The sequence below is a fragment of the Perissodus microlepis genome, chromosome 3 (genome assembly GCF_051167445.1).
Source record: "Perissodus microlepis isolate ML-2025 ecotype Zambia chromosome 3, ASM5116744v1, whole genome shotgun sequence".
Classification (NCBI taxonomy): Eukaryota; Metazoa; Chordata; class Actinopteri; order Cichliformes; family Cichlidae; genus Perissodus; species Perissodus microlepis.
In genome coordinates, this window is record NC_140463.1 from 34,374,352 (window position 1) to 34,440,661 (window position 66,310).

Here is a 66,310-nt window from a genome sequence, read left to right on the forward strand (position 1 = left end):
CTCAAGATGTAACTGCTGTGGCACAGATGTCACTTCCTGAAAATAACTAAAAGACTGTTGAGACCTGATGAATCCAGTTAAGAGCAGACAGCCCGAAAGGCGGAGTTAAAAACTAATACCAAATTTGGAGGGAAATCATCTGAAAGGCAGAGGAGGAAGATGAAATACTTTCATTTCAGAAGACATTTGAGTGGAGCAACAGCCATGTGAAAAAAATGACAGAAACTCACACGTCTCATTAGATGTCTGTTGTAGAGAAGTATACAAATAATACTATTAATGAATTCCTTGCATGATATTAAATCGTGTTTTTCACTGTTTCAGCAGTAAAAAAAAACATCCTGTTATCCTTGTATTACACAGTGTGTGAAGGGCATATTATTATTTGCATAAACACTTTGACACATTAGAAACTTCTGATCAGCCCTGTGGGTTTGATGAGTTTCATGTATTGTTTGATGTGCACCAAATGAGACAGAGAATGTACATCTGTCTGTTACATGTGAAATGAAAGTAAGAAACCAGGAAAGGCTGTAGATGCATCACTTTCATGCATCATTGCTTTTGTGCAAGACAGGCATGCAAATGTAATTTAACACCATGTTAAAGTGCACTTTAAATAAATTCTGATAGGTAAGGATTCTTAAAAAAAATAGGAAGTAGCCCACATACATGCTTACACCCTTACAGGTGTTTTAAAGGCGACAAAACAAAGTCAAAGGAAATCAATCAGACCCAGTACTCACTTGTTTAGTGTTACATAAATTTTATCATTGCTCCATTAACTCTACACATCAGATTCTTCTACACCTTCGTGATTTCTTTCAAGGCTATGAAACTTCTAAGAGCTCGTAACAACAGTGCCTCTTCACATTTTACCCATACATAACACCAGAGCCACGACTCTAAAAAAATACAATTAAAAACTAGTGTTAGGTGGGCAGCTTGACTGAGACAGACCAGAGGTTAGAGTGAGAGAAAACCAGGTGACGTATTTGAGCTACCCAAATAAGTCCCATTGTGCTCAAATTTATATCTGCATGTGTGTGTGTGTACATATACACATATATGTAGATATATATGTATATTCACTACCAGCCAAAAGTCTTTACTTTTATTACTTTCTACATTGTAGATACAAACTGAAGACATCAAATATATGAAGCAAGATATATGGGATTATGTACCAAAGAAAAAGATGGATAAATAACACTAAATATGTCTTATATTGTATCTGTTACAACACGAAAATGTTACCAGCTATAACATTCAGCAAAGTCAAACATGCAAAATGTTTTTTGATATGAGGAAATGAAGGCATGTTGTGCGTGTTTATTCACAGGTTCTGCCCGGTTTTGATAGCTGTGGTCACACCACAGATAAAGTTTATTTGTTCATGGTTTTAGCTGCATCAAAGTATGATGAAAACAATGATGGTACTAGTTTAGTTTGTCACTGAATGCTCAGCATTCAAGACAGATTAAGATTTTGCGTGACTTTGAACTGTTTGAAACGGTAGATTTATAAAAGTTATTGGTTTGAAAGGAATTTGTTGAGTTGTGAATGCAGTTTATAAGCTGGGTTTTATCAAATTCATGAGTTTTAAAAGATGTACTCACAACTTTAGTGCCAATGGTCTTTGCAGTGATTTTCATGAAACAGGAAACTGTTATTTGTAAAAATATCCACACTGTGGACAGTAATGCTTCAAACCAGCTGTTATCTTTTTCATATTCTAGCATTTGATTTCTCCGTACACAGGAGCAACTAAAACTATAACCCTTCAATGCATCTCTATTTCTACCTTCTTTCCTCCAGAAATGGCTGAATACCAGGCGCCCACCCAGATAGTGACAGTCTCCAGCACTAATCAAAGCCCTGGGGCTTGGAGCACTGGCCTCTGTGATTGCTGTGCTGATATGGGCACTTGTAAGTTAATCTAGCAAACTCTACAAACAGCAGTGATTTTTGCATCAACAGTCTCCTCAGACTTTTATTCAGAGGGTCTTGAGTATCTGACCATCTGAAGTTAGGACTGAAGTCAGCATATGAAACACAGGATGCACAAGCTAGTTGTTGAAGGAGAACTTATTCAACAGTGAAATAAACTTGTGTCTCTGCATAATTTTCCTCTTCTGTCGAGGTTGCTGTGCCCTTTGGTGTTTCCCCTGCATGCAGTGTGATACAGCCAATAAGCACGGGTGGTGTTGCTGCCTCCCACTCTGTGATGTATGCTGCGTGGTGTCCTGCACGCTTCGCCAGTCGATCAGAGAGCACCATGGCATCCCTGTAAGGCTGGGGGCGAGGGAGGGTCAAGGTTATTGTTGTTAGCCAAGCTTATTTAAATTCTATTTCTTTTTAAAAGATATGCTTTTCCTACAAAAATCAACATAAAAAGAAGCATACTGAGAGTGCAAACTTCCGTTAGGCCAGCTCGCTCTGGACAATAATTGAAAAGTGTTGTATTTTGTACAGTTTTATATATTCATTTATTTATTTTATAAATTCATATTTAGTTTTCTTTGATTTTTTTAAGAATATATAGTGCAATAAAAATAACACATTTTGGGTCAACTTGAAAGAAAACCATAGATGTACAATGCAGAAATGAGGTCAGAAGGAAAAAGGTGATATGTGGATGTAAATTATTTTGAGTCCCCATATATAGCAGTACTATTTCCTAAATGTTGCTAATAAGTAATAAGTAGAATTTTATGAAAATTTGACCTTATTTGACATTGCAGAAAGGTCAGGGGTCCAAAGTAACGGGATATTTACAGTGCCCATATATCATTCCCTATATGCGCACATGTTTTCAATAGGAACAATGACAATGAGAAATATAGTTTTAATAAATAGCCCTGTATAGCATTATTATCACTTGGACCATTAGCTCCATTTCATGACCTTGAAGGAGAGGTCGGAGGTGCTGAAGATACCTGCTGAACATACATACGCATGTAATGATCATATTTTCAATGTTATAAGGCTTTTTAAAAATCTTCAACCATCATTGAGTTGACCTTGAATTCCTTGGTGGATGTAAGCCAACTACACTGCTGTAAAGGTTTTGTTTCTTTATGAGTTATTGTGATGAGCTTTGTGCTTTGCCAAATTGATAAAATTTGTTAACACAGAAAATTGACACACATTTTCTGCACGTTCTTCATGTGTTTAGCAGGCTGTTGTGAAAAATCACTAGCTTATGGCACAAATTGGAAAATTCAGTTATAATTAAGATTTAAATCATCTGCGTACTGGATAGTTTTCGTGAATAGTTGGATGAGCCATTGCTATGAATTGTGGGATGGCATTTTCTCCTCTCCTTTCATAAAGGATGCTCCAGTCAATTGTTTGCTAAAGGAGGTAATTAAAGAATGATTGAAGCTCTTTTTCCTAAACATTATTACAGCTGCCACCCACATTCTTATTTCTCTTCTTAAGTGAAACTGACCATTCAAACATACCTCGTGTGCCTTCATTAAACACATTGTGTTTAATGAAGTGTAACGGTGTAACTTGCCTACATATGCTATAACGGCAGTTTGTTCAAATCTGTTTAACAGGAAACTACGGCTGTGACAAATTCCCTTTTATTAACTCACCCAGCTTCTTATAACAGCATCAAAGAACTACTTGACTGTTGGTTCACATTCGCCAAGTGAACACTGAGAGTACTCTAAATCAGGCAAGCATGGGAACTTCACCATGTTTGCCTCATTGTGTTGAGTTATGTCTTATTCTTCTCTTCTTCTTCTCCATCCTGCAGGGCTCGTGCTGTGATGACTGGTGTAAAATAATTTGGTGTTACCAGTGTGTCTGGTGCCAGATGCATCGTGAGGTGAAGATCAGGGCCTACATGCAGCCGGCCACCTCAACGGTGGTCACCACTCAAGTTTTCAGAGGGTAGGATGTAACCATTTTGGCTCTTGGTTGAGTGAAGATGGCCAACAGTATTTCAAAATTAATTTCAAGTATTTCAAAGTGCTGATGCTTGTGTAGTTCAATACAATATGTAGAGTCTGTGTTAAAACAAGATGTTTTACATTTTGGTAGCGTGTTGGATATATAATACAACTGAGAACGTTTGTTTACTCTGGCTAGTAAAATCTGTATAATTTCACACGCTCACTGTTATTGTAATCTTTCCCAAGTTAAATTTAACATTTGCTGAAATAAAAAGTTATTCATATTCACCCATTATATGTTGCTTGTTGTACATTTTTGCTCAGCTGTGGAGACATGTTTCTTCAAACCCTGAATATGTCTTTCGCACCTTGGCAGCTGGGTCTGGCTGGCCAGCTAGTGCCCTCCTCTGCTTAAACTCCTAAAATGATCAAGTGAAAGACTGATTAATCTCCTAAGATGAGGCCCCTTCTTTTGAGGACTTTGTCTCCTTAAGCTGGGCATACACCGTGCAAATTTTTCAGTCTCATTATTCAGCTCCTGCTCAAACTGTACGATTGAACCACAGACTGTTCCAAAAAACAGTAATGTCAAAGTATCTAACTGTATATTTTACAGTTTTGTACTGTCTTTCTAGAATATCATTAAATTTACATAAGTAGACTGTGATTTTACATGTCAAAGGTAAAATAACATAACATCACTGTAAATATAGTAAAACACAATTTACTTGTTTTTTAAATATATTTTTTTGTACATATGCATATTCAGATTGTAAAAATACATTCAGAAATGTATCATAATTTCACAAATATTTGTCTGTTATGTGAGAGAATGATCTGTTAAATCCAAATGTAATAGTATGGAAAAATATATAAAATGATCGAAAATTAATGAGAATAATCAATAATTAAAGGAGTATTTGAATTATAATTTTGTCTGATTCAATAATTCAGAGGTAACAAGTGAAAATATAATTAATAGGAATAAAAACTAAAAAAAAACATATAAAACATTGCACGGCCACGCTGTGCTAATTACATATTTTAAAAAATAAATGTAGAGGTAGGAATTGCAATTAAAATAAATCTCAAAGTATTCACAACATTCCTGAACAGAAATAGGCCTCTGCACCTGTGGTGAGGGTGTGGCCATAAAAACAATGTGACATGCCATTGGATGTTGGGACACATAATAACATGATGCTAAGCATCGGCCAATGAATGTGAACTAACAACCACAAGGTCGCGGGTATGGCTGCACTGTAGGAAAAAATCCTAATATAAAAGCATTTTACTGTGCATTTTACAATTTTGTTCTGCTCTTCTAGAATATCATTAAAGTTACGTAAATAGACTGTGATTTCACATTTCAAATGTAAATTAACGTTAAATCACTGTAATGTAATAAAACATAATTTTCATGATTATTAAATGTATCTGTCTGTTCATATGCATATTTAGATTGTTAAAATACATTCACAAATGTATCATGATTTCACAAATATCTGTCCGTTATTTGAAAGATTGAACTGTTGAATTCAAATGTAATGCTATGGAAAAGTATATAACATGATTCCTATAAGCTTGTGTTACATCACATAAGTATTATTATCATTGCTATTTAGGGCGATCGTGGCTCAAGAGTTGGCAGTTTACCTTGTGATCAGAAGGTTCCCGGCTCGGACACTCTCGGTATTGTGTCCGTGGTCAAGACTCTTCACCTACCGCCTACTGGTGATGGCCAGAGGGGCCGATGGTGCGATATGGCAGCCTCGCCTCTGTCAGTCTGTCCCAGGGCATGCAATCCATTATTATTTAAACCAACTGTTAACTGTATATTTCTGTACATTTACGTATTATGATTCATATTGCCACATTCATTGACCTTGTTTATAGGTAATTTCATTGTTTGATCACGTTAAAATGTTCCTAATTTAATGTCTAAATGCACTTGGAAAAGGCAGAATCCCATGTAAAATTAGCGCAACAAACTGTATTGTCATTACTGAAAATAACCGTATTTTTATGAGGAAGTTATTTTCTGTTATTTTACGGTAGTATTTTGGCGCCCCAGCTGCCGGAATATTACCGTTTTTTTAAGATGTTTTTTTTAACAGTGTAGAAAACATTTGGTCACAGACCAAGTGCCCTGACAGATGCAATTCGGAAAGGATAATACATACATTTAATACAAATGTAATAAGAGGTTTTTTATTTTAAGAACCTTTTAACAAATGCTTTGAAGAGGAGAAAAAACAACACTGGCATGTAGAGGCCTACTTTTACATAAAGCATCATTTTGTATTTTGTCTATTTGAGTTCACACCTAAAAAATTGCCCACTTTCAAATAAATAAAACGTAGCAGAGGCCCAATAATTTTAGAATAAAATTAGGTTAGTGTGAGTTCTGTTTCTAAACATTACTGCAGAGCTTCGCCATATCAGGGCTGTAAGAAGTCACTTTAATATTCATGCAGGACAGCAGAGTGTCGTCGGTCAGGAACGAGCGGTGTTTGGACTTCATCGTACTACCGTAGCAGAGAGACCTCTGGCTTGAGTTTGGCAAGTAACTGCTAGCTAGCTTTGTGGTCTGGATCAACTTATAGCAAAGTGGAGACATGAAGAGAGAGAAGGTTACACAAACTCTTGTGTTTTTCCTTCTGACCAGATGAACCATCTTTTCAACATCCTTATACTGATCACTACACATAAACACTGTGTTTATGTGCTAAAAGAGAAATCATTTGCGTCCTTGTTACTAAAACAGATTCTGAAGTATTTCACAAACTCAGAGGGCATTGCAACTGTGGCAGTTTGTCTGAAAACAACAACTGTAATCTCGACATTTCAAATTTATTCTCAAAATGGTCAAAAATATTTTTCTTAATGTGGCCCCAATACTCCGTCGTATTAAAGGGAAGGTTATGCCTGTAACATGAAATTTTTCTTAGTTTTATTTTTTCACCCAAAGTTTGCGGGAGCCACAGCTGAGGGCCAAAAGAGCCTGCAGCTCGCGGTCACCAACCCCTGGTCTAATGTCCGTACCTGCCGTGTAGGTTTCCTAGCCTGTTTTTTCGATTGTGCATTAGCCCACAAGAGGATGAATGTTTGCTTGAAAACATATTTGTTGCATCTCACACAAAATCATCAATTTTGCTGTAACATATTTAAAAACAAAAGGCAATGCAACATAATAAAAATTTAAAACAAAACTCCCCCCAACATTTAAAAAATTTACTTCACAGCTTTTAAATTAATTGCAGCCCTTGCAAGCTAGTATCTAAGTAGCATGCAAACCTAGAAAATAATGTTTAACTGTGGGAACACCAGCAATTATAATCAAAGTAATGCAAATGTAGACTTGTGCCTTGTGCCTGTTTAAAGACATATATCTATGTGTATAGTCTTTGTAGTGATTTTATATGATCCCTCCTTAAATCTGAGCCTCCATTTCTCTTTCCTCCAGGCATGGCCGTCATCTACCAGTAACCCACCCAGGTGGTGGCAGTCACCAGCTCTCAAAGTGTTGGGCAGTGGAGCACTGGCCTCTGTGATTGCTCCCCTGATGTGGGTACCTGTAAGTTAACCCAACAAAGTCTACAAACAGCAGTGATTTTTGTGAAAGGTAGCAGAGTTTCCGAACTTGAGGGGAAAAATTCAAGATTTTTTGGTTGATAAAATATCTGGGTCCATCTCACCCATCAGGGAGTTTTTGTCCATTTTAGGCATTTCCACCAGAAAGTTTGCAGCACAGTGTTGGAGAGGTCAGCACTGTTGTCCCCAAAACATGGGAAAACATATGAGAACCACACACACACACACACACACACACACACACACACACACACACACATATATATATATATATATGTATACATATATACATATATATATATATATACATGTATATATATACATATATATATATATATATATATATATATATATATTTTTTTTTTTTTTTTTTTTTTTCCCCCCCTCCTTGAGGTTTCCCCTGCATGAAGTGTGATACAGCCAACAACCATGGATGGTGTTGCATGCCACTCCTGGATGGTCTCTGTTGCTGTCTGGTGTCCTTCTTTCTCCGCAAGTCCATCAGAGAGCGCTACAACATCCAGGTTAACATCCAGGTAAAGCTCAGTTAGGGAAGCGACAACTCAAATTTCTTTGTTGGCCTAATTATTTGTTTGATGATTCCTTGAAAAATGCTCAAGCTAGCACAAACATGGGGGAGAGTTTCAGTTCGGTGACCACTGGAGGAAGTACAGTCTTAAAACTTCTGCACTGGCTTCATTTTCAAGCCCTGAAGGTTGCTGTTTGGGGTTTACAGTTAAAGCATTTAAAAATTATTTATACTGATTTATCCCAAATCAGTGGATGAGAAACTTTGTATCTGCTGCTTTATATGTGTGCATTTTTATATTTATGTTCATAACATCAATTATAATGTAGATTTTATGAGATCCACAATAAGTGTACTGAAAATGATTGAAGGTTCCTCTGTGTGCACATCCTTCCTCCTCACCCTCAAGAAGCTCAAAGCTGTTTCATCAACTTTAGTATTAGCTTATGGGTTGCACTGTAACCAGCAAACTGATATCTATATCATGTAATGTCATGAAAGAAGTGAACTGGATACTGCGTTTTGTGACATGTTTGCATGAAAGGAACATATAGAGGGTATAAGGGATTGGGTGACCTCCAAATTAGAGAAGAAAATCTGTTCATCTCTTATGTCTCACTGTAAAAAGGCAAACTGAAAAGGCCCTCTACATTCTGATGCCAATTTTGTTGCTGGTACTGTAGCGTTCCCCCACATTTTACACAGAAACAACCACGGCAGCTGCAAATCAAACCGCAGTAACACGTGCTGCTTCATCCTCTCTCTCTCTCTTCTTCCTAACCATCATCATCTTAAATGCAAATTAGTCTACTACAGCTGATGTAAACCAACAATGTGCACTGTGCACCAGTCCAACACAGTTTTTTACAGTAAATCCATCACACTATCACAAGCTAGTCTCTTTATCCCACACAAACTACAGCACATTTTTAGATTTGAATAACACAAAGTTAGTATGACATAGTTTGTTTTGCAGGAATATATAATATATGATTAAAACAATGACATTACATGTAAGCTTAAAATATTTTCTAAGTATCACTGATCAGTCCTCACCTTTAAATCTACTCTCTCTTCTTCCTCTCCTGTCGTGTCTTTTCTTATCTCTTCCTCCATCTCTGAGTGAGGTTAGCTCTCACTCTTTTCTCCCTCTGTGAAATACAGCAGCCGGGCCTTTAGCTAGCAACACACAGTGTGACAAACTTCACACCAACAGATTGTGTGTTTGCTGATGTTTTTCTCCTTTGTGCTAGCTAGAGTGAAAGAAGTACCGTGAACACAACATACGGATACTCGCACTCCTTTAGGCTGACTTATACTAAATGAACCTAAAGTAACGAGCCTGTTTTGAAAATGTAAGGGGTAGAAAATACATGTAGCAAGTAAAAGTAAAAAGTTGTCAGAAAAATAAATACTGAAATAAAGTACAGATACCTGAAAATTCTGCTTAAAAACAATAACAGAGTATTTGTAATTTGTTACTTTGCACCTCTGCTGTCCACTTGTTTAAGTTTTCACACAAATACAAGTTAATTTAAATTTGGTTGTGTTTGAACCAGTTGGAGTGGCACACAGTGTTCTGATCCTTAACATAAAAAAATAAAAAACAGAGAGGTAAAGGTTGGAAAAAATGGAGTAACTGTTAACTTAGCTTCATCACCATCTTCCTACATACTTAATCTGAAGAGGAGCACATTTTATTTCTCCTGGTAATAATGTTGTGACAGGTTGCATTCAGGCAATCTAACAGTCACGGCACAGGCCACTTTTACAACAACAGCTCTTAAACACACTTCAGGAAAACTTCCAGCCATGAAATGCGGAAGGAAAGTGATAATCCCCTCTGCTAAATGGTAATCAACTCAGCCCTTTCAGCAATGATAAGAAGACTTTATATTAACCATGAGCTTTATCAACAACAACTGCTGCAGAGGGCAGTGTTGGCCTGCCCTTCAGTCCTTTATAGTTAAGTGACAGGCTTTCTGTACTCAACTGTTGTTTTTATGTGTGTTGAATGTAAAAAAAAAGTGGCCTTACATTTTTCGCTCAGTGACTAATGCCGCCACGGCAGAGATGTCACTTCCTAAAAATAACTAAAAGACTGTTGAGACCTGATGAAGCCTGTTAAGAGCAGACAGCCAGAAAGGCGGAGTTAAAACTAATACTAAATTTGGAGGAAAATCATTTGAGAGGCAGAGGAGGGAGATCAGACACTTTCATTTTAGAAGACATTTGAGTGGAGCGACAGCCATGTGAAAAAAAATGGTAGAAACTCACACGTCTCGTTAGATGTCTGTTGTTGTGAAGTATACAAATAATACTATTAATGAATTCCATGCATGATAATAAATCATGTTTTTCACTGTTTAAGCAGTAAAAAACATCCTGTTATCCTTGTATTACCAAATACACGGTGTGTGAAGAGCATATTATTATTTGCATAAACACTTTGACAGATTAGAAACTTCTGATCAGCCCTGTGGGTTTGCTAAGTTTCATGTATTGTCTGATGTGCACCAAATGAGACAGAGAATGTACATCTGTCTGTTGGTGCTTGTGAAAAGGAAAGTAAGAAACCAGGGAGGGCTGTAGATGCATCACTTTCATGCATCAATGCTTTTGTGCAAGACAGGCATGCAAATGTAATTTAACACTATGTTAAAGTGCACTTTAAATAAATGCTGATAGGTAAGGATTCTTAAAAAAAAATAGGAAGTAGCCCACATACATGCTTACACCGTTACAGGTGTTTTAAAGGTGACAAAACACAGTCAAAGGAAATCAATCAGACCCAGTACTCACTTGTTTAGTGTTACATAAATTTTATCATTGCTCCATTAACTCTACACATCAGATTCTTCTACACCTTCGTGAGTTCTTTCAAGGCTATGAAACTTCTAAGAGCTCGTAACAACAGTGCCTCTTCACATTTTACCCATACATAACACCAGAGCCACGACTCTAAAAAAATACAAATAAAAACTAGTGTTAGGTGGGCAGCTTGACTGAGACAGATCAGAGGTTAGAGTGAGAGAAAACCAGGTGACGTATTTGAGCTACCCAAATAAGTCCTATTGTGCTCAAAAGAGGACACCCTGGCCTTTCCAGTGATATCTCATGTGTTTGGCCCTTTTTAGCTCACATAAGCAGGACTTTATAAAAAAAGTTAAACCAAAAGATTCTTGTTTCTTCAGTTCTCAGGGGGATATACTTGTTATTGTTATGTGGCTGCTGGTGTGGTGATAGTTTTTAACTTTTGTTTTTTTACAGCCTTACAGACTCAAGTCAAAGTTTATTTATATAGCACATTTAAAAGACTAGTGTACATCAAAGTGCTTCACAATAAAACCACAATGCGGGCAGAACAAAGAACAAATAGTACAATTATACTTAAAATTGCATTTACATGGTGTAGTGCAGGCTGAATGAAAGTCAAACAATTTGTTTCAAAAGCTAAGTTAAACAAGTGTGCTTTTAAGATGGATTTGAATGATTGAATTGATTACGATGTACGGATTTCGACTGGGAGATTATTCCAGAGTTGAGGGGCAGCGATGGCAAATGCACAGTCACCTCTGGTTTTTAAACGAGACCTTGCATTAGGAGCAGTTGGCTGGAGGATCTTAGTGCTCTCTTTGGGTTGTACGGATCAAGGAGATCAGTTAAGTAGCTAGGGGCCAGGTTATTTAGAATTTTAAAAGTGAGCAGAAGGATTTTGAAATCAATGCGATATTTGAAGCCAGTGTAGGTTAGAGAGGACAGGGGTGATGTGCTCATGCCTTCTGGTGCTGGTTAAGAAGCGTGCTGCTGCATTTTGGACTAATTGCAGGCTCTGAAGGAGGGAGAGTTGGAGAGTTGCAATAGTCCAATCTAGAAGTGATGAAGGCATGGATGAGTTTTCGAGTTCTTTATGTGGTAAATAGGGCTTAGCTTTGGAAATTTGGGGTAATTGATAAAAGCTGGTTTTTAGCACAGTGGATACTTGCTTGTTTAATTTAAAAGAACTATCCATGAGCACTCCAAGGTTTCTGGCAGAATGAGAAAGGTGGTTGGCGAAAGTCCCCATTGTATCAGTTAGCTGGCCAAGGGGAACGTGGCTATCAAAAACAATAATTTCTGTTTTGCTTTCATTTAAGTTAAGAGAATTCTGGGATAGCCAGTCTTTAACCTCCCGCAGACATTCGAACAAAGGCGAGAATGGGGACATGGCATCCAAATTTAGAGGAAGGTAGATTTAGATATCATCTGCATAGTAGTGATAGGAGATGTTATGTTTTTTTAAAGATGAGTCCCAAGGGCAGCATGTACAGGGAGAACAGCATGGGGCTTAATACGGACCCCTGAGGCCAACCACAATTACCAGGGGCAGAAGAGGAAGAGTATTTCCCCATGGTGACCGAGAAGGATCTGTCTGATAGATACGATTTAAACCATTAAAGAACATTACCTTTAAGGCCAACTACATGTTCCAACTTCATGTTCCTTGTTAGGAGAGTATTATGGTCTACCGTATCGAAAGCAGAAGTTAGATCTAATAAAACTCAAGTAGTGACATTGTACGTGAACGGTTTTTAAAAACATTGTTAGATTCTACACATCAGCTCAATCTGTGGTTGTTCTCTACACTTCAAGTCACACCTGAAACCACAAAATGTTCCAGGAAGCATACAGGCAGAGTGCAAAACAACAATGGGCGTTAACAATCAGTCATGTCAACTGCATTGTTCTGTAGAGGCTTTGTTTAATCTGTGCAATTTGTTTTTCTTCTAAAACAGCTTTGCATTCAGACACATGCAGCTCCTGTGTTTACATCACACAGAGTACAACTCAAATACTCTACATCAATCAAGTTTTAATTACAGAGCAAATAATATAATGATGAGAATAAAATACTTTAACATTAAATTTGGCACTGACCATAACTTTTACTTTTAACACTTTCTTTGTTGGAAGTTCACTTCTGTCTCCCTTTTTATGCAGCCGTGCATGTACACAGATTTGAAAGTATGTGGAACTGTGTTTCTCCTTGCAGAGGAGTTTAAGTTTCATTTTCAGGAAAACTTCAGCCCACCCACCACCACACCTCTCACAGTTTGTAGTTACATTTTCCTCTCGCTCTTACTCTCATCTTCAAAGCCTACAGAACCAGAGAAAAGGTAATAAGATCTTTTTATACTAATGAACATCTTAAAACAGTGAGGTCTTTGTGAACATATGATACTGGTTGGTATATAGTTTCATCATCAGTAAGCTGCTGTGAGTTAGTTAAAGGAAAACTGTACTTTCTTCAAGAAAAACATGATCTGGATTTGTGATAATTATCATTGCTGTCAGCACAACGAGGACAAAGGAAGTTAAAGTTTAGCCTTTTAAACTCATTTTAGCGACTATTCTGTCAAACAACTAATCTGCATTAGCGCAGAGTTTGGTAAATGTTAGTTGTTGGGTTTTATGTGTAACATGTAATGCACTACAACTAAAAAAACACCCTTTACATGATAGCATCTTAGGCACAGTACCCAACGAAATATTGTTTACTGACGTCGCTTTGTCTGCGCTATAAATGAATTCAGATAGCAGCTTCCAACGTGAGAGTGATTCAAGAAATAAACTGCATGCCAACTTTAGGATTTGTTAGAAACACATAGCCTCTCCTGTCCCTGTTTAGTATGCTTGATTGAACCTGAAGTTAGCTAAACTCTCATAACTGTAAATAATGGGCCTAAAATGCATTTGGTATGGCTTTTATGTAGCATTTTTCAAGTCTTGTGCTCAGCATTCAACATGTTTTAAATCACATCTTTATTTAGCTCATACTCACACCCACAGATGTACCATTTTCAGTATACAGCCAATTTATAATCATCATTTAACCTAATATGCATGTCTTTGGAGAAAAGCTAAGGAGGTACAGGAAGACCATGTAGTGTTCGTTATGGTGAAACCACGTTTTGAAATCACTACATGGATGAATATACTTGAATTTTTAGGTAGTTCCTTTTTGTTTAATTACACTATTCAAGAAACAGTGTACGTCATGCTAGAAAGCTCGTCTTTTCCAGGGATGCCAAATTTTAGCTATCTGTTGTAGGAAGATAAGAGGGCGTGGAAATATTTTATTAAAACCCTTAAAGTTGAAAAAAATATTTTATTATTAAAGCTAGATTATTTGAAACAACTAAAGAGTGTTAATAGAAGTTTTTCTTGTGTTTTTTTTTTATGTGTGATAGTGTAATTAGACTTTATGCCTATGTATTCACTCATTGACATAGGTTTAATTAATTTCTTGCTGTTCACAAGTCTGGGAAGGTTTATCTGGACAGACAAGACGAAAGTGGCAGTGTTTAGTTATCATGCACCGCTTCATGGTTAGCAAAAACGAAACTTGCCATAAATTTTCCTTTTGTCTTACCAACTGTCAAAAACAGGGGTGAATGGTGATGATTTGTGTTGGCAGTCACAGGACCTGGGTACGTTGCATTCATTGAGTCGACCATAAATTTGGTACTCAGACTGAAGACATCAAATATATGAAGAAAATTATATGAAATTATGTACCAAAGAAAAAATGGATAAATAACTCTAAATATGTCTTATATTGTTTCTGTTACATCACAAAAATGTTACCATTTCTAACGTTCAACAGGTCAAAGCTGGAAAATGTTTTTTGATATGAGGAAATGAAGGCATGTTGTGTGTGTTTATTCATAGGTTTTGCCCGGTTTTGATAGCTGTGGTCACACCAAAGATAAAGTTTATTTCTTCATTTCTGTCTGCATGGTTTTAGCAGCATCAAAGTATCAAAGTGTGCTTGTTTAGAGCAAAATGTATCCAAAATGAGGCCTTTGTATAAATAGACACCTACAAACTTCAAAGAAAAGAAAGGTGGGCTAAAATTCATGCACAACAATATGAGAGACTGATAAAGTATACAGAAAACAATGATGGGATGACTTTAGTTTTTGACACAATGCTTCTGCAATTTGTATTTATCACTACACAAGGACAAATAATAATGTGTAAAGTGTCTTTGGTTTTCTGATGTAGTGCGTCTTGAACGCTCTGCATTATTTTGGATGCTCTCAAAAGATTTTGTGTGACTTTGAACTGTTTGAAACAGTGAATTTATAAAAGTTATAGATTTGAAATGTGCTGTGAATGCAGTTTGTAAACTCGGTTTTAGCAAATTTATGAGTTTTAAAGGGTGTACTCATAAATTTACTGCCAATAGTCATTGCAGGGATTTTCATGAAACAGGAAACTGTAATTTGTAAAAATATCCACACTGTGGACAGTAATGTTGTTATCTTTTTCATATTCTAGCATTTGATTTCTCCGTACAGAGGAGCAACTAAAACTATAACCCTTCAATGCATCTCTATTTCTACCTTCTTTCCTCCAGAAATGGCTGAATACCAGCAGCCCACCCAGATAGTGACAGTTTCCAGCACTAATCAACACCTTGGGACTTGGAGCACTGGCCTCTGTGATTGCTGTGCTGATATGGGCACTTGTAAGTTAATCTAGCAAACTCTACAAACAGCAGTGATTTTTGCATCAACAGTCTCCTCAGACTTTTATTCAGAGGGTCTTGAGTATCTGACCATCTGAAGTTAGGACTGAAGTCACCATATGAAACACAGGATGCACAAGCTAGTTGTTGAAGGAGAACTTATTCAACAGTGAAATAAACTTGTGTCTCTGCATATTTTTTTCTCTTCTGTCGAGGTTGCTGTGCCCTTTGGTTTTTCCCCTGCATGCAGTGCGATACAGCCAACAAGCACGGGTGGTGTTGCTGCCTCCCACTCTGTGATGCATGCTGCGTGGTGTCCTGCACGCTTCGCCAGTCGATCAGAGAGCGTTACGGCATCCCTGTAAGGCTGGGGGCGAGGGAGGGTCAAGGTTATTGTTGTTAGCTAAAAGCTAAACCGAGGAGTGAAAAACTATTTTATTTAAATTCTATTTCGTTTTAAAAGATAAGCTTTTCCTACAAAAATCAACATAAAAAGAAGCATACTGAGAGTATAAACGTCTGCCAAGCCAGCTCACTCTGGACAATAATTACTTTTAATGAACAGTGCTGTATCTTGTACAGTTTTATATATTCATTTATTCACAAAGAAAACAAAATATTCATATTTTGTTTTCTTTGTGTTTTTTCAATGTACTTTAAGAATATGTAGGCAGTAAAAATAACACATTTTGGGTCACCTTGAAAGAGAAACATAGATGTACAATATAGAAATGAGGTCAGAAGGAAAAAGGTCACATGTGACATGATATTTGGATGTAAATTTTTTTGGATATTTTGAGTCCCCTTATAGCACTATTATTTCCTAAATGTTGCCAATAAGTAATAAATAGAATGTTATGAAATTTTGACCTTATTTGACCTTGCAGAAAGGTCAGAGGTCTATTGTAGTCATATTTACAGTGCCCATGTATCATTCCCTATATGCCTTCATGTTTTCAATAGGAACAATGGCAATGAGAAATATCAAATATCAAATTTGGAAACACAGAAAATTTACATAAATTGTCTGCATGTGCTTTGTGCGTGTGCGTGCAGACTCTTGTGAAAAATCACTAGCTTATGGCACAAATTGGAAAATTATATTATAATTACTTTTTAAATCATCTGCATACTTTACCAATTATACTGACAGTTTTCATGAATTGTGGGATGGCGTTTTCTCCTCTCCTTTCTAAATCAGGCAAGCATGGGGACCCCATGTTTCCTAATTGTGTTGAGTTGTGGGTTGTGTTATGTCTTATTCTTCTCTTCTTCTTCTCCATCCTGCAGGGTTCGTGCTGTGATGACTGGTGTAAAATAATTTGGTGTTACCAGTGTGTCTGGTGCCAGATGCATCGTGAGGTGAAGATCAGGGCCAACATGCAGCCGGCCACCTCAACGGTGGTCACCACTCAAGTTGTCAGAGGGTAGGATGTAACCATTTTGGCTCTTGGTTGAGTGAAGATGGCCAACAGTATTTCAAAGTTCATTTCAAGTATTTCAAAGTGCTGATGCTTGTGTAGTTCAATACAATATGTAGAGTCTGTGTTAAAACAAGATGCTTTGAGTTTTGGTTGCGTGTTTGGTATATAATACAACTGAGAACGTTTGTTTACTCTGGCCAGCAAAATCTGTATAATTTCACACGCTCACTGTTATTGTAATCTTTCGCAAGTTAAACTTAACATTTGCTGAAATAAAAAGTTATTCATATTCACCCATTATATGTTGCTTGTTGTACATTTTTGCTCAGCTGTGGAGACATGTTTCTTCAAACCCTGAATATGTCATTTGCACCTTGGCAGCTGGGTCTGGCTGGCCAGCTAGTGCCCTCCTCTGCTTAACTCCTAAAATGATCAAGTGAAAGACTGATTAATCTCCTAAGATGAGGCCCCTTCTTTTGAGGACTTTGTCTCCTTAAGCTGGACATACACTGTGCAAATTTTTCAGTCTCGTTATTCAGCTCCTGCTCAAACTGTACGATTGAACCACAGGGGTTAGAAGTTTGTAGGTCACGTACAGGGTCTCACACTAGTCGGCCCGATGCTCTGATGGGACCTGAGTGCTCACACTGTGCGTCCATAACATGAAGGTTATAACACAAAATCTGTCTCTCGCTCTCCCTCTCTCTCTGTCTTTCACTCACACAGACACACACACCACCACCATCAACTTTGCTAGATTGAAAAGCATTGAGCAGGCAGCTGTGATTGAGCAGCAATGTCCATCCAACTCTTTTCACGTTTTTTGTGGTCGTGATAATTTTGTGAGCACAGGACTGGACTGGGACAAAAAAATCAGCCCGGGCATTTTGAGACCGGCCCGCCAGGTATTATAAGGAAAAGCCATAAAGCCTTTGAATGAAAACAAATGCTGTTGTGACAGTGATGTACACTATCTTGATGGTATGTATCAATCTAATAAACCTACACCATCCTCCCAATTCTGGTATTTTAAACAGTACTTACCGGAAATATCAAACAACCTAATCAGTAATTACATATACCTAACTAGCAGGGTTGCCAACTCCCAGCAAAAAAATAGGGAACTACCCCCCACCCTCCGCCTCTTGATGCTTAATCGACGTAATCAACTTTAATTTATTGCCAGGGTAAAACAAATGCACAGAAACCAATTATTTTTCTACAGTAATCAAATACATTCAACATCTTTCTTCAACAGAATTGCAGCTTGCACACATTGTACCTTCTCAAAGGAAAAAGTACTATAGCTTATTAGAGTATATATTAGATTTAATATTTACTATATACAATAATGAATTTCTATACATTTTACATCAGATGACCACTTTGGTTGTAAGATTCAGATAATTGTTTATTAAAAGCTAGACATTTTAAATGAGAATAAGAAAGAAAAGTATTTCTTATTATTGAAGTAGCAGCAGGAGAGGGAGGGGAGAGAATGAGAGAAGAAGAGGCAGCTGTGCAGGTTAAAGATGCAGAATAACTCCAGCTTTGTGGGGGTTTTTTTTCATTCTAGCTGAAGTTCGGGACAAGTCGCGTTCATCGAAAGGCTCGGATGAGCTTGCCAAAGTTCTACAAGTTGTGCCTCCATCGCTTGTGTCCAGATCACACACTGCACTGACGTGCTGCTCCACCTTTTCACTTTCATTCCTTGATTACGCGTGCGCAGTGTGAGATGTTGCGTTGATAACCTCATGAGGGGCGATAGGATTTCAAACAGGTTTGATTTTCTTGCGATCATACTATTGCTGATCAGGAGCTGGTCGTGAGGTGTTAATCGCTTCTCGTTACTCCATGTATACTACACGATGGATGACACAATTAAGGCGAGACTCGGGCCGATCCCCAAAACGGTCGCATGACTGAGAAACCGTCTCAAAAAAGGCCAAAAATCGCACAGTGTATGCCCAGCTTTAGTTGTTATGGTCCCTGCATCTTTGACCCAGAGTTTTGAGATTTTTGAGCTTATGGCTTTTGGTCTTGGTAAGGCATTATGTTCTAGCTCTACTTTGGTTTTTTGGTGTTGAAGCTTTTGATCTCTTCAAGCAATGACGTTAGCTCTCTTCTGTGTTTTTTCTGCTCCAGTCTCATCTCTGTGTTTTTCTTTAGTATCTCTTGTGCGCAGGTTACGTCTCCATGTTTGCTTACCTTTCCTTGTATCAAGTCTCAATATTTGAGTTTATCCCAGTTGTATATAAGTGGTGGCTTTACTCGTGCACGTATGTGCACATGTGAGCATGCACAACCCGCACCCCAATTCATGGGTGATTTAATTAGGCTTCATTTTTGGTTCTCTCTGATTTCATTCAATCTGAATCAAAACCTGTTACCAGCATGCATTTCTAATTCCTTGGTATTTAAATTGGATAGTTTGTTGATCTAAATGTTTAGAGACAATAGTGTGGTATTGAGCTCAATGTAATCTTTTAAATCACTGTTGTTTAATTAACAGGCAATGTATTATTTAATTCTTTTTTATCATGTGTGACAACTATTTTGGTCTTCAGTGTGAATTTATTCAAATTGGAATTATTTCAGATGGAGGATCCGTTATTTAATATTGCTTTATCCTGACAGTATGAAGAGCAGAGCCTTTATGAGCATTACTATTTTTAATTTGGACAATGTTGCTGTTGTGGAATGGAACACCTACTTCTTTTTTAGACTGATTTAAATGATAAATATAACTGAAGGCGCTTTGTTGAATTTGTTTTTAACTTGGTAGAACATAGTGGGAATCTTTCTTAAATTGGCCTTTTGATTTGCACAGTGTTTTTTTTCCTCAAGTAAATTTCCTTTCTGTTAGTTTATTTTCACCACTCTGGTTAATAACCTCTTTCCTGTTTCGTGTTCTATAAGCTGACGGTTTGACCATCAACCGACCCCACTTTCCTGTTTTGCGGTTTCCCTGTGTGCATTATTGTAGGGTCTACTTTACAATATGAAGCGCCTTGAGGCGACAGTTCCTGTGATTTGGTGCTGTATGAATACAATTGAATTGAATTAAATTGAGGCTTCATTGGTCAGTCTTGTTCTGTGTTTTTCCACACCCCTTTATTACACCCATTTAGTTAGTCATATTCACAGAATTCACAGATCAGACATTCTACACAGCCGACTCACTCTAGAGCTCAGATCTCTGCTGCCTTTTTTCCAACATGGCCTTCAATAAGTAGAGATCTCTTTGTTTGCTTAGGTTTTGTTTGTTTGATTTCCCTATTATTCAAAAGCTTTTTGATTGTAGGTCCAGTTGTGTTTTCAGAGAGCATTTCCCCAGCAACTTCACACAGTAAGTGTTTTAGGAGTTTACAACAATCTGTGTGCTCTAGATTATCTACACCAGTCTCTCTAAAATCAACACACTGACACAATTCTCTGGGATTAAAAGCTGCTATATCTCTAGCTCTAATCCCAACGACTCCCACCACCCCTCTGCACAGAGTTGTCAGTTGCATCACAATGATTGCTAGATGGTTTTAGAAGCTAATAAATGTCAAAATGACCAGGAGAACGTGGTAGAACAACAGCAGAAGAATTACAATTAACAGCAGCAGCATCCTTATTTAAATGACTGTCCAGATCCTTACCATTAGCTATAGCACCACCAGCAACACAAACATCAGAGTTACACTGGCCTGCAGGGAGAGGCATGCTGAAATATGTACATGCTAAACATCTACAGTGATCATCTAATCTTACTATCATTTCTACGACTTTTTGCTTAAAGGCATTAATGCCAAAGCGTCTGTCATTCTGTTGGCTACTCTCTGAAGGATTATTAGCAGGTTGACCAGACTGATCACTTTTGGGCGAATAATTATGGTCTCAACTTCTTCTGCGTTCCTCTGAATCTCAGCTAGAATGGCCTACCATTGGTCTAATTTGAAATGTTTTTTCTGATGTTTGTTGAAAACACTGTGAATTTCTTCTAATTTTTAATGTGTTTTTTTGGTGTTGAATGAACATCTGCTCACCAGTAGCAAAAAAATGGGGGGGGGGGGGGATACGTCATACAAAGGTCAATGGTGGTCTCATACTTGCATTGTTTCCTTTCACTCATGATATCAGATGCTTGTGGTCTCTGAAGAGCCATCTGGTTGTAGCTGTGCATCACTTTGCAGAATGTGTTTCCGTAAATGAGATTTTCTTAGATTGTTTCCAAAATATCAGCTGAAATCTGTAAATTGCACCCAACTGTTTTGTCACCACCTTAGTTCTTTCTCTCAGTCAGGAAATTGAATACATAAAGTTATTACTGGAATACTTAGAGCTACGTTAAGTTCATTTTTGAGTTTATTAAGTAGAAAACAATAATGATGTAGTTGAGTGTATACATTTATTAGTATGTAATGACATCTTCCAACAAACTCCTGTATTTTCAAACTGAATCCATTAAAAATGCAGAGATAAGAGCGTGGACCTGCCACGTTGCCCCTCCATGTTGAATACAGTGACTGAAATGGCCCTTGCCATTCTCGCTAATCACGTTGTTGAACTGAGAAGATAGATGACAGAAGAGGAGTAAAAGAGGCCTGTGACCAGTGTCTACTGTGAACAGCCATCTGTCAACAGAGGGGGTGGCTGCAACACCAACTCTTGGCCACCTAAATACAATGCAGTATTGAGATCCCTTCCCAGGCGCCTCACATTTGCTTCAGGTGACCTCAGTGGGACACATGATAGTTTGAGGCAAGGTCTTACAGTGGTTTCACGCGAAACCTCAGGTGGTAATGGCCCACACTGTTGCTCACATCTTAGCTCTTGTGATGAGATGCATGATCAATAGTGGGTTAACAACTCTCTTAAGCGACACCACCACTAGGGTTAAAGGTGTGACCTTTTGGTTTTAGAACTGAAGAAGCTTCTCACACGAGAGATGAAACATCCTCACAAAACTTAAAGTCCAGTCACTTCCATTCCAAGATCCTTAGACTAGCTGCAAGAGTAGCTGAATCTAGTAGACAAGTGGGATTCATTGAGTGAATCTAACCAGCGCCATCATCTTAAATGTAAACCATTGTCTACAAGTCTTGATGTAATCTAAATTTAGCCTGCCGTACAGAATGCATCACTGTAAACAGCCTGCTATTTTCATGCAATCAGTGCATACTTGTATATTTCAGCTGGTTTTTCAGTTTCCTTTCCTTTCATTTTCTGTTTGTCAGTACCCCAAAGTGTTCTGGCTCCATACTACCATAGCTAGGATTATGCACTTGAATTGGAAGGGGTAAGAAAACAGAACTCAGAATACAATCTGCAGTCTACTGACATCTAGCTGTGAGATTTGTGTGTGGGCAGATCTATAAAACATTTGATGTGATGGAGAAACACAAAATTGAACTTGTCAGTTTGTAACAAAATGTATTTAAAATATGAACCAACATAAATTTATTTATGCAGAGTAATAATCTAGTGATGATGTGTGTGAATTGTGTAACACAATACCACAATCTCAACAACAGCTCTTAAAAACAGTGTCAGTCTGATATGACTGCAGAAACGAAAAGCTGCAGAGAATATCTGAGAGAGTCTGTGATGGGATATATAAGATAGGACAAAAAAAAAATAGATAAACAAAACAGGCTGTCCTAACATCTTCTTCCCTGTAGAGAGCAGTGTTGGAATGTACAAAAGCGTTAGGCTGCTTCTGCTTGTCGTTTGAACAAAAACTATCCATTTCAGTCCCTTTTTACTGGACATTTGTTTTTGGTCTATATCTTTTGACTTATTTGAGCTACCCCAATGAGTCCTATTGTGCTCAAAAGAGGACATCCTGGCCTTTTGTTGCTATTATTTTTTTAGATAAAACTAAAAAGTTTTATAGTTTTTTTAGATAAAACTTTTCAACGTTTTGTTACAGCCTTAGCGGGCGTTGATAGACTCAAGTAGTGAGAGTGTGTGTGAGTTGATTTTTAAAGACATTGTTAGACTCTCCACATCAACTCTTAGACTGATGTCAGTCTGCGACTGTTCTGCACACTTCAATTTTCTAAATAAAGCATGTGTGTTGTGTTAGTGTTAAAAGTAAACAATATAAATATTGTTTTACAATATAAAACACTTCGAGGTGTGATTTTGTCCTATAAAAAAATACACCGAATTGAAAATTAAAACATAAATTGAATTAACTATTACATTTTACTTCTTTGTCTAAATGAGCACATATTTTAAGACCATCAAACTCTGATGATGACGTCACTGGACAAAAAAAAAAAATCGACTGAGCAGCATTGCCTCGATGTCCTCTGTTGTTAGATTTTGTACATTTGGGATGCTTTATGGTTGCTATAACAAGCCCACCCACATTGAAGTGGTGCTCAGTTGTAATGGAAAACATTCAAATTTTAGGCGGGAAATGGGTCTATCCAGCCAGAAAAAGTACTCCTTTTAAAAGCACTGCTACTTTTATCCAGACCTGTATAAAGTTATATTATTGCCAGATGCCAGATCAGGAAGCTGCATTACAGTTAGTACAAGCTCGCTGCTTTGCTTATGCAAAATTCTTGGGCAATCATCCAGGTCTTACACCTCTGAAAACAGGGGGAAAGAATCACGAGTGATTTTGAGTTGCGAAAGCCCCCTAGTGGAGAATGGAGGCACTCCCAATCGATAAGGAAAAGGCTTACAAGCCGATTAGTGATTAACACATCGCAGTCCTAATGAATAACTTAACAACCATTAGTGCAAGATGAAAAATAATAACTTTCATAACAATTTTCTTACCTTACATTTTTTATATTTATGTTAACTAATATGAAATAGTATTAAATGTATACCCTTTTTCAGTTGTGAACCCTTTTTTACTGCCAACTCCTGTAGTATGAAATCAACTTAGAAATAACAGCTGCATGGAGTCTTTTGGTACTGCCCAGAGGGTATAACGGTAGTGTTAAACCCTATCACAGAGACATGTAGGGAGAGAGGAGTGGCGATAGGTCGGGCGAGCAAGAGAGAGCGAGAGCGGGAGGAGACAAGTGGAGGGACCAGTGATGGGAGGGACAGAGAGAGAGAGAGAGGGAGAGATGGGGGCGGGGACAGAGATCAAAGCTGTAAAATGTCACTGTTTTCTGTTCTGGCTTTGAGTAGAGCAAGAAGAAGACACAGGAAATCATCGCAGGAGATCATAAGAAGTTACGACTCTTCCGCTGGTGAAGAACTTAGTAAAGTGTAGCATTCTGTGGCTGTGAAAGCGCACAGACTGTGTACGAAAAGTGTGCTCGTGGAGAGCGAAGAACAGCCAGCCAGTTTGATATTTTGCAGCGTGCGCACGGTGGAGCGCGTTTTACTCCTTTGGCAGATTGCGCAATAAATACCACGAAGCACAACGGTGGAAAAAGGAAATAACATTCATTGGAGTGACAACTTCATGTCGAACCCAAATTTGAGGTGGCCGAGTCGGGTAGGTGAAAGCAGCGGAGGCTCTCGCTCTCAACCAATGAGAAGGTTAATGTCACTCCTCTGCATGAGTCGTAGAGCTGTCTGTAGATGTGGAAACATTTTCTATTCAGTCATGCGCAGTATAACACTTCATTCTCTGAGAATTCAGCTGGACTCGATCATTATCAGCCTAAAGAGAAATGGAGAAACAGGAAATGTCATCTTTGAGCTGCATGGTGTGTGATGGCTAAATGCAAAGATGCAGAGCATTCCAACTCTTCGTTTTCTTGTAACACGAACGGGGGCCAAGAAAAAAAAGATAGGGAACTGACGCACACCACCTCTAGCGGGCGCCTTTTGCCACGCACGCCACCTCTAGCGGGCGCCTTTTGCCACGCACACCACCTCTAGCGGGCGCCTTTTGCCACGCACACCACCTCTGGCGGGCGCCTTTCGTCACGCACGCCACCTCTAGCGGGCGCCTTTTGCCACGCACACCACCTCTGGCGGGCGCCTTTTGCCACGCACGCCACCTCTAGCGGGCGCCTTTTGCCACGCACACCACCTCTAGCGGGCGCCTTTTGCCACGCACACCACCTCTGGCGGGCGCCTTTCGCTACGCACGCCACCTCTAGCGGGCGCCTTTCGCCACGCACGCCACCTCTAGCGGGCGCCTTTTGCCACGCACACCACCTCTGGCGGGCGCCTTTCGCTACGCACACCACCTCTAGCGGGCGCCTTTCGCCACGCACACCATCTATGGCGGGCACACCACCTCTGTGTTCAAAGTAGTGATGCACTCTATGCCTTCTATGCCCGTTTGTGCTGTTCCTTTGCAAAGGTTTCAAATGTCTTTCAATAAATCTCAGAAAATCTGTTTGGTTTTGATGGTCAAATTATTTTTTCACTACACCTCACTCAAGTCTGCTTTTGAATCCAGATTTTTGTTACAGCTTTAACGGGCCTTGACAGACTTTAAGTACTGACAGTGTGTATGAATAGTTCTTAAAAACAGCTTTGCATTATCCTTCCTAGAAGACATTCAGGCACAGGCAGCTCCTGTGATTAAGTACAAGTCAAATATTCTACAGAGGCTCTATTCTCCATAGTGACAGGATAAAGCAACATTAAATAACGGATCCTCCATCTGAACTAAATTCAGTATGTATAAATCTAATCAAAGGTCATTCAAAGGTCTGAAGGTTGTGCGCAACACATGCACACACATGCATAAGTAAAGCCACCACTTATATACTATTAGCACTGACTCAAACATTCAGACTTGACACAAAGACAGAAAGGTGAGGAAACACGGAGACTTAACCTGAACAGAAAAGATACTACGGACTCACACAGAGATGAGACTGGGACAGAAAAAACACAGAAGAGAGCTAACATCATTATCTGAAGAGCTCAAGAGCACCAGCACCAAAAACCAAAGTAGAGCTAGAACATAATCTATGTCTACTGTGCACAGCCATCTGTCAACATGGGGGGGTGGCTGCAACACTAACTGTCGGCCACCTACATACAAGGCAGTCTTGAGATCCCTTCCCAGACACCTCACATCTGGTAACCTCAGTAGGTCACATGATAGTCTGAGGCAAGGTCTTCAGTGGTTTCACTTGAAACCTCTGGTGTTGTAATGGCCCACGCTGTTCTTCACACCTTGGCTCAGGTGATGAGGTACATGAACAATAGTAGCGACACCACCACTAGGGTTTAAAAACCTTTTGGTTTTAGAACTGAAGAAGCTTCTCAGATGAGAGGTGAAATATCGTCACAAAACTTAAAGAGGTTCAGTCACTTTTATTCCAAGCTGCAACTGTAGCTAAGTCACATTAGATAGCTCACCTGAGCCATAATTGATTAATGATTTTGCTGTTAATGTTGTAATGGTGGTGGCACCAGGGGTTAAAGTGAGATTTGGTAAATGGGATAAGCCTCTCAGGTCTAGCAGTGCAGAATAGGAAAAAAGGATCGCTCAGAAATAAGCCTCATAACTTGTTTGGTGAGCTCCAGTAGATTCTTTTGTGAGTGGGCTGTGGTCAGCTGACCTATTCTGCTTCAGAATTCACTACTCATTGTGGATTTAGCCAGCTGAGTTCAAAAATACATGAGCAGGTATGAGTTCTAGGGCTGATTTTCCAACCCCTATACCCTAATATCTAGGACACAGGTGGGATTCATTGAGTGACTCTAACCAGCGCCATCATTTTAAATATAAACCACTGTCTACAAGCCTTGATGCAATCTAAATGTAGCCAGTCGCACATAATGCATCACTGTAAACTTTATCACAATACTGCAAACAAAAAAATTGATTCTGCACTAAACTCCCTGCTATTTTCATGCAGTCAGTGTATAACACATTTGTAGACTTCAGCTGGTTTTCCAGTTTCCTTTTTTTATTTCTTTCAATGCTATTTTCTATTTTTCAGTACCCAAAGTTTTCTGGCTCCATACTACCAAAGCTATGATTATGCACTTGAATTGGAAGGGGTAAGAAAGCAGAACTCTGCAGACTACAATCTGCAGTCTACTGACTCTAACAAGTCCTATTGTGCTCAAAAGAGGGCACGCTGGCCTTTCTAATGGTATCTCATGTGTTTGGGTGGCCCTTTTTAGTTCCAAATAAGCAGTACATCACAGAAAGAGTTAAACTAAAAGATACTTGTTTTCTCGGTTGTCACAAGGATATATTTGGTCATTATTATGTTGCTGGTGGTGTAGTGATAGTTTTTAACTTTTTTTTTTATAGCCTGCAAACTCAAGTAGTGAAAGTGTGCATGAATTGTTTTTAAAAACATTGTTAGACTCTCCACATCAATATCTTAGACTCACGTCAATCTGTGATTGTTCTCCACACTTCAAGTCACACCCCAAACCACAAAATGTTCCAGGAAGTATCCAGGCAGAGTGCAAAACAACAGTGGGTGTTGACAATCAGTCATGTCAACCGCATTATTCTGTAGAGGCTGTGCTTAATCTGTGCAATTTGTTTTTCTTCTAAAACTGCTTTGCATTCAGACACATGCAGCTCCTGTGGTTATACACCACACAGAGTACGAGTCAAATACTCTACATCAATCAAGTTTTAAAAACAGAGAAAATAATATAATAATGAGTATAAAATACTTTGAACATTAAAGTGGGCACTGACCGTAACTTTTACTTTTAACACTTTCTTTGTTGGAAGTTTACTTCTGTTTCCTTTCCATGTTTTTGTGTGTACACAGGTTTGAAAGAATGTGGATTTGTGTTTCTCCTTTCAGAGGATTTTAAGTTTCCTTTTACAGGAAAACATCTGCCCATCGTCCACCACACCTCTGACAGTTTGCAGATATATTTAACTCTCCCTCTTTTTCTCATCTTTAAAGCTTACAGAAGCAGAGGAAACCTTTTAATTACAATATCCATAGCTAATTCGAACTAATTCAAGAAATTGGCTGTAATGCTAGAAAGCTCATCTTTTCCAGGAATGTTAAATTCGTTGTAGGAAGGTGATTTGTATGAAACAACTGAAGAGCTTTAATAGAAGTTTTTGTTTTCTGCCAGCCAGAAAAAAACTCACCTCACCTCCTGACAATATGACAACTCACCCGTGTCCTCTACGTTGGACTATTCAGTTCAATTTTATTTATATAGAATCAAATCACAATAATTGCTTTATATTGTAAAGTAAAGACCCAAGAATACAAGATTGTGTTCAGCTGTCTGTTTTAAAAAGTGAAGAAAATACTGTTCTCCACCAACATACCTGACCACTTTCTGCGTAACAAGCTCATCATCAGATGTTAATCACATGTAAACTTCTCAAAACTCTAAGCACAAAAGAAAAGCTTCCAACTAAACCCACAAAACCTCTGAAGTTCCAGCCAATGTATCAAACCAATGAAAGCAGTTATAGCTGTGCTCACAACCACACAATGTTATCATGTCATGGGTGTGTATTTGTTACACATTTAAAACCCTGTTTTATAAAACAACAACAACAACAAAAAACAAACAAACAAACAAACAAAAAGGATTTCTCACCAGCTACTCACTCAATCAACAGAAACATGAGTATATAGTGAAAATCACAGTGGTAACAAAGCATCTGCTGAAATTAGGGTTCTCATTTTTTGTTACTTCTCTTATTGACATAAGAAATGGCTTATAGTAACGGTTTCAATATATATCACAATCACTGCAGTGATTGGGCGCATCACTGGAGGGGACGAAGCGGCTTATGGGAAAGGTGGCCAGTCTGGTGTCATGGTGTGAGGACAACAACCTCACCCACAACACTGATACGACAAAAGAGATGATAGTAGACAGGAGGAAGAAGAGGAGGCCTCACCAGCCGCTGTTTATCCTGAAGAATGAAGTGGAGAAGGTGAGCAGCTTTAGATACCTAGGTGTCTACATCACTGAGGACCTCACCTGGACACTGAACTCCACAGAGCTGGTCAAGAAGGCTCAGCAGTGGCTGTATTTCCTGAGGAGGCTGAGGAAATTTGGTATGTCGGCCAAGATCCTCAGCAGATTCTACAGCTGCACTGTGGAGAGCACACTGACCAGCAGCACAACTGCTATGGACTGCAAACACCTGCAGTGAGTTATAACAACTGCGGAGAAGATCACCAGGAGCCCGCTGCCCTCTCTGCAGAGCATCTACCATCACAGAGTCCAGAGGAGAGCTGCCTCCATCCTCAAAGACCTCACACACCCCCAACACCGACTGTTCACACTTCACCCCGACTCAACAACTCCTTCCTCCCCACTGCTATCAGACTCTTGAACAGTAATAATACGTTTTGGACATCAGGTCTTCTCACATAAGACAAAAAACACCCGTGGGCGGGGAGGCCCCAGAGAGAACCGGCGGCTGGCGCGCTGGGGGGGGGGAATACAATTGGTGTCATGTGTGATAGGGTAGTGCTTTTTTAAAAAGCCCCCCCTGCGCATGTATTCTTTATTATAATAACAACAAACTCGCCGTCTTTCAGGCGGTTGTTTCTTTAAGGATTTTGAGAATTTAGCTTAGAGAACAAGATTTGAGCTTTGGCAATTCAGAAAACTGCTGTAATCAACTACTGAGGAGTAGCATGCACTCAAATTTAGTAAATGTAACATAAGGGATTTATTTATATATTGTGCACCTCCATCGACTAAAGTAACTTACATATCAGATACATTAATCATTAATGTACACCTCGGTATGTGTGAAAAATTTGAACCATCACAGTTTCATGAATAATCCATGGCAATGAAGAGTTTCACACTTTACATTTCCTACTTTTCCTTCATACATTTTGATTTCTTGTAAAAGAAAGTTTATCACATCTGTTCACATTGTTTCTTATATATATAGAATAATGCAGAAAACAGATTTGAGATCGGAAACTTTTTGTATATGTATGTATGTATGTATATTCACTACAAGTCAAAAGTTTTTATTTTGATTACTTTCTACATTGCAGATACCAACCGAAGACATTAAATATAGGAAGCAAGATATATGCAAAGATATGCAGCAAAGAAAAAATTGATAATAACTGTAAAGATGTCTTATATGGTATCTGTATCTTATATTGTATTGCAACAAAAATGTTACAACTTCTAACATTCAGCAGGCCAAAGCTGGAGAAGTTTTCTGATATGAAGAAATGGGGGCATGTTGTGTGTGTTTATTCATAGGTTGTGCCCTGGTTTGATAGCTGTGGTTGCACCACTATTTGCTCATTTCTGTCTGCATGGTTTTAGCTGCATCAGAGCATGATGAACAGCTTCACTGTGAGAGATTCTAATTTAAAACTATTTCCGTGATTAGCTTCATCAGCTGCAATGTAACAGTGTGCTTGTTTATTGCAAACTGTATCCAAAATGCTAGAAAAAGAGAGTGTATTTTGACTTTTCTTCCTTTTAAATTCAGAATCTAATTCAAAATCCTTTTGCTCACATACAAGGTGATATAGTGAGGATGATAATAATAATAATAATAATAATAATAACAATAATAATAATAATAATAATAATAATAATAAGCAGGCCCCATCTTACTTTAAAGTCAAGTTAACTGGCTTTATTGTCATTCCAACCATGTGCAGTGGTACACAGTGAAATTAGACAGTGTTCCTCCAAGACTATGGTGCTACAAATGACATTTAAAACAGACAATCAAAACAGGACAACATAAAGTGCATTGTGCAAAAATTGCAAAAAAAAACCCCAAAACAAAGACAGTACCTCACCAGAGAGAACAGAACAATACAGACACAAGACAATGCAGACACAACCGTGCAACAGAAAAGTGCAGCAATGACAGTAACTTGATGTATGAAGGTGTGTTTGTGTGTATGAGCCTGTGCAGATAAGTGCTTGGTAGTGACGTGTATGAAGGTATTTGTGTGTGTGTCAAGTCCAGTGTTCAGGAGTCTGATGGCTTGGGGAAAAAACTGTTTCGCAGTATGGCAGTGAGGGCCCAAATGTTCTGGTACCTCTTGCCAGAAGGCAGCAGGGTGAAGAGTGTGTGTGTGATGCGTGGGGTCCTCCACAATGCTGGTGTCTGTGATGGAGGGAAGAGAAGCTCCAATGATCTTCTAAGCTGTTCTTACTATCCGTTGTAGGGTATTGTGATCCAATACGGTGCAGTTACCATACCAGACAGTGATGCAGCTGCTCAGGACGCTCTCAATAGTCCCTCTGTAGAAGGTGGTGAGAATTGATGGTGGGAGATGGGCTTCTCTCAGCTTCAACAGGAAGTAAAGACACTGTTGGGCCTTCGTACTTATGGAGCTGGTGTTGATGAACCAGGAAAAGTAATCTGCCAGGTGAACACCAAGGAATTTGGTGCTCTTGACAACCTCCACCGAGGATCAATCAATATTCAGTGGACAGTGATCTCTCTGTGCTCTCCTTAAGTTGACAATTATGTCTTTGTTTTGTCCATGTTCAGAGACAGATTGTTGACTCTACGCCAGACCTCATAGTACCATATCACCCCATAAGAACACTTCACTCTCAAACTGCTGGTTTACTTGTAGTTCCTAGACTATTGAAAAGTAGGAAGGTTAGGAATAAGGTCAGGGCTGGAATACATGGCTGGAAGGTGTATTACTGCTGGGAGCATCTATCTATTGGATTCCATCTACAACCCGGCGCGTTCATGAGGAACGCCTCGGGACGTGACAAATCGTCGGTATATTATGCGGACCAAGTGAGAACAGGCTCGAATACAATGGCTGAGATGGACATCGCCGTTCTGCCTATTTCCTTTGTGGCTAAAGATCAGTGACATACACCTTATAAGTTGCTTTTAATTTAAAGATCACAACTCTTTCGAATGATATATGGCTAGTTAACATTTGTACATGTACATTTTCATCAACTCTTTCTCACCTTAAGCCTCATCTCTTGAACTGAACTCAGGGCTCAAACACAATAACATACATAAACATGTTTATTTATTCCAGATATTGTTGCAGTCACTTATTGTCAGCAGATTAGACGTGTGACCTTCCCGTCTTTGGACAGTTGATAACAAGCCGCCTAAACAACAGCAACTGGTTATAAGGTAACATTATGCCAGCTAATGTTAGGCTCAGGTGTCCTAAAAATCACACTTTCCCTCTGATAAACAGTTTGATTACAATCTTCAATCATATCAGAGTTTTTTAGGTAATTGAATTGGGTAGGATCAAGACGTTTACATGTAGTGGTGAGATTTTAAAGCATCAAAATTGGAGCTGGCAGCTCTGTAAAATGATATGAAAAATATAAAATTGAACTTGTCAGTTTGTCCCAAAAAGTTTCAGTGGGAGAAACATGTGAAAGTGAAAAAACGATAAGCCATATCATTTTTTGATTGGTTGACATGGTACATTTTTCCACCAAAACGACGGGCTGTTTTTTTTTTGTTTTTTTTTGGGGGGGGGGGCATTGTGGCTCAAGACTTGGCAGTTCGCCTTGTAATCAGAAGGTTGCTGGTTCGAAGCCCGGCTCCGAAAGTCTCGGTTGTTGTGTCCTTGGGCAAGACACTTCACCTGTTGCCTACTGGTGGTGGTCAGAGGGCCCGGTGGCGCCAGAGTCCGGCAGCCTCGCCTCTGTCAGTGCGCCCCAGGGCAGCTGTGGGTACAATGGTAGCTTGCCATCACCAGTGTGTTAATGGGTGGATGACTGTATGTAGTGTAAACCGCTTTGGGGTCCATAGGGACTGAGTAAAGCGCTATACAAATACAGACCATTTACCATAAGCAGAGAGTGCTTGCTAGCGCTCTTAGACAGTAAACGTGATGAAACTATTGAAGAAAAAACACGGCGTATATATTGTTTATCATGACTCTGGCCTATCAACACAATTTAAAAGCTGGTATATATCACCTTGTTGCTTTGTCATCTTAAAGTGGTCATGTGATTGGCTTACCACGACTATATTCTTCTTCAGCCAAACAGTGGCACTCATGCGATTATTTTCCCCCTTAGCTCCAGGTATTGTGCCAAAAAGTGATTTGTCTACCAGAAAGTGATTGCTGTCCGCAGGAGCGCGCACAGCTGCTTAAAGCTGTAGCGCCCAGATTACTTACATAGACAGCTACTTCCGTGCAACTGATATAAGGTGCATTAAGCTGAACACAGCTTCAACCGTCTGCTTGTTTAAAAATAGTAACGCGACCGCGCCGCATTTTCTTGTTAGTAATGGTAACGGCGTTGTAACGATAGGAACAGTAATTAGTTAGATTACTCGTTACTGAAAAAAGTAACGCCGTTAGTAACACCGTTACTTGTAACGCCGTTATTCCCATCACTGGTCACCATCTCCTCATGTCTCCTTGCATCAGTGATCTCAGCTCCCTAGTGTTTCTAGTTTTTTTTTTCCAAGTATAGGTTTTGGTTACATTTATTTCGGTTCCCTTTTGCATTCTTGCATTTTGTATTTGCTTCTCAGCCAAATAAATGGCTCATTTTGAGTTTAACCTCACCTTCCAGAGAGTGTGTATTTTCATATTATGGCAACTCACCCTCGTCTTCTAAGTTGGATTCTGTTAAATTCAATTTTATTTATCACATATCATAGCACCAAATCATAATAATTGCTTTATATTGTAAACAAATACCTGAGAATACAAGATTGTGTTCAGCTGTCTGTTTTAAAAAGTCAGGTAAAGTTAAGACAATACTGTTCTCCACCAAGATACCTGATGTAGCACCACTTTCTGCTTAACAAGCTCATCATCAGATTTAAATGACATGTAGAATTCTCAAAACTCTAAGCACAAAAGAAAAGCTTCCAACTAAACCCACAAAACCTCAGAAAGTTCCGGCCAATGTGTCAAACCAATGAAAGCAGTTATAGCGTGCTCACAGCCACACAATGTTATCACGTCATGGGTGTGTAATTATTACACATTTAAACCCCTGAAAACCAACAGTTAGGGGATGCAATATGTTTATAACAAGAACAAAAGATGGATTTCCCACCGGCTTCTCACTCAATCTACAGAAACATGAGTATGTAGTATATTCACTACCAGTCTTTTTTTTTTTTTTTACTACTTTCTGCATTGTAGATACAAACTGAAGACATTAAATATATAAAGCAAGATATATGCAAAGATATGTGGCAAAGAAAATTGATAAATAACTCTAAATGTGTCTTATATTGTATCTGTTACATCACAACAATGTTACAATTTCTAACATTCAGCAGGTCAAAGCTGGACAAGTTTTTTGATCTGAGGAAATGAAGGCATGTTGTGTGTGTTTATTCATAGGTTCTGCCCTGTGTTGATAGCTGTGGTCACACCACAGATAAAGTTTATTTGTTCATTTCTGTCTGCATGATTTTGGCAGCAGCAGACAAAATTGAACTTGTCATTTTGTCCCAGAAAGTTGATTCTGTTCATTAGTGTTTTCAGTGGGACAAACATTTTGTCACTCATCAATGACTGAAACTAGCAGCACTGATGAACAATGGGCTGGGAGGCCAGTTTCTTGACCATTAATGTGCAAACTGTCATGAATTCTGAATCAGGAGCTCGAGCTTGCACTCTGCTGCATGGGCTCCTACACCCTCTCCTCTTGGAGTTCTCAGTTGCCATGGATTGAGTATGCACATAACTGTCTCACCTCCTGAGCTACAGGTCTTTCTCCTTATCAGGTATCCCTGGAATGCCAACTACTGTTGTTCCCAGAAGTGGCCATTTCTTCAGTTCTATGTGGCTAGAACTGAAGAAAACTTGGAACCTGACCAGAGTCTGTCCTACCGCTGAAAGACCTCAGCTCCTTGCTATGTGCAAGGTGAGAATGTGTGGTTGTCCTCTAGAGCTATTCCTCTGAAATGCCTGTCTAGAAAGTTAGCTTTACTCTGCTTTACTCCTTTTGGAACTATATGATTAACTCTGTGCTCCTTTTTTAAAGTGCTCACTCTTCCTGTGACAACTGCTTCCTGCTCTGGCTTTCCCTGTGACCGTGTTGTTACAAATTCTTGTTGTCACTAAAACTTTTGAACTCCTAGTTGCTTTACTCGAGTCTGCTTTTGAGTCCAGCTTTTTGTTACAGCCTTAAGAGGCTCAAGTACTGACAGTGTGCGTTAATACAAAAACAAAACAAAAAAGATTGTTAGGTTCTCCACATGCTCTTAGACTAATGTCAGTCTGTGGCTGTTCTAGATATTTGTAGAACAATTACCAAAAAAAGAAGCCACAACATGCTCCAAATCATAACCTCAGCCCACCCACTACTTCCCTCACAATTTCCAGGTATATATTCCTCTTGTTCTTACTCTCATCTTCAAAGCCTACAGAATCAGAGGAAAGGTAAGAAAAACCTTTTATAATAATGAACATCTTAAGCACAGTCAGTTCTTTGTTAACTTATGATACTGGTTAGTTAGTTTCATCATCAGTAAGCTGCTGTGAGTTAGTTGAAGGAAAACTGTACTTTCCTCAAGACAAACATGATCTAGATGTGTGATAATTATCATTGCTGTCAGCACAGTGAGGATAAAGGAAGTTACAGTTTAGCCTTTTAAACTCATTTTAGCCACTATTCTTTCATACACTAATCTGCATTAGCTTACAGTTCGATAAATGTTAGCTGATGGGTTTTATGTGTAACATGTAATGCACTACAACTGAAAATACCCTTTACATGATAGAATCTTAGACACAGTAGCCAATGAAACTTTGCTTTGTTTGCACTATAAATGAATTCAGATAGCAGCTTGCAACGTGAGAATGAGTCAAGACATAAACTGCACGCCAAATTTAGGATTTGTTAGAAACACCAAGCCTCTCCTGTCCCTGTTTAGTATGCTTGAATGAACCTGAAGTTAGCTAAACTCTCATAACTGTAAAGGAAATAAAAATGCATTTTACAATTGGACTAGCATTTATGTAGCAATTTTCAAGTCTTGTGCACAGTGCTCAACATGTTTTAAATCACATCTTTATTTAGCTCATATTCACATCTACAGATGTACCATTTTCAGTATACAGCCAATTTATAATCACCATTTAACCTAATATGCATGTCTTTGGAGAAAAAGGGGTGGTGGTGTAAATAGAGTTTAGGCCCATATGTTGCAGTCAACAAGTCTGGGAAGGTTTATTTGGACAGACAAGACCAAAGTGGAGACGTTTACTCGTTGTTGTGCACAACGTCACGTTGGTTGAAAAATTGAACCTAGCGTATAAGCCCAAACACCTCATACCTGCTGTCAAACACAGGGGTGGAAGTACAACGATGGGGCTTGCTTTGCAGTCACAGGACGTGGGTATGTTGCAGTTATCAAGCCAACCATGAACTCCTCTGAGTACCAAAGTATCCTAGAGTGTGTGATGTGATGTCGTCTTTCTGACAGCTAAATCCTAACTGAAACTTATGTTTCAAATCTGCAAGCAAAAACAAAATCCGAGCAAATAATTTTACTTTATGGGCGCAATTAAATTCCTCGTGCATAGAACTCGGCAGCTGCATGCACAATGAAGCCAACATGCATGCGCGAGTGTCTGCTTTGGACGCCCTGCTGAAGTTTGATATGGCAAGGCAATAGTGCCGTAACTTGGCACTTACACTACCTACCTACCTGGTTGAAGAAATGATATAAAAATTGCAGTTTAATAAGTCAGAACAACGTAAAAAAAAATTAGCAGGGATCTCAACAGAACGCCGTATTTTACACCACTGAATGGTGTTTAAATGCCTGTTTTGTGGGGGCCCGAAATAGCGGTGTTCAAAGACCTGTAAAAACTTCGTTTTTTCCACTGTTCGTGCCAACTGTGAAGGTGTTTTCTTTAAATTACGCAGGGCCCTCCTCGTGGTTCTCTCATCCAGCTACTTTCAACTCCTGTCACCCAAACAAAGAAAAATCTGATTCATCATAGATTCACCTTGCTATATCTAACATAAAGTAAACTTAATTTATCTAAAAGTTACAGCAGCTGTGTGAAATGCACTTCACACACGTACACACACGCACAGTTGTTTGTCGCCAGATGCCACGTTTATTTCTAGTTTTCATTTGTTATGACCGTCCACAGTCTGACAGCTCCGGTCTCAGCTGATTTCCAGCTCTCCCTCTGCTCCTCTCCCGTCTCACTATAAAAGGGGAAGGAAACCATCATCAGTCCAAACGCCATCAGCTGTTCTCACCTGCGTCTCCAGCACCGCCCCGTTGAGCTCACTGCACCACTCCTCCCCTGCAGCCGCACCCGGGACCACACCTCCGCCACAAGCTGATACTGATAAACAAAAATATAAAACATTTACAGTAAATAATTAAATGAAGTAAAAAGCATTATAGTAGTTCTTGAAATGGCCCAGTAGTGTGAATAAAGTGGTTTAGTGTGTGTTCAGCTGAAAGAGCTGAAAAAAATGTTAACATTAAAGAGCAGATTACTTTTCCCCAGACAGATAGATTGTACAAACTCAGTTCTGAAAATATTCGGCTGCTGTGTAAAATGTAAATTAAGAAAGCAATGATTTGCAAATCTCAAAGCCAAGATCTCAAATGTTTAAACTGACACTATGTTGTTAAAAATAACTCGTTTGGAATTTGATGGGAGCAATATGTTTCAAAACAGTTCGGATGGGGCAACAAAAGGCTGGAAAAATAAGTGGTGCTAAAAAGAAATAGCTCGAGGGACATTTTAAAAGTAATTGGGTTACTTGACAACAGGTCAGTAACATGATTAGGTATTTAAAGAGCAACTTAGAGAAACAGAGTTGCTCTGAAGGAAAGGTGGGCAATTTGGTTGATCAGCAAAAACGTCCATTAACAAATTGTGTAACAATTTAAGAATAATGTTCTTCAGTGTAAAGCTGTGAAGACTTGAAATATTTCATCATCTAGAGTCATCAAAATCTATATCATCAAAACGTTCAGAGACTCTGGAGAAATCTCTCTGTGGAAACAACGAGGCTGAAAGTCATGATGTTGGTGATCTTTAAGCCCTCAGAGGAAACTACATTAAAAACAGACATGATTCTGTCATGGAAATCAGCGCATTTTCTCTATCCTTTGGGGCAACAGATCTGAATCACTCTTTTAGAGAAGTACGTGGTGCAGTGGGTTGCTAGAAATATCAATGATGGATGGCAGTTTGTTCAATCACTTCCTCTCCACCACAACTTCAGAAGTGCTGCCAATCACAGAGCTAGCTTTCCTGAGCAGTTTTTCCAGTGTTTGTGTTGCCAGCTCCAATATGGCTCCCCAAGAAGACCACAGCAAAGTGCACTGCACTCACCTCAACTAAAGGAACATCTCCAATATTCTGGTGCACTCACAAGCTTCCATGCTTGCTCATCCGCTTCTTGTATGCAGGTCTGCTAGTTATGTGACGTACAATGCTGTGATGTCACACCCTCTTGTGCTATGTTCCAAATTCATGTAAGACTTCCAGAGTACTCTGATGACATTGAGAAGGACATCTTCAATTTACACGGAAAGCAATTATTTTCTGTTCTTGAGATTACTTATTTACATCATAGTTCAGAAAAAGTCACCACATGATCTCTTTAAATTCCACCTCTTTTATTTAGTTGACATGTGGGCGCCCTCCAGAGGCCAATACATATATTACTCATACTGGTCTGATTCCAAACTGCATATCTGGTATATACAAATGCATGTTGAAAGATGCATGTTGAAATATTCTTGAGACTCTGTTAACCACTTAAGCCCCGGTACCGGCGGCAAAAAGGAGGAGATCACGTTTAATCGGTTATAACAGGGGTTGAGAAATATAAGTCCAGACATGTGTGGTGTCCACAGAAACCTCAGAATCTCAGCTAAAATGTCATATAAACCATTTCTACAACCACCAAACACATCGAAAACAAGCCATGATTGAACGAGCAGTTACGTAAATGCGCAGAAAACCGCTAAACAAACAAAACCGAACCAGAAATTCTCCAGACTTCATTTAACCGGCTAAAGATAGGCTGGTTAGCTCCCAGAGCTATCACTGACCCCAAACACCAAATTTCACCACGCTCTGACCAAAATTCACTGAATGAGCCGCAAAAGAACACCACAAAAACACATAGCGGCGCAAATGCGCTAAGACAGAAATTGGCTTACCGTCCTGATTTCCTCCATTATTTTCGCTGGTAGCCGGTAGCCACGTGATTATCAGTAGTTACCATGCCTACCTAGCAGCATCAGAGCCATTTTCCATCAACAACCTTCATTTTAGACCCACCTACAGACACGTGATTGGACAGAAGCCACATGCAGCAAATTGGGGCCCACGTGGGTTTTGGCATTGCAACGTCTGATTGGTTGAAGTGACGTGAACGTGGCATTGTTACTGTGAATCTATTGGCTCAAATGATTAAAAAGAGGTGTCATCATGCAAATTGACCAAAAGAAACCAAAGTTACAGCCTCTCAGAGTTTAAAGGGCCAGAGACCAATTAAACGCTCCATGCACACAGCAGAAAAGGGCCATTGCCATGTAAATGTGTGGTTAAGTCTTCAAAAATATATTTAAAAAGAAAACATTTTTAGGCCTGTTAATAAAATTAATTAATTTCTGCTCTTTAATACCTAAAAAAATTCAACTGGCATGGTGTGCAATTGTGTGCCAAAATTGGACCTTTTTGTACAAAGTCTGGATATTCATGTATTGACAGGGCTGTAATTTTTCACTGTTTCACTTTAGAAACATAAATCTTTGCACAGATGATGTTTATATGTTGGTTACTGAATTTCTGGAATCAAATGTGAACTGAGGCATATTTTTAAAAGGGTTATATGCTAAAAAAGAAAAAAAAGAAAAATTAAGCGAGGATAAAATCTACTTACTTTTTCTGTGTTCCAGTCTCAGTAACTTTGACACAGTAATATCGGCTTCAATATTTATACCTCTGATGATATCTCACAAGTGTTCTCTTTGTTTGGGTGGCTGTAGCTCAGGTGGTAGAGCGGGGCATCTACTGATCGGAAGGTTGGTGGTTCGATCCCTGGCTTCCCCAGTCTGCATACCAACTATCCTTGGGCAAGATACTAACCCCAAATTGCTCTCCGAGAAAGCACTTACAAAAATGTGCTGGTGTGAATGTACAAGTTGTATACAGTGCTTTGAGTGCTCAGAAAGAGTAGAAAGGCGCTATATAAGAACCAGTCCATTTACCATTGCCATTTATATTGATACCAAGATTGTAAGGACATAGTTTGTAATTGTAGAGAAATAATCAATTAAATTTGGGCATTACATTTTCGAGCAGGAAGCTCAGAAACCCTTAAGAGGTTAATAGTATTATTAAAATTAAAGGCTATTCCCTTTGTTGCAAAATGACTATCTATTCTGTAGGAATCTTTAGCACAATCTTTACTTATGTACTAAGGCCACCATGCATTTTAATGAATTTAAAATATAATAAAGCTAACAAAAGACAGAAAGCTTTTTCTGAAAAAGTAGAGAGCTCAACTTTTATGAATAATAAAGTTGTGCTCTACTTAAAGTGATGCCACTTGATAATAGTCTTGAAATTTAATAACAGTGTGTCAAGAATATCATTTTCGCTCCTCCCACAGGCACATGTAAAGCACGCATATGCAGTTTGGAATCAGACCAGCATGAGTTGTACATTTCTTGGCCTCTGGAGGGCATCGACATGTCAACTAAACAAGAGGGGAATTTAAAACGTCGTCATGTGTTGGTTTGCACGTTTTCTCTCTCTTGTGGGTTGTGAGTGCAGATAGGAAACCAGTGTTTTTCTACCAGTGATTTTTCAACATGTACAGCACTTCTGTCTCTTTGCAACATATCTGCCTGCCCCCGTGTTCCTGTATTTTAAAATGATGTCACACTTCCTTCAGATGTATTTAAGATTTGAGCCAAAATACAAAGATGAAAACAAATTTGAATTTTCTTTTGGAAAACATGGATGCTGTCCTCTGTGCTGAAGACCATCCAGCTTGTTTTAAGCATTAAGTTCAAATCCTACTTCTCTGATGGTCTGAGGGTGCATTAGTGCCTACAGCACTGGCAACTGGCTCATCTGTAGAGCAGCATCAGTGGTGAAACGTATACACCGATTAACTCTATCTGTTTCAAGTAAAGAGTCGGAGGGAGTGCAGTTCATGTAGACTGTGTGTCAGATATATTCAATTAGCAAAAAAAGGCCAGAGCTAAAGTTTTGTGATCTGCAGATCCAGGACTGGAGACCAGAGTGATGGATCTACAGCAGGCATAACTGAAGTTAATCCAGTGGTTAGCTGCACAGAGATAACCACAAAGCATAAAAACATAGCAATTACTAGCACACAGCAGCTACAAGTATGTATGTGTGTAACATACTTATAAGAGCCTTAGATTTACATAGCATGATAGCAACAACCTGAACTGTATATCAGACACTAGTTCAGACAACTGAGCTCCTTACCAAGGACAGCCTGTCACATCCTCCTCTCCTGTTCACTGCACAGTCTGTCTGTTCAGAGAACCTGAAATATTATATGGATGAAATCTTACAGTCGAAGCTGAACACAGAGTGAGTGGAGCTCTGCAGCCAGATGTGTACAGCTGTTTCACTGAGTGAAGCACATTCACCAACAACAACATAAACCCATTTTATATTAGTTCACATTTTTTAAAACTATAGGCTAATAAACAATTTGATCTTTTTCTTAGGGAAGATGTGGGCTTCTCATTATGTTATTATATATTTTTTTTAATCACGTAAACAATGTTATACTGTACAGCAGATTAATAGGACGGCATTGCAGAGGCTTCAGAACTTGCCTTAGAATCCTCTGATTTAAAATATTTGTTCAACATTAAATAAATCCAGTAACAGTTATCGGTATTTATTACCAATATTTATTAACATTACCTATATGCCTGTTGATAATTAATTCATCAAACTTTATTTTTCAAATTGTGAAAAAATACAGTTTTAAACAGCGTTTCTGTGGCTACCACAGTGTATCTCAACTTAATGCAGTAACCTGAAGTGTCCATCAAAGTGACCAATCACATTAGGACCCCCTCCTCCTTTGGCCTCCAGACAGTCAAAAGTAAGTTCATTAGCACGAGCAGGATTTCTCTCGGAGCGTAGAGAGGTACACGCGAAAGCGTAAAACTGTAGTAACGCGTGCAAAGCAGACACTCGCTCGTGCACAATGGCTTCTTTATTCATCTTTGTTCGTGCAATTGGTATGAGAAAAATATCATTCAATACAAACTATCGTGCAACAGGACAATGACTGTAACAGAAAAGAGCCTGACCTAAATGCTGTGGTGAGACCTCTGTATAAATAGACACCTACAAACCTCAATGAAAAGGTGGGCCAAAATTCATGCACAATAAGATATGAGAGTCAAAGTTGTTCAGAAAACATTGATGGTATGTGCTTAATTTTTCACACAGTACTTCTGCATTTTTGACCTAGTTATCATTACACAGGGACAAATAGTCTTTGGCCTTCTGATATTGGATTTGCTTAATGTTAAGACCCGAGTCCTGACCTATGAACCAGAATTTGGGCCAACTGAGGAAACTTGAGGTATTATTTGCAGTCTGAATATTGTAAAAGTTATTCACTTCATACCAGGGGAACCACTGGAGACCTAACTTGCTCTGGAGCAGATTATAATGTAAAATAGAGATCAACAGGTTTTCTTCAAGGCTTCAAATAAGATAGATTTTAATAATATTTATGTAAATTTGGCACAAATGCTAAGGAAATTTGTATTGTGTTGATTCTTTTCTGTAACAATGCTTCTTGATAATAAATCTTAAGCAACTGGTAAGCCTGTTTATTTCCCCTTAAATGGCGCTGCATTTGTAAGGTTGTGAGTAGAGATTGTTGAGATCCAATTGTAATAATACATAATGATAATACTACTAATAATAATGATAAGACATTTTAATTCATGCTGTCGCTTTGAAATGCTGTGGCACAAAAACTGTTTTGTATTCTAAAGAACAAAACTTCCTGACACAGTAAGATTCTTTTTCTTTTCTTTGGGGGTCCTGCCCTAATTCGTATCACCGCTGGGATTCCTGCCTGCTATGATGGGTCACCTTAATCTAATTGCCAAATAGCATAACTTTATATCATAAAGTCCTGTTCAGTGGCTTCCAATCATCTGTCGTTAATGAAATGGAAGCAGGTTTCCAACTTGGAGAGGTACTAGGGCTCACTCCACATAAAGCTGAAACTTGCATCTAGAAGATCAACAGCAGAGTCGATAGCAGGATGAGCTATTTGGCAGTGGCAGAGACGATTTGACAGGGTTTTAATGGACCAACCAACATAGTCAACTCTGCTGCTTAACCCACTGTGCTAGACAGATTAAATAAAAAAAATAAAAAAAGTAGAAAGTAAATAAAAACGCAATGCAATAATTTGCAAAAATGGAAGGATCACATTTCAAAAAAGGTGGGACAAGGGCAACAAATTGTTGTTTTTAAAGTTGCCAAAATGTAGTTTTGGAAACATGAGTGTGAAGTTGGACCATTTACACACGTACAATACACAGACGTGGTGACAGCACTTCTTTATTTTACATTCGGTTTTACTGGTTTTACTGTTTTACAATGGGACACAGACACTCCCGCTCCGCTGTCACGTCCGCTCTCCTCCCCTCCGACTGTCACTGTGAACATAAAGAGTCACAATCACATTCACATCCCAGCACACCTGTTAACCCCGCCCCTGCGCCGCCCCGGGAGCTCGCAGCATCACCCCTCCTCTGCAGCCGGCCAGACACCACACCCAAGCCACACAGATATTTTTTGCTCAACAAATTACAATATTCCAGTGATGTTAATAATAACATTTTTGGTTTGGCAACATTTTTTACATCAGACATCTTGTGGCCTGATGTAAAAATCCTAGATCCTTGTTACAGCCCAGAGGGCCTGGCAAACATGTTAGCCCCTATGTTACTGAAACACATCAACCTTTTAGGGACGCTATAGACACATGTAAAGTCTGCTGAAGAAATAAATAAAGATGAGACAGCTGGAAGCTAGCTAAAACTTTTCATGTTTCCATATAATTTTTGGATACAAGTTAGTTAAATGTTAGTTAAATGCAATTCAATCTAGGTGTCAAGGCTGTCTGCAGGCAGGCGGGATAAAGGACCCAATATGCAGACTCATGGAGGTGGAATTCAAAGTCCACTGCTTTATTGCAGGCCAAGTCATAAAACAGAACAAAACTTAAACTGAACCATGAAAGCTGAGAACAGGAACACACAGGCCAATCTGAGGGTACGACGCAACACTGACACAAAGAAACATACACTGAGGAAGTCATCAAGGAATTAGAGACAGGAGGGGAACATTATGGAGCCCCGCAGGGGACATGGGAGAAAAAAAAAATTAAGACGGACTTTTGCGAGATCTCGCAAAACTGACTCGGGATCTCACAAAAGTTTTGCGAGATCTCGCAAAACAAACTCGGGATCTCGCAAAACAAACTCGGGATCTCGCAAAACTTTTGCGAGATCTCACAAAAGTTTTAGCCGCATTCTTCGGACACCGGCTCGAAGCCGACCGGGAGGTCGAGGCACGATGTGCCGGGAAGGCGGTGTTCCTCCCAGCTGTAGTAGGTCTCGAGCTAACGGGAAGAATGCGGCTAAAACTTTTGCGAGATCTCGCAAAAGTTTTGCGAGATCCCGAGTTTGTTTTGCGAGAGCTCGCAAAAGTTTTGCGAGATCCCGAGTTTGTTTTGCGAGAGCTCGCAAAACTTTTGCGAGATCCCGAGTTAGTTTTGCGAGATCTCGCAAAAGTCCGTCTTAATTTTTTTTTCTCCCATGTCCCCTCCGGGGCTCCGTAGAACACAGCTGGGAGGAATGAGACCTAACGAGACAGGGAGAGGGAAGCTAGCAACACTGACATAAGACATAACCCTTCAAAATAAAACAGGAAACAATTCACAAAGATGCAGACTAAGAAACACAGACTTTACACAGAGGGAACACACGGACAAAGAAGGCTAAGCACCGAACTAAACCTTAAACCAGAATAAAGTGAAACATAGATTTATAATAATAATCAACAAAGCACAACAAGAGAATCAGAAAACAATCCATAATGCAAAATTAAACAAAAACATAAGAACTCAGAATCCTGGGTCAGAATGACCCAGAACCAACACTAGGATTTTCTTGTCATCCATCCAAGCATCCATCCATCGCCTTCTGCTTGTCTGGGGTCAGGTCATCAGGGCAGCAGCCTAATGGAGGATGCCCAGATCTTTCTCTCTCCACCCACCTTCTTCAGCTGATCCAGGGGAACACCAAGATGTTCCCCTGGATCAAGGTGAATGCAGTTTATAAACTGAGTTCATGAGTTTTAAAAGATATACTCATAATTTTAGTGTCAAAGGTTTTTGCAGTGATTTACACTAACCAGGAAATGTAAAAATATCCACACTATGGACAGTAATGTCTCAAACCAGCTGTTATCTTTTTCATATTTGATTTCTCCGTACACAGGAGCAACAACCACTATAACCCTTCAATGCGTCTCCATTTCTACCTTCTTTCCTCCAGAAATGGCCGTCTACCAGCAGCCCACCCAGGTAGTGACGGTCACCACCACTAATCTAAACCATGGGGAGTGGAGCACTGGTCTCTTTGATTGCTTCAGTGATATGGACACTTGTGAGTTAATCTAGCAAACTCTATAAACAGTAGTGGTTTTTGCATTAACACTCTCCACAGACTTTTATTCAGAGAGTCTTGAGTATCTGAGGATCTGAAGTTGGGGCTGAAGTCAGCATATAAAACACAGGATGCACAAGCCAGTTATGGAAGGACAACTTATTCAAAGGGAAGTAAACATGTGTTTCTGCATATTCTTCTTCTTCTGTCAAGGTTGCTGTGCCCTTTGGTGTTTTCCCTGCATGCAGTGTGATACAGCCAAAAAGCACGGCAGTTGTTGCTGCCTCCCAGTCCTGGATGTATGCTGCGTGGTGTCGTCTTTGCTCAGCAAGTCCATCAGAGAGCGCTACGGGATCGATGTAAGGCTGGGAGTGGGGGAGGGTCAAGGTTATTGTTGTTAGCTAAAAATTAAACTGAGGAGAGATAACCTATAGCAAACGCCCCGATTAACAAAGTCCATGTGAGGTGTTGAGGAACCAGGACACCCTGATAAGAAGTGGGCTCCTGGAACAAGACAGCATAAATGGGTCCTCGCTTACTCGCTAACGGAGATTTGCCACATTAATGCGGTTTTAACTCGCTAGCGCTGACAGGACTAATATATATATTAGTCCTGTCAGCGCTAGCGAGTTAATGCGGATTGCCCCGTGCAAGGCGCATTAGCATTAACGCATTAGCGCCTTGACCCTCCCTCTTAATTATTCAATTATAATAAAAATTTAAATCATCTGCGTACTTAGTTTTCATGGGCCGATCGTGGCTCAAGAGTTGGGAGTTCGCCTTGTAATCGGAAGGTTGCCGGTTTGAGCCCTGGCTTGGACAGTCTCAGTTGTTGTGTCCTTGGGCAAGACACTTCACCCGTTGCCTACTGGTGGTGGTCAGAGGGCCCGGTGGCGCCAGCGTCTGGCAGCCTCGCCTCTGTCAGTGCGCGCCAGGGTGGCTGTAATGTAGCTTGCCATCACCAGTGTGTGGATGACTGGATGTGTAAAGCGCTTTGGGGTCCTTAGGGACTAGTAAAGCACTATACAAATACAGGCCATTTACCATTTCATGAATAGTTGGATGGGCCATTGCTATGAATTGTGGGATTGTGGCATTTTCTCCTCTCCTTTCATAAAGGATGGTCCAGTCAATCGTTTGCTATAGGAGGTAATAAAATAATGATTGAAGCTGTTTTCCCGTATTTCCCTTTCTAGTTGTGCTGATTTGAATAATTAAAAATATGTCTGAATAGTCTTAAACTGACACTCACAGGTCCTCTTATTGTTATGCCAGTGTGATTGCTGATACAGTAGTTACAACCATGACAAATGAAATCACAGTAACTCCTGCTTCATTCTTGTCTCTCACTCTTCTCCTCTTCCTCTTCTCCATCCTGCAGGGCTCGTGCTGTGATGACTGGTATAAAGCATTTTGCTGTTACATGTGTTTCTGGTGCCAGATGCATCGCGAGGTGAAGATCAGGAACGGCCTGTAGCTCACCATCTCAATGATGGTCACCACTCAAGTTGTCAGAGGACAGTATGTAACCATTTTGGCTGTTGGTTGGGTGAATATGACAAAGTTATTTGGTATAATTTTGAGATGACACAATAAATAAGAAAATTTGATTTCTGCTTCTACAGTATTAGGCAAAAACAAACAATGTAGCCTGACACATGAGCTGCTTTTTCACCGCCACAACAAAAATTTCTAAGTTCCTGTGCTCGTGTGGTTCAGTGCATTATGTAGAATCAAGATTTTTTAAAGTTTGGCAGCATGTTGGGTATAAAATATAATTGAGAACTTTTGTTTACTCTGGCCAGAAAAATCTGTGTAATTTCACATGCTCACAGTTATTGTAATCTTTCTGAACTTTTGCTGAAATAAAAAATTATTCATATTAGTATCTTTTGTGCTCAGGTTAAGACAGAAACCTTTCTGTCTTTGTGTCAAGTCTGAATATTTGATTCCTTGCCTCTGTGTTAATTAGTCACCATCCCCTCATGTCTCCTCACTCTCAGCTCCCTAATGTTTCTAGTATGTTTTTTTCTAGTATATGTTTTGGTTACAGTTTTTTCGGATCCCCTTTACATTCTTGCATTTTTCATTTGCTCATCGTCCAAATAAATGGCTCATTTTCAGTTTAACCTCACCTTCCAATGAGTGTGCATTTGGATCCTGAACACTCACCTCTTCAAGTTTTGACAACTCACCCTTGACTTCTAAGTTGGATTCAGTTTATTTTAATTTTATTTATCACATATCATAGTGACAGCTCATAATAATTGCTTTAAATTGTAAAGAAAAGACCCAAGATTGTGTTCAGCTGTGCGTTTCAGTCAGGTGAAGACAATACTGTTCTCCACCAAGATACCCGATCTAGCACCACTTTCTGCTTAACAAGCTCGTCATTAGATTTTAATCACATGTGGGCTACTGGAACAAGAAGGCATCGGTGGGCAAGAGACGAAAACAGGGCGTTGTTGGAATGCTACTACACAAGTAACCCTGGCGGAAGGGGCTACATGAATAGGATGAGGGACCTATGGATTCTTCGATACCCAACATCCACAATGACGGCGAAACAACTAGTAGCTCAGTGTTCCAACATTCGAAAGAAGGGACTGCTCTCACAGCTAGAGATTGACGAGGTACAACATAAATGCTACGGCAAGGAGGAGTCAGGACGCCAGGTCAGGGGGGAGATATCATCACCCCCACCCGAGATTGGGTACATAGCCCCAAGTGCGATAGGAGAAGGATCGTTGAGTGCAAGAGGAACTGACCTGAGAAATAGGATCATGGCCAAGCTTGAAACCTGGATCCCCCGTAGCCGGTTACCAAGATTACGTGAAGTACCCTCAGAAGGTCTGCTAGATGATGTTAATGCAGCACTACGGACGATACCTACAACCACGATTACCGACACTAACAAACTGATCTACAATACGGCAGCAGTGATCAGTGAGATGCTTGGCTAAAAGCTGAACAGCCACAAGGGGCAGTACCCTCCATGGAGAAGGAGGCTAGAGAGCAAGATCAAAGCAGCACGGAGGGAGGTTAGCCAACTAACGGAGTTGCAGAAAGGTGCGGCAAAGAAGGTGCATAAGAAATACAGCAAAAAACTGTCCATACAAAGCAAAGCCAAGCAAAGACTCACAGCCTTGGCCAGCCGCTTGAGGAGGTACACCAGAGAGATAGAAGGCAGGAGAATAAACCAGCTGTTCTCCACAGAACCAGCAAAGGTGTACTCTCAGTGGCAAGGGAACAATAAGAGAACAGCACCACCAAGGCTGGAGACGGAGCAATACTGGAAGAGCATATGGGAGAAGGACGCAACCCATAACAGCAATGCTCAGTGGCTAGTGGATCTGAGGGCAGACCATAGCGACCTCCCTGAACGGGGACCAGTAACCATCACAGTGGCAGATATCCAAGAAAGGGTCTCCAGTATGAAGAGTTGGACAGCACCAGGGCCCGACATGGTTCACGCCTACTGGCTGAAGAAGCTGACTGCACTCCACGAGCGTCTGGCAGCACAAATGAACCAGCTGCTAGTTAACGAGAGACACCCGGAATGGCTAACCAAAGGTCGAACGCTCCTGATCCCCAAGGACCCCAAGAAGGGACCGGTCCCATCCAACTACCGACCAATAACCTGCCTCAGTACTACATGGAAGCTCCTGTCAGGCATCATATCGGCTAAGATGAACAGGCACATGGGTCAATACATGAGTGGGGCACAGAAAGGGATTGGCAAGAATACCAGAGGTGCAAAACACCAGCTACTGGTAGACAGAACAGTCAGCCGAGACTGCAAGACCAGACTGACCAACCTGTGCACTGCCTGGATTGATTACAAGAAGGCCTATGACTCAATGCCCCACAGCTGGATCCTGGAATGCTTAGAATTGTACAAGATCAACAGGACCCTAAGAGCCTTCATCAGGAACTCAATGGGGATGTGGCGTACAACACTAGAGGCCAACTCCAAGCCCATAGCACAAGTCACCATCAAGTGCGGGATCTACCAAGGAGATGCTCTGTCCCCACTGCTGTTCTGCATAGGCCTGAACCCCCTCAGTGAGATCATTAACAAGACTGGCTACGGATACCGACTACGGAACGGAGCAGTTGTCAGCCACCTCCTGTACATGGATGACATCAAGCTGTATGCCAAGAGTGAACGAGACATCGATTCACTGATCCACACTACCAGGCTATACAGCAATGACATTGGAATGTCGTTCGGACTGGAGAAGTGTAGTCGAATGGTAACGAAGAGAGGGAAGGTAGTCAGAACTGAGGGGATTGAACTACCAGAAGGCAACATTGCAGACATAGAGGACAGTTACAAGTACCTGGGGATCCCGCAGGCGAATGGGAACCATGAAGAGGCCGCTAGAAAGGCTGCAACCACCAAGTACCTGCAGAGGGTCAGGCAAGTCCTGAGGAGTCAGCTGAACGGTAAGAACAAGATCCGGGCCATCAACACCTACGCCTGCCCGTGATCAGGTACCCTGCTGGGGTAATAGGCTGGCCAAAGGAGGAGATAGAAGCCACTGACATAAAGACAAGAAAGCTCCTTACCATGCATGGAGGGTTTCACCCCAAGTCCAGCACCCTGAGGCTGTACGCTAAGCGGAAGGAAGGGGGCCGGGGACTGGTGAGTGTCAGCACCACAGTCCAGGATGAGACAACGAACATCCAAGAATACATTGGGAAGATGGCCCCAACTGACCGAGTGCTCAGTGAATACCTCAGGCAGCAGAAACCCAAGAAAGAGGAGGGAGACGAGGAACCATCATGGAAGGACAGGGCCCTGCACGGTATGTACCACCGGCAGATAGAGGAGGTGGCTGACATCCAGAAATCCTACCAGTGGCTGGACAAAGCTGGACTGAAAGACAGCACAGAGGCACTAATCATGGCAGCACAAGAACAAGCTCTGAGTACAAGATCCATAGAGGCTGGGGTCTATCACACCAGGCAAGATCCCAGGTGCAGGCTGTGTAAAGATGCTCCAGAGACAATCCAGCACATAACAGCAGGGTGCAAGATGCTAGCAGGCAAGGCATACATGGAACGCCATAACCAAGTGGCCGGCATAGTGTACAGGAACATCTGTGCCGAGTATAACCTGGAAGTCCCGATGTCAAAATGGGAGATGCCCCCAAGGGTGGTGGAGAATGACCGAGCTAAGATCCTGTGGGACTTCCAGATACAGACGGACAAAATGGTGGTGGCTAACCAACCGGACATAGTGGTGGTAGACAAACAGAAGAAGACGGCCGTAGTGATCGATGTAGCGGTTCCGAATGACAGCAATATCAGGAAGAAGGAACACGAGAAGCTGGAGAAATACCAAGGGCTCAGAGAAGAGCTCGAGAGGATGTGGAGGGTGAAGGTGACGGTGGTCCCCGTGGTAATCGGAGCACTAGGTGCGGTGACTCCCAAGCTAGGCGAGTGGCTCCAGCAGATCCCGGGAACAACATCGGAGATCTCTGTCCAGAAGAGCGCAGTCCTAGGAACAGCTAAGATACTGCGCAGGACCCTCAAGCTCCCAGGCCTCTGGTAGAGGACCCGAGCTTGAAGGATAAACCGCCCGCAGGGGCGAGATGGGTGTTTTTTTTTTTATATATATATATATATATATATATATATATAACAACAGCCCCTATATTATTGAAACACATTAGCCTTTTAAGAATGCTATAGACATCTGTGAAGTCTGCTGGTTACAAGTTAGTCTAGAACCTCTGTTGTTTCCAAGCATGGATAAATGGAAGGATTGGTTTGAAATGTGTTGTGCAATTTGTAAACTGGGTTTTATCAAATGTATGAGTTTTAAAAGATGATTTTAGTGTCAAGGGTCTTTGTAGTGATTTACACAAACTAGGAAACTGTTATTTGTAAAAAATGTGGACAGTAATGTCTAGGGATGGGTATCGTTTAGGTTTTATCCAATACCAGTACCAAACCGGTACTTTTGAAATGGTGCCGGTGCTTAAAGAATGGAGAACACAAAATTGGTCCAAAAACCTCTCATGTTCAGTTGTTTTCCACTTTTTCTTTGGTCATTTTAGCCTTTTTGGCCAGAGTGAAGGGAGTATCTGCCATCAAACAAGAAGACAGCCGCATGTAACTACGACTGTGTTTGCTAGTTCACCTTACATGCATTAATGTAATAACGTGGTTAGCCTACTCAACATAAATTACACACGAACAACATTAAGCTACTCACGCAGAGAAGAACGGCTGCTGCTGCCATCATCATCCGTCATCAATTCTGCTACACTGGCAGGGCTAGGGGCCAGGACTCTCCTCTTCAGGTTTTTGGGGGATGTTGCTAACTCTGGGTCCGATAACAGGCAACCCACAGGAAATTTCGGTGCTTTTTTTCAGGAAAAAAAAGCAGAGAAATAAAGCACTGAAATGTGCGCTGCTGTTCGGTCTGGTTACTACCGTTTATGTCAGAACCGGTGCCATCATGGCACCGGATACCGGTACCCATCCCTAGTAATGTCTCAAACCAGCTGTTATCTTTGTCATATTTTAGCATTTGATTTCTCCGTGCACAGAAGCAATATCTACTATAACACTTCAATGCGTCTCCATTTCTACCTTCTTTCCTCCAGAAATGGCCGTCTACCAGCAGTCCACCCAGGTAGTGAATATCATGACCCCTGATCAAAACCCTGGGCACTGGAGCACTGGCCTCTGTGATTGCTGTGCTGATATGGGCACTTGTGAGTTAATCTAGCAAACTCTACAAACAGTAGTGGTTTTTGTATCAACTGTCTCCTCAGACTTTTATTCAGAGGGTCTTGAGTATCTGATCATCTGAAGTTAGAGGTGAAGTCAACATATAAAACACAGGATGCACAAACCAGTTGTTGAAGGTGTGTCAGGGTTCCTGGGTCGGTGACCCAGCAGTTTCAGTTTGTTCGTGTTCCAGTTACTTCCACGTACCATTAATCAGATTATGTTCAGCTGTGTACTCAATGGTCTCTCATTATCATCCTCATTAGTCTGTATATTTAAGTCATCAGTTCTCTCCATCTCATCGTCTTGTCATTGCCTTCGTCTCTCCTGCATGTGTGCTCTCAGTTCAGCCAGTCTTCCAGTCAGCCATTTCATGTTCTGTTCATCCATTCTGAATAATAAACACCGTCTTCACTCCACCCTAACCCGTGAGTCCTGTGTTTGGGTCCTCTCCTTTCCACATCCACACTGCGATCCCTGACAAGGAGAAGTTATTCAAAAGTGAAATAAACTTGTGTCTCTGCATATTTTTTTCTCTTCTGTCGAGGTTGCTGTGCCCTTTGGTGTTTCCCCTGCATGCAGTGCGATACAGCCAACAAGCACGGCCTGTGTTGCTGCCTCCCACTCTGTGATGTATGCTGCGTGGTGTCCTGCATGCTCCGCCAGTCAATCAGAGACCGCTATGGCATCCCTGTAAGGCTGGGAGTGTTGTTAGCTAAAAACTAAACTGAGGGGTGAAAAACTATTTTATGTAAAATCAAAATTTAAAAAAAAAAGATATGGGTTTTTTTTGGGGGAAAACCCTAAAAAAACATCAACATAAAAAGGAAGCACTCTGAGAGTGCAAACGTCTGCCAAGCCAACTCACTCTCTGGGCAGTAATTACTTTTAATTAATGGTGTTTTATTTTGTACGCTTTGTATATTCACAGATTTTCATATACAGTATCTCACAAAAGTAAGGACACCCCTCAAATTTTTGTAAATATTTTGTTATATCTTTTCATGGGACAACATTGACGATATGACACTTTGATACAATGTAAAGTAGTCAGTGCACAGCTAGTATAACAGTGTAAATTTGCTAAATAACTCAACACACAGCCATTATTGCCTAAACCGCTAGCAACACAAGTGAGTACCACTTGTAGACATCAGAAATCCAACGTGATATTTAAAATGCCCATATATCATTCCCTACATGCCAACATGTTGTTAATAGGAACAATGGCAATGAGAAACATACTGTAGTTTTAATAAATAGTCCTGTGTAGCATTATTATCACTTGGACCACCATCCACTCCATTTAATGACCTTGAAGGAGAGGTCAGAGGTGTTGGACATACGCAGCACACATGTAAGAATCATGTTCTCAACATTATAAGGCTTTTTGTGAATGTTTTTGTAAATAGACCTTTTTTAATCAGAATTTTTGTAAAATCAGAATTCATTCAAAACCGTATAGGTTATTGTGATGCGCTGTGTGCTTTGCTACAAAATTTGGTAACACAGAAAATTGACATAAATGTTCTGCATGTTCTGCATGTCTTTAACAGGCTCTCGTGAAAAATCACTAGCTTATGGCACAAAAGTTAAAATTAAGATTCATAGTAATAGTTAGATGTTTCTATGAGTTGTGGGGTGGCATTTTCTCCTCTCCTTTCATAAAGGATGGTCCAGTCAATCATTTGTTTTGGAGGTAATAAAAAAATTATTAAAGCTGTTTTTCCTGAGTGTTATTACAGCTGCCACCCACATTCTTATTTCTCTTCTTAAGTGAAACTAAGATTCGAACATACCCCGTGTTGCCTTCATCAAACACGTAGACGGCATAACGCCACTTTATTCAAATCTGTTTAACAGGAAACTACAGCTGTGACAAATTCACTTTTATTTACTCACCCAGCTTCATATAACAGCATCAAAGAACTACAACTTGACTGCTGGTTCACATTCACTAAGTGAACACTGAGATTACTCTAAATCAGACAAGCATGGAGACTTCCCTGTGTTTCCCTTTCTAGTTGTGTTGATTTGAATAATTAAAAATATGTCTGAATAGTCTTAAACTGACACTTACAGGTCCTCTTACTGTTAAGCCAGCGTGATTGCTGATACAGTTGTTACAACCATGACAAATGAAACCACAGTAACTCGTACTCCGATCTTCTCTTTCACTCTTCTCCTCTTCTTTTTCTCCATCCTGCAGGGTTCATGCTGTGATGACTGCTGTAAAATAATTTGGTGTTACGAGTGTGTCTGGTGCCAGATGCATCGTGAGGTGAAGATCAGGGCCAACATGCAAACTGCCACCTCAACGGTGGTCACCACTCAAGTTGTCAGTGGATAGGATGTAATTTTGGCTGTTGGTTGAGTGAAGATGCCCAACAGTTATTTGGTATAATTTTGAGATGACAGAATAAATAAGAAAAGTTGACTTCTGCTTCTACAGCATGAGGTAAAAAATAGTAATAAAAAAACACGAGCTTCCTTTTTTTCCACCCACAGCATTTCAAGAAATTCTAAGTGCTGACGGTTGTGTAGTTCAGTTCAATATGTAGAATCGAGATGCTCTTAGTTTTGGTAGTGTGTTGGGTATATAATATAATTGAAAATGTTTGTTTGCTCTGGGCAGAAAAAACTGTATAATTTCACATGGTCACTGTTATTGTAATCTTTCCCAAGTTGAATTTAACTTTTGACGAAATAAAACATTATTCATATTCACCCATTATATGTTGCTTGTTGTATGTTTTTGCTTAGCTGTGGAGATATGGTTCTTGAAATCCTGAATATGATGGGGAGATGAAACAAACATTCGATGAAATACTGTTGGGTGATATTGCACGATCTGAATGGGAACAGAATAACTTTGTTATTAATCCGCAGGAAAATCACCTACAGAGCGAGGAAGAGTTGTACAGTCTTATTGCCACCGGCACAAAGGATTTTATGTGGTGGTCAGTTCTGCATTTCGGGGCGCTGAGTCTTTTGCTGCGTGTGCTCTGATGGTCCATCATGGAAGTGTGCATGGGGTGGGAGGGATTGTCCATGATACAAAGAAGCTTTTTTAGCATTCTCCTCTCAGACACCTCCTCGAGGTTCTCCAGTCTGACACCCAGGACAGAACCAGCCTTTTTAATCAGTTTGTTCAGCCTGTTGGCATCGGCTATCTTCACCTCACTGCCGAAGCACACAGCTGCAAAGAACACAGCGCTCTCTACCACAGAGTGATAGAACATGGTCAGCATTTTCCTACAAACATTAAAGGACCTGAGCCGCCTCAGTAGGAAAAGCCAACTCTGCCCTTTTTTAAAGACAGCATTGGCGTTCTTGGTCTAGTCCAGTTTACAGTCAAGTGTACCCCCAGGTACCGCTAGTCCTCCACGATCTCCACATCAGCCCCTCTGATGGTGACAGGGTTAGGAGGAGGAGCATGCTTCCTAAAGTCCATGATCAGTTCCTTTGTCTTTGTGATGTTAAGTTGTACATGGTTTAGCTCACACCACTCAACAAAGCTGTCCACCACACTCCTGTACTCCTCCTCCTGTCCATCCCTGATACAGCCCACAATGGCAGAGTCATCAGAGAATTTCTGCAGATGGCATGACTGAGACTTGTACCTGAGGTCAGACGTGTAGAGGGTGAAGAGGAAGGGTGATAGGACCGTCCCCTGCGGCGCCCCCGTGCTGCTCAGGATGTTATCCGAGTGGCAGCCCTTCAGCCGAACATACTGTGGTCGACTTGTTAAATAGTCCATGATCCAAGCTACCAGTGGGGCGTCCACCTGCATTTCCGTGAGCTTATAACACTATCCACATATATGTACACACAAAAACATATTTTCTCCTCTCACTGTGTACAGCTGTCTCAAACTACTTGCTTCTGGCTGTGACCATTGGACAAGGGATTTTGCATTTCAAACAGCAATCAGTGGCCTTGCGACCTTTGTTTCTTGGACACAACTGGCACCTCTTCTGCTGGCCCTGTGTGCTTCTTTCCTGTGGCCGAATCGCAGCCGTTTTTGTCACTCCACGCCTTCCCATTGCTTCAGTGATGTAGGTTGGTAGGGTCGGGGTACCTTCCAGCAGTGTTGGGAAGGTTACTTTTAAAATGTATTCCTCTACAGATTACAGAATACATGCCCCAAAATGTATTTTGTAACGTATTCCGTTACGTTACTCAATGAGAGTAACGTGTTCTGAATACTTTGGATTACCTGTTATATTATCATGCTTTTTACAACTACATGAATTTACTATTGCTGTGTGAATTATTACTTTTACTGAAGGTTACTCGCCATACCAATACCGGCTAGATTTTTAAATCTTAATATAAAATGAGTAACAGTAGGGTGGACATTAGGTAAGGCTGCACTTTTTGCGGCGATCTCATATAAAAAACTGTTTCACGTGTATATAAAACAGGTCAGCGGCTCCGAACCACAGTAAAGGGACCTCTGGCTAATACGTCGGGTTCCGTGTCGGGCTCGTAGCCAAAAACTAGCTTTACTTTGTTGTCTGGGTCAAGTTTGCTAGCGAGAGACAGAGAGAGGCGTTGAAAGGCTGCTCCGATTGGAACTTATTGTTTTGGAGAAAAACACGAAAAAAGTGTACAGTCGAGTCTTAATAGCTTACTTACAACTGGGCTCATCAGGCCCTCTTCTTGGCTGCAGTGGTTATTTTTATGTTTGCATGCATCCATCTCCCTCTTCTGGTCGGTGACAACTCGTACTGTTCGACTCTCCCTTTTCTCCCTCCCTCACGCTCACAAACCCATAATGGGTATCAATGTTCCCTCTGAGCTGCGCACGTGCGCAATTGCGCACTGCTGGCACGGTCTCTGCGCACAAAAAATCTGCGTTGCGCACAAAAAAAAAATCTAACCTGAATTGAAATTAAAGTAAATATGTTAACAATTCTGTTTTGCAGTGTTAGTCAGTAAGTGACTGGCTGCTCCAGAGATGGGATTACAACGATGCCACCTTATCCCGTAGTCCAGCCAATCACGTGATTCACATTCGTATATACGCAGCTAATCAACGTCGTTGACAGGCTATGACAGCGTCCTTATGTGCCGACACCAGTGTTATAGCTAGAAAAGCGGCGTGGCTGATGTGGAGTGAAGCCACGTTAATGACAACGTGTACAACCATTGGAGATGTGAGCAGGGTAGACGGAACAATTGATGGAAAAAGTGTGGACTTTATACCAGTTTTTAAATTGTGTTGATAGGCCACGTAAAACCAGAGTTATGATAAAAATATGCAATGTTTGGTTTTCTTCCTGAATACTATCGTCGTTTATATTTACTGTGGGAAGAAACGGTAAAAACGGCGTTTTACAAGGAAAACACTCCAAAGCACTCTCTGCCTGTGAGCAAAGATGAAACCAAAAACCCCACCCTTTCCTATTGGTGGAAAAATGTACCATGTCCACCAATCAAAAAATGATACGGCAACATGGCATTTAGTTGTTTAGGAAGGGGGGAGTTTTAGGAGTGATGGCGGTGTTTTGAGATGTGAGAGATTTGCAACGTTTAGAGCAAATCTTGTGTAGTTAGTGTGTAGTGTAGTCAATAGTTTTGTTGTGTGTGTCAGAACAATGAGGCAACTGCTAAATGTTACAGGTGTTACAGGAGTGATACATCTCCTGCTGTCAGGCCTGCGGGTATCAGGCTGTTGTTCTCCTTTATCTCATAGTGCACAGAAAATATTTTTTGGAGTGGCACAAATAATTTGTGTGGCATCAAATTTGTTGCAGAACAGCTGATTGTTCTGTAAATAGTTTGAAATGTTTGTTTAAAAAACGCCTTGGCTGCATTTTTAGGTAAACAGCTGCAAAAAACGTTGTTGTTTGCATAACTCAGATACTTTTTTGAAGAAGTAACTATATAATTAAGTGCCCAGCATTGCTCATTATATGCTGTATTTTGCAGACAGAGAGTTACAGGACTCTCTCCCAGACCACAGACTCATACTCATAATACAAGTCAGAGCTTTATATAGAAAGTTGTGTTTTCAAAATTGGCGTTAAAGTTATTTTTACTTCCAATAGTGTTAACATACTACACAGGTCATGAACAAGATTTTTTTTTTAAATTTTCATTGTAAGTGGGCTAAAGTGGGCTTAATTAAAAGTATTCTCACATAAATGTAAATGCTGTAATTTGATTATTTTAATAAACCATGTAACTTGGATGGATTCGATGCTGGCGTGACCACAGTGCACACGTCTGCTGTTGCTCACAGTGGTCCAAAGGACCACTCAGGGAGTTTGTGTGTTCGCTCAGACACGTGAAAAATTAGAGGGAACATTGACAGGTATGGCAGTCCATTCTCCCTGCAGCATGGACTACACTGCCCATGAGGCTACATTCTTTAGGGCTATGCCTGTAACACTCTGCCTATTGCCTTCATATTAAATCATTTTGTGAATAATTTTTTAAAATATTTCTTCACGTCATTATGCGGGCCGCAAGTAGGGGTGACATGGGCCGCGAGATTGAGACACAGGCATTAGAGGTATTCTAATTACCACCTTTTTAAACAGTAACTGTAACGGAATACAGTTACTCATATTTTGTATTTTAAATACGTAACGGCGGTACATGTATTCCGTTACTCCCCAACACTGCCTTCCAGTCGACTTTTCGTGTGAGGTGTCACGAGCCCCTTTGAGAGCTCTGTGAGGAAGTGTTGTCGCCCATCGGTGATGCCGTGTAAAATTCAGGGTGCCTAGCCCTGAAAAATGAATAGGCATTCAGAGCGGTGAATGCCTATTTATTGAATCTGTTTTTTTCTTTGGGTTGTTTTCATCCACCATCTTGTTGTGGTGCATTGTGCTAAGCAGCAGAACAGCCTTTCCCCTTTTTCTCAAATAGCTGATCATGGTCATGCTGCCATTGAACCCAAATTCAGTGCTGTGGACTTCTCTGGACCTGGAAGCCTTCATGAATGGAAGAATGTCTGGCTTGTTTTGTCACAAAGTTTCCTCAATAGTTAGACCCTTCTCCAGGAGATGCTCTGCAAGAGGCACACTGGTGAAGAAGTTGTCAGATGGTGATGTTGCAACCTGTGTGTCTGAATCCACTACACAACTGACAGACAATGTTTTCCCCCAGATTCTTCTGGATGTCTTTCCCTGGTTGTCTCCGTAGGTACACGACCCCATCAATTACATATGGGGTGTGTGCATTACAATCCCAGAAGATTTCTAAGCCGTATTTTTGACCTCACTTGTGGAAGAGTAGGGTAGTGATACAGAAACTGTAATTTTTAAAAAAAATAATGAAAAAATAAATAAAAATGCAAATGGCCTCATGTCCCAAACATGTTTTATGAGGAATACCTGGAATGTGAATATATTACAACTTTTCATTTTAAAGATTTTGAAGAAAAACAACGCGTGGGGTCATTTTTGACCCCACTAAGGGTTAAACACATAATGTATGATTGGATAAACCTTTAGTAACCAGAAGAAGCATTCAAATAATATATTTTACAAGTCAAGTGTGGACTTACGGTCCTTTGTTTTCTTAGCAGTTGTAAAGTGATCTAGAAGAAAAGGGGAGGTGTCACACCGGTGCCTGTATTGTGTGGCATGCTGGGATATTACAATAAAATGTATCAAATGAGTGTAAAATGTCGCTGTCTTGTCAAACTGTGTTGGTTTTCAGCAGATCACACAGGAATAAGAAACAAACAATCAAACAGTTACAGAACCAAAAATAACCATGATCGTGGTGGGCATGCACCGTCATAAAAGCACCACTGAAACGGCCCATTATCAGGAAGAGGACGTCGACTGGAGAAAGAGGAACTGCAAGACTGCCGGCGTTTGGAACGAAGCAGGAGTCTCTAATTGCCGTGGCAAGTGGTTATCGGTATCGCGCGTAGCTGAGCGGCGGCGACGACGACGACGACGACGACGGCTTGTTAAGGATCTCCGGCGGTAATACACAGGAGCTGTGAGCGCACGATTTCCGCACCGAGAGTCCGTTGGCATTGAGCTACAGAGCTGCGCGAAGCTTTCGTTCGTCACGAGCATTTAACTGATTTCAGTTAAATACAAAGCTCTTGTGTGAGCGGCTTTAGACCGACCTGAGCTGCTGATCGCATTGGGCGTCACATCATAACGTGCTACGAAACTCATCGTCAGTGTGAGCGCGCGGCTCTGACCACAGCTGGGTTGCTGTAACGCCATCGCCCCGGGGAGCACCAGTGGAGACCTGCGTACCGCGACCAATAACCAAATACCTGATATCATCATCAGTTGGCTCGGTGCTCTGAGAGAAACATGCCAAACTCAACTTCACAGCTGCGTCGATTCGGTGAAAGCAGTAGCCGTGCGCTCTTTCCACTTTCACGGGCTTTCACCTCATTCTTCGGCCTGATCCGCAGAGTTGTCTTTACCTGTGGACACATTCTCGGCTCGGTAATGCGCGGTATTACGCTCCATTCTCTCAGTCTGACCATTCAGCACGGTAAACATGTGATAACCGTCAACATCCAAAGAAACGCAAACACGGGAAATCACACCTTTGCTCTCAGGGCCTGACAGGTGAACGCAAATGACCCAAATATGCTTCAGCGGGAAATCTGCATCGTAACCAAACGCTGTATAACCGGACGTGCACCTCGCCAGCAATCAAACTACTTGGGATGATGCAGTCAGCGATTATCGTCATTGACCAGTTCAGCACCATCGATTCCTCCAGTGCTTCAACTCAAATGAAACGGAAGGAGAAAATGACTCTGTATCACTGTTTTTATGTGTGCTTACATAATAAAGAATTTACTTCATTTTCCCAGTTTCAGTCGTTTTTTTTTTGTCTCCACTTTTCACCTGTTGAAACTTTGTCAGCATCAATAGCCGTGAAATGACATCCCGTAATGACTGTCTAATGTGCTTCCACACTAAACAGCTAAAGTAAGGGGGTAAGGGCAGCTTGAAAAACCAGGACCTCATTTCTCTAATCAAATAACTACTTTCATTAGCTGTATTCAGTCTCAAGCCACGGATTAATCCTCATCAGAAGATCTGAGTGTGAGTTGCTGTGTTTTAGCCTTCAGTGTATAAACTCTCTATGCTACTTTATGCATGTACAGTCTGTACTTCAGACTCAGCACAACAGCGACATCTAGTGGTTTGATACACTTACAGCAGCCCGTTAACTCCACTGGATGAATGATCATTGTCCATTCATGCATTAACTGGAGGTAATGGCTGAGACAGGGGCACGTGCGGAATGGGGGGGAGAGACTTGAGGGTAAACCGTTTGCCAGGGCAAACCATGGGGAGATGGGAAGGAGGACCCAGGTGCGGAGCTCAGAATATCAGCAGTGCGTTAATTTACAGTGAATGAAAAAAAAAACAACAATAAATCCCCGTGCTCTCCCCTGACTCCCGTGTCTTGTGCTCTCTGCTCCCGTGCTCGCTGCTCTCTGGCTTTCCACGCTCTTCCTGCAGGAAACAATAGAAGCAGCAGTCAGGACACTCAACTGTTGCAGGCATGCAGGCACTGACTAACCTAGACTGGAAGACTAACGTGGAGTCTCACGCAATGATCCCGCGCCGGTGGAGGCTTCACCACACCATTAAGTAGCTCCCTCCGCCGACGCTGATCCGCTGCAGGTGTGTGGCATCCTCCTTGGGCGTGGCCAGTCATCCACAGGCCTGACGGTGCCTATAGCCCGGCCTCCTGGCTACAGCCACAACCACACACATACATAGACACATGGAACAAAACCCCAGACAGCGGAACAGAGCACACACCAAATAATTATAATAATAATAATAATAATAACGATAATAGTCCACACTTCTTACTGACCCCGAGTCCCCAGAACCGGGTCCGTGACACAGAGTGGATAGTCAAAGAAATTGAATAATCACAAATGAATTATTTTATATTTATTACTTAAAAAAAATATTCTCATTACTTTATTATTATAGCACTAGGAATAAATAATAAGGGAAGGATTCTGGATCAGCACCATGATGAAAACTTGTGGCCATAGTATATACAGTATTCTGGAAAAGGTATAAAATATCACTGTGTGTGTACACGTGATGTGTATAGACTTTTTCTTAATTATTACTCATGATATAACATTGTCCAGACATGCCATATAAGGGCTTGAGAAGGAAACTGTGTCAAAAGCTGTGTGAGGCTGTTAAAGGCAGTGGATCCTTCACCAGCTGGATTAAAAAGAGCACAGGTAACAATAACACATGTACCAGTTGTTGCATTGCAGAGGGATTCAAGTATAAAAACAACTATAAACACAATTGCAATGTTTTGCTTGTATAACAATTTTCTATCGCTACTTTATTATGGATTAGGCGCAAGTGCTGTTAAGTGTGGATAATTAATTAATAGATTAATGCAATAGCAACTTGTGATTTTTTTCTCAGATGGACAGCAAGTGGAGAGTGATAGATGAGATAAGGAGGTGGAAGGAGGAAGAGAGGTGTGGTAAATCACACTTTGTTTCCTTTCAGAGTTAGCAGTCCATGTGCGTCTTTCCTTTAATACTGATTATTCAATAAAACAAGAAACCTGCAAGTTATTGTTGACTCTTCATTCTCATCCTGACCGGATGAGCCCATGATGGTAACTATCTCCAACCTCCTCTGAGCCTTCCTTCAAAACAGTAAACAGAATCTGCAACTTTCATTGTATGCCACAGCGCCTATTAATCCAAATAAAATGGTTGTCCGTGTTTTATATATTTGATGAATATATTTGACACTCAAGTTGGCCAGGTCTTAGGGTAGAAGCCTGGCAAAGTGCAATCCAATTACATGACAAAAACAGTTATCCAAAGCACCCCACCATCCCTCCTACCCTTTTCCTGCCTCCGTTGCCACCATGTGTCCCCTTTACATTTCTGTATGCCCCCTTATATATGCCTGTCTAGAATCCCAGGTGAGATTGATCCTAGACATGATGACTGTAGACTGCAGGGCAACCAAAAAGATTTAGTTAAAACTGCTAGGCAACTTAACCCTCACACATCTCTTTGCTGTGGGAGGAAGCTATGGAGAACACGCAAACTCCACACAGGAGGCCCCTTGAGTTTGAACACAGGACTTTTTTGACACTGATACGGTTACTGGAGGCCACAGAAGTGGTTATTTCTGAGACTTTTAGGCCTGAGTACAATAACCTCAGTGTTATGAATTTACAGTTGGTTAGGGTAAGGAAATTAGAGGTCCTCCAGGTCTTTGTCTTTAAGACATTCCTGCAGTTTACGTGTGTTATCTGGCAAAATGCCTAGACTGACAGTATGTAAAACTAAAACTTTAATTCCTGCATTTTCCAGTACCAGGGTATTTATTTTTAATTATACATTGCCTTTACTCACAAAGTACTTCTATTTTCCCTAATAACTCAAAGCAAACCATCAGCTTCACCGTGTGTCTCCAACGCTGATTGGCACACACTTGACAGCAGGCTGAAATTTTAACACAGTTTCTGACTTTCTGTCAAATACAGAAAGAAACAAGGATGCTGTGAATGTTACTGCCGTGTCTAAAAGGAAAAGAAGAATGCTGTGACATTACTGGATGATTTGTCCTGTCAGATTTGATGCTGCTAGATGTCCAGAGAAACTAAAGCATGTTCTTGAGTCAGATCCCTGCTTTGAGTCAAAAAGAAGAGCACAGCTTTACATTTCTGTTTTACAAATTCCCTTCCACACCTGCAGAAAGAGCATCCAAACAGCTCTGACCAGGACACAAAACAACCAATGAATGACTTTCCTCTCTTCAGGCGTTCACAGGGCATTATTAAACACATAATGTATGACTGGACAAACCTTTAGTAACCAGAAGAAGCATTCAAATAATATATTTTACAAGTCAAGTGTGGACTTACGGTCCTTAGTTTTCTTAGCAGTTGTAAAGTGATCTAGAAGAAAAGGGGAGGTGTCACACCGGTTCCTGTATTGTGTGGCATGCTGGGATATTACAATAAAAGTGTATCAAATGAGTGTAAAATGTCGCTGTCTTGTCAAACTGTGTTGGTTTTCAGCAGATCACACAGGAATAAGAAACAAACAATCAAACAGTTACAGAGCCAAAAATAACCATGGTCGTGGTGGGCATGCACCGTCATAAAAGCACCACTGAAACGGCCCATTATCAGGAAGAGGACGTCGACTGGAGAAAGAGGAACTGCAAGACTGCCGGCGTTTGGAACGAAGCAGGAGTCTCTAATTGCCGCGGCAAGTGGTTATCGGTATCGCGCGTAGCTGAGCAGCAGCGACGGCGGCTTGTTAAGGATCTCCGGCGGTAATACACAGGAGCTGTGAGCGCACCATTTCCGCATCGAGCTACAGAGCTGCGCGAAGCGTTCGTTCATCACGAGCATTTAACTGATTTCAGTTAAATACAAAGCTCTTGTGTGAGCGGCTTTAGACCGACCCGAGCTGCTGATAGCATCGGGCGTCACATCATAATTGTGACGTCCGGTAATTTTATCATTCCAGTGTTTTCAGTGTGGGAGAAAGTACTCAGGGCCTTCAAGTTAAACACTATGAAAGGCAGAAACGAGTTTAATATTCAGAAACCTAAAGTATGTATCAGCAGCAGAATGGACCTAAAATTTAGTACTGCTGTGTTTGTTGCATCATATTGCTGTAATTGTTTATATGCTTTATATATTCTGAGGTAAGTTGATCTATAGTGTTACATCATATTCTATAAGGATGTTATGTGTTTGTATACTTTCTGCCCAGTTTGACCCATTTAGCAGAAGTCAGCCTGTTTAAGGCTCTGATATCTATTCTGTATGACTTAAAGCAGTCATCAATCAATCAATCAATCAATCTTTATTTATAAAGCACTTTTCATACAGAAATGTAGCACAAAGTGCTTTACATGGTTAAAAGCACCCCACCCCGCCCTCCAACTCACTCCCCACACTCTCATTAACATAAACGATCACCCCACACACACACACTTAAAGAGTAAAATTGGGCTGGGCACACGTGAGCCAGGTGAGGAAACACTATCACAGGGAGCCGTCTGCACCGGGAGCCGGTCACAGACCGCAGCCTCCAGGCTGGGCACACAGCAGGAGGGAGGCAAAGAAGCTCCCCAGCCGGGCTGAGAGGACCCACAGAGACCCAGCAGCCACTGTCGATCACAGCCCCGGTGCAGAGAGCCCCCTCCAAGGAAATACTGGAGATATGACCCAATAAGGATATATACAGGATAAAAAGATAAATAAGAATGGGATACAATATAAATATAAATAGAGTAAGAAGATAAAAAATGAATAAGAATAAAATCAATAAATATTAGGTAAAACCTAATTTAATAATATAAATAGAATAACAGGATAGAATAAATAAGCATAAAATAAATAAACGTTAGGTGAAAGCTAAATTAAAAAGGTGGGTCTTGAGCCTGTTCTTAAAAACATGTACATTCTCTGCGGCCCTGAGCTCCTCCGGCAGGCTGTTCCACAGACGAGGACCATACCACTGAAAAGCTGCCTCTCCGTGAGCATGTGTCCTGACTTTAGGAACAATCAAAAGGCCAGTACCAGAGGACCTCAGGGTCCGCGAGGGTTCATATGGTAAAAGCAGATCTGAGAGATAAGAAGGCCCAAGACCATTAAGACATTTAAAAACCAATAAAAGAACTTTAAAATCGATCCTGAAACACACGGGGAGGCAATGCAGCGATTCTAAAACCGGTGTAATGTGGGCCCGCCCTCTGGTCTTCGTCAGCACACGAGCTGCAGAGTTTTGTAAAAGTTGTAAAGGTGACATATTCTTTTTGGGGAGACCAGAGAGCAGGGCATTACAGTAATCAATGCGACTGGTAATAAAAGCATGCATCAACATCTCCGTGTTGGCCCGAGAGACAATAGGGCGGACTCTGGCTATATTTTTTAGATGATAAAATCCAATTTTGGTTACATGTTTAATATGTGGGATAAAACCAAGCTCAGAGTCAAAAATAACACCCAGGTTTTTCACTTGTAGCGAAGGACATGGTGAAAATGCCTGTAATTTAGACAATAGTTTCT

At 40.5% G+C, this 66,310-nt stretch overlaps 3 protein-coding genes and 1 pseudogene across 4 annotated transcripts in view; all 4 read left to right on the plus strand.

The window, feature by feature from the left end:
- LOC146391294 (placenta-specific gene 8 protein-like) overlaps positions 1-4,536 on the plus strand; it is a 6,881-nt gene extending 2,345 nt beyond the window's left edge. Inside the window, exons 2-4 of the mRNA XM_084924162.1 lie at positions 1,819-1,929; positions 2,144-2,289; positions 3,770-4,536. Coding sequence (XP_084780288.1) covers positions 1,821-1,929; positions 2,144-2,289; positions 3,770-3,910 — 396 coding nt within the window. The 5' untranslated portion in view covers positions 1,819-1,820 and the 3' untranslated portion in view covers positions 3,911-4,536. The remainder of the gene's footprint in view (positions 1-1,818; positions 1,930-2,143; positions 2,290-3,769) is intronic.
- Positions 4,537-13,067: 8,531 nt separating this feature from the next.
- LOC146391295 (cornifelin homolog B-like) lies at positions 13,068-17,268 on the plus strand. The gene is made up of 4 exons (XM_084924163.1): positions 13,068-13,187; positions 15,434-15,544; positions 15,760-15,905; positions 16,835-17,268. The coding sequence occupies exons 2-4, from the start codon at positions 15,436-15,438 to the stop codon at positions 16,973-16,975; spliced, it is 396 nt and encodes a 131-aa protein (XP_084780289.1). The 5' UTR covers positions 13,068-13,187; positions 15,434-15,435; the 3' UTR covers positions 16,976-17,268.
- Positions 17,269-44,545: 27,277 nt separating this feature from the next.
- On the plus strand, positions 44,546-47,105 carry LOC146391296 (cornifelin-like; annotated as a pseudogene). Its single transcript, XR_014799916.1, has 3 exons — positions 44,546-45,517; positions 45,731-45,876; positions 46,899-47,105. The product of XR_014799916.1 is annotated as a cornifelin-like (transcript).
- A 4,862-nt stretch (positions 47,106-51,967) lies between these two features.
- On the plus strand, positions 51,968-54,756 carry LOC146391297 (placenta-specific gene 8 protein-like). The gene is made up of 3 exons (XM_084918530.1): positions 51,968-52,248; positions 52,812-52,957; positions 54,474-54,756. Exons 1-3 carry the CDS (start codon positions 52,140-52,142, stop codon positions 54,612-54,614), a joined length of 396 nt encoding a protein of 131 aa, XP_084774656.1. The 5' UTR covers positions 51,968-52,139; the 3' UTR covers positions 54,615-54,756.
- Positions 54,757-66,310: the final 11,554 nt, after the last annotated feature.

Excerpts from the sequence above, each read along its gene's own strand:
- LOC146391295 (XM_084924163.1), top strand. The coding sequence starts at position 15,436 with ATGGCTGAATACCAGCAGCCCACCCAGATAGTGACAGTTTCCAGCACT. Across the intron at positions 15,545-15,759 it reads CTGTGCTGATATGGGCACTT|GTTGCTGTGCCCTTTGGTTT; the intron begins GTAAGTTAATCT and ends TCTTCTGTCGAG. Across the intron at positions 15,906-16,834 it reads GAGAGCGTTACGGCATCCCT|GGTTCGTGCTGTGATGACTG; the intron begins GTAAGGCTGGGG and ends TCCATCCTGCAG.
- LOC146391297 (XM_084918530.1), top strand. The coding sequence starts at position 52,140 with ATGGCCGTCTACCAGCAGTCCACCCAGGTAGTGAATATCATGACCCCT. Across the intron at positions 52,249-52,811 it reads CTGTGCTGATATGGGCACTT|GTTGCTGTGCCCTTTGGTGT; the intron begins GTGAGTTAATCT and ends TCTTCTGTCGAG. Across the intron at positions 52,958-54,473 it reads GAGACCGCTATGGCATCCCT|GGTTCATGCTGTGATGACTG; the intron begins GTAAGGCTGGGA and ends TCCATCCTGCAG.